Source organism: Budorcas taxicolor, chromosome 1, assembly GCF_023091745.1.
Source record: "Budorcas taxicolor isolate Tak-1 chromosome 1, Takin1.1, whole genome shotgun sequence".
NCBI classification, from domain to species: domain Eukaryota; kingdom Metazoa; phylum Chordata; class Mammalia; order Artiodactyla; family Bovidae; genus Budorcas; species Budorcas taxicolor.
Genome location: NC_068910.1, coordinates 123,621,494 through 123,693,582, shown reverse-complemented (window position 1 = coordinate 123,693,582; position 72,089 = coordinate 123,621,494). Strand labels below are relative to the sequence as shown.

At 42.1% G+C, this 72,089-nt stretch overlaps 1 protein-coding gene across 1 annotated transcript; it reads left to right on the top strand.

Annotated features, from left to right (window-relative positions):
* Window positions 1-14,461: 14,461 nt before the first annotated feature.
* On the top strand, window positions 14,462-56,795 carry ZBTB20 (zinc finger and BTB domain containing 20). The gene is made up of 3 exons (XM_052641406.1): window positions 14,462-14,690; window positions 43,105-44,709; window positions 56,374-56,795. The coding sequence occupies exons 1-3, from the start codon at window positions 14,462-14,464 to the stop codon at window positions 56,793-56,795; spliced, it is 2,256 nt and encodes a 751-aa protein (XP_052497366.1).
* Window positions 56,796-72,089: the final 15,294 nt, after the last annotated feature.

Genomic DNA, 72,089 nt, shown 5'->3' with positions numbered 1-72,089 from the left:
CCACTACATTTGGGGCAAAGAAAGGAGGGAAGTGGGACAATTTTAAATTTACTGTGATCTTTGAGACAGCTCTATCTACACCTGGGAATTGCTGTTAGACAATTAAGGTTAGTAAAGCTCATTGAATTTCTCAGAGGAAAGGTGTTATTTGAATTATTACCAGATAATTATTTTTAAAAATAACAATAATGTAAAAAATAGGAACTTTACATGTTAGAGACATTATCATTTTAATTTTCAGTTGGGGGGGAAGAAAGCCCTGAGGGATCCAGAAACTTTTTTTTTTCCCCATAACGTGCTCTCTGCCAGAAACTCCATGAATTCTGCCTAATGTCCGATGATTTGAGAAACTGGCCCTGCATCAGAAGCTAGTCTTGTTGTGTGAACTGGTAGCCAAGTTTTTCAGCTTGAGTTGCTCCTTTGAAAACGACCCTCAGTAGGAAGGTGTCAGACATAGGACCTGTGGTACCCAGATTGATGTCATCAGCATCACCTGGGAGCCTGTAGAAATGTAGAATCACAGACTCCATCCCCAGACACGCTGAATCAGAAATCCTGGGTGATTCATTTGTTCATCAGCATTTGAGAAAACCAGCATAAAGCATCCTCATCTTCAAACAGGAAAGAGCTAGGAAGGAGTCATTGTTTCTGAAAGAGTTCCTTCGCCTGAGATCTCTGCCCCCAGTGCTTTCAGTGACTCTGAACCATCATGGAACCAACATAAACGTCTTTCTTGTGCTGAACTCACAGTGGGAACTAGAAACATGCTCGTGCTGTGTTGGAGCAGTTGTTGTATAGTGAGAAGAGCACAGATTTAGAGTCAGTAAGATGTGAGTCTCACACTACCCACAGCTTCCTAATCTTCAGTAGTTGATTGAGGAGTCCTGGTCTCACTTTTCCACGTTTATAAAATGGGCATATTAATACCTGCATCACGGCATTGCTGTGAGGATTGAATAAGAAGAGATTTACACATAAAAATTCCTCATACAGTCCCTAACAACATTTAAACATCTAACAAATTATTGTTACTTTTTTTTTTTCGTAAGCTTTTGTCATAGAAGTCCCATCCGTCATTTTAGAATGATTTGATATGGAAATGGTCATACTGAAATGAGACCTCCACAGAAAGTTCCACACAGCCGTCTGTGGCGGCATGTTATATAACAGCGCTGCTCTCTAAGGACTTCGAGACAGATCTGCAGAGCCATCAGGAATAGAGCAGTCTGGAATGGAAATGACCCACTGTCTCCTCTGCCTCTGACACCATCCAGAACCTTGCCAGCTGGGCTCCCAGAGAAGATGCATTTTTACAGCAATGATATAAGAGGCAGAGAGAATAGCTGGATTTCCAGATTCTGGGGGAAATCTAAGACCCCCAGCAGCCTCTTACCTTTTGACTTAAAAACTGAGTACATTGGATATGGATGCCATTGAAAAAGGATAAATATGAAACCTCATGTAGTCAATTTCCCTGAGTCTTTTTTAGAACGTCACTACTCCTTAAGCAGTAGAACATGACACACCATGCAGTAGTTCTAATTAAAAACCTTCGGGTGTGTGCTGTGGCAAGAGGGGAAATAAGGAGGAGAGAGGTGACAGTTTGCCCAAAAAGGAAAGGAAAATCATAGCAAGAGGCTGTGGAGCTGATAAGAGGAGTTTGATTAAAGGACAGAAAGATTATGTCTCCATTTAAGTATAATATGCACAATTTAAATCAAATGTTAGACATATTTAAAATGTACACTTACGTAATTACACAATGGATGTGTACGCTTCCAGGTAATTTTTCATTGCAATGCACTACACGTATCGACAAGTGATTTCCTCTATCATTTTAATATAGTTGCCAAGGAAGAAAAGAGAAGGAAGCTCTGTCTAGTGACCTGTTGATCATCTATCCAGCCATCTGACGATTTAGTAAGAACTGTGAGGAGCTCTTGAACCCAATTTGCTGTTTATGTGGCTCCTGGGGTGTTACTATATAATGGCTCTCTCAGTACATCACATGGCTCCACCATATTGGCCAAGAGAATATGATAACCAGTACCAAGTTTTCCTCTGGGATTATCAGTGAGTAACATGAGTAACATGCTCACTTGGGGGAGGCAGATGAAGTTTTATAGGACTGGTGGCTAGCACTTAAGAGCTGAGTTCTTCTGGACACATAAAACCAACTGAGATCCCCTGGAAAACTCTGTTTTCCTCACTTAGGGAAACACTGCTATCCCCACAACATGTTTTCTTGGGCTTTACAGCATCAGGTGAAAGAAAATGATTCTGTTTGAGGATGAGGATAGAGAGGAGATTAAACAGTTAATGTTTCTTCTACCACAAGAGAAGAATAAGGGACGAAAATTAGAACAGTCTTGGGAGCAGTCACTATGCTTTTCTGCAAGGAGATTGGAGATATAATGAAAGGAAAATAAGTAAATGTTTGAACAAACCTATAGGATAAAAACTGGGCAAAGCTAGGTGGGAAAAGATTTATTGGTGTGGCATAATAGCAGGATTGCCAATAGCTGTGTCTATAAGAAGATGAATTTAACCATAGAATTACCACAGCCTGTTCTCACCTAGAACTTCAGCTGAATGCACTGCTTTTCCAAAGCATGAGAAATTTCTTCATTCTGCTTTTTTACCCTGAGTTGATCACTCCAGTGGTATTTGCAATATTGTCACAAATATTTCTGCTTGTATTATTAGAAAGATTTGCTCCCTTGTTCTTTAAATCCACCCTCATTTTTAAAACACTTAACTATAGAAAGGCATTCATTAGTTTGGTTTATTAAAGTAAGGGAAACAAAGTTCTTCATTTTGTGGAACCCAGTGTATCCTTGCAGATTATGCACCCCAACCCCTCACTCTCTCTGTCAGGTCACTGCTGATGGTCTGCTGGGCCTACTTGTTCTGAGCAAGCACTGGTAGGTATTTAGAGATTTGTGACTTTCTCTATCAGTTGTCTTTACTCAGCCACTAGCAAGGATGTGGCGCTGAGCAACTCAGTTCCCTTGATCTCCTCATCTGAAAAATGAGGGTTTGGAGTAGATGAGCTTCAAGGTCTTTCCAGTTCAGTCTCAGCTTCCATGACTCCAAGAAAGCATCTTTATTCCTTTTAAATTCGGATCCACAGATAGCCGCCGAGTGCTAAGCTGTGTGCAAGGCACTGCGCACAATGGGGTAAAAGAGTAACAATGGTCTCTGCCTTCAAGAAGCTTAAGCAGGAAGAAATACTACACAAATAAATATTAGAGTCCATAGGGTATGTAAGGGCCTTCCTGATGGCTCAGACTGAAGAATCCAACTGCAATGCCAGAGACCTATGTTTGACCCCTGGGTCAGGAAGATCCCCTGGAGGAGGATAGGGCAACCCACTTCAGTATTTTTGCCTGGAGAATTCCATGGACAGAGAAGCCTGGCGGGCTACAGTCCATGGGGACACGAAGAGTCAGACACAACTAAGCAACTAACGCTTTCTTTTCCTTTTTTATAGAATGTGCAAAGGGAACGGTGCAAAAAGTTCTTTAGGAATCAAGAAAGGGCACTTTCCTTTGGGAAATGTCTTATAAGTGAGATGGTATTTGGATTGCCCTTAAGGAAGCTCTATGCAGATGTTAGGAAAAGGGAGGAAAGACCATGACCCTGATGGGAAGGAATGGAACTTCTGCAATGTAGAACAGACTATAGAAAAAAAAAAAAGAGAGAGAAGGAAATTAGAATGGGGCTATATTGTAGAAACCTTAAATGCCAAGCCAGGAAGTCTGCATTTAATCCAACAAAGAGCAAAAGAATGATGTATTTAGAATGGTACTTCAGAACAGTAAATGCATTGCTGGTTTGAAGGATGAACAAGAGGTAAAGAGGATCTGGAGGAAGGGAAGCCAAGTAGGAGGCACTCACAGAAGTCCAGGCAACAGGTGATAAAGGGATAAAAAATGAGCATTGATTCACAGCCTGAGTAAAAACCGCAGAACTTGGCAGCTTATTGGTTATGGGAAATGAAAGAAAAGGGGGAATTAAACAAGACTCCTCAATTGTAGGTACAAGTAACTGGAGGGAAATGGTACCAATGGCAGGAAATTGAAAGACTAGAGAAGGCACTTATTTTGAGGGAAAAGCAATGAATTCTGCTTAAAACTTTCTGAGTTAGAAGTGCCTGTGAAGTGTATGATGGAGATGTGAGCTTCTCAAAGTTAGAGGCCCCATCTTATTCATCTTTTCCAGGTGCCTAGTAGAGTCTGTGTAAACAGTGAATGAATGAACAAACAAGCAAATGAATCAATGAACCAATAACCAGGAGTTATTTAGAATGTGTGTCTGGAGCTCTGTAGACAAGTGAGAACTAAAGACAGCCATGTGGGTGTTCTCTATGGAGAAGTGATTGTTGAGGCCATGGAGGGTGGGTGTGTAGGCAAAGCTTGTGAAGAGTATGTCTGCATTTGGGGAAAGAGAAGAGGCCAAGGAAGGAAGCAGAAGAGAGAACTGAGAGCAGGAGCGAAGTCAGGATGGTGCCGTATCCTGATAAGAAGGGAGGAGAGCTTCCAGATAAAGTGGTCATCAGGCCCAGGTGAGCAAAGGGCCAAGGCCTGGGAAAAGTACCTCTGGGTATGAGTCTCTGAGACAGATGGGAGTCCAGTCTGTAACCCCTGAGGCTGCACTCCTCAGAGTTAGAGGATGGAGCAGGAAACAGCCTGCAGTGAAAGGTGGCAAGAAGGCCAGAGGTCAGAAACACGTTCGGGTCCGTGGGCACCTGTAAACAAGCAGGAATCTTGGAGCAACAAAGAGGGAGAGACTGAGGGGAAATGAGCATTGGAGGAGTCAGCTGTAGCCAGGTGGAGGGGCACCGCCCCCACCCCCTGCTTCCCCTCCCCAGGGGTCCCTAACCTCCAGAATCTGATGCCTGATGATCTGAGGTGGAGCTGATGTAATAATAATAGAAATAAAGGAGTATTAGAAAGTGTTAGTCGCTCAGTCGTGTCCAACTCTTTGCTACCCCATGGACTGTAGCCCGCCAGGCTCCTCCATTCATGGGATTCTCCAGGCAAGAATACTGGTATGGGTTGCCATTTCCCTCTCCAGGGGATCTTCTGGACCCAGGGAATGAACACAGGTCTCCTGCATTGCTGTCAGGCTCTTTACCGTCTGAGCCACCAGGGAAGCTCAGAAATAAAAATAAATAGAAATAAAGTGAGCAATGAATGTAATGCATTTGAATCATCCTGAAACCATCCCCCATGGGAAAATTGTCTTTCACGAAACTGGTCCCTGGTGCCAAAAGGTTGGGGACCACTGCTCTACCCTCATGCTCAGCTCCAACTTAGGACCAACGTCAGCTCCATTGTCAGCTCCGTCAGCTCCATCTGTACTAGCGGGTACTATTGACGTTCTCAGACCAGACAGGCAGTCGGGTAGAAATGCTGAAAATGGGGTCTGGACAACACGGTCTCAATCTCCCTCCCCTGACTTGCCAGGTCTCTGGTGCAAATGCGGAACCAGACTCTCAACCAAGTCCGAGGGTTCTGGCTCTCTCAGAACTAGTGACCTCCATCGCCTCCTCCTTTGACAGCCTTATTTTTGTTTGTCTCTTGTCTGATCCAGATGCAGCCGCTCTGTGTCCCCTGCCCCAATGAACAGCTGCACTAGGCCCAAGCCTTGGAGTGATTTACCTGAAGAGTGACACCATTTATTTGAAAACTACTGTGAGTACATTATGCCTCCAATGAAAGGCTTCTCAGTTCACTTTGTTTAATTAAAAAAAAAAAAAAAGCACTCACAATTGTAAGAGCAGATGAAATTTTAGATGGCTTCATCTCTTGGATGCAGTGAGGTAACCAGACTCAGTCCTGAGGTGCCCACACTGGTTCTCGGCTTCCAGCCTGCAGTGTGAGCCCTGGGCAGCATCGTGCCCGCTTCCCAGGTGGCTGGGCTGAGCTTCACGCACTTTGCAGGGACCGGTGCTGTTCTGCTGGGTCATCTGTGCCTCGGCCTGAAGCCGTGGCAGCTCCAGCCCTCTCTGCCTCTCACTGCCCTTCTGTGCAGCCCTGTTGCCTCTTGCTGCAGCTTGTCATTTCACGCTGCCCTGGTTACATTTGTGAGCCAGCTTTCTGTGCTCGTGTCCACCTGCAGTGTGGCTGCCTGTCTGTGCCCCCATGTTGTGGTCTCCTTGCTACCCAAGGGGCCAACACCCACCCTTGTGTCTGTGGGCTCCTTCAGCCACATCTCTAAACCACTGTGCCCAGGTCAGCTCTGCCCTCTGGATGCAAGGCTCAGGGTACTCAGTTGAGTTCCCTTCAAGTCAGACATTTACATAGGAGAAGTACAACCCTTGCAAGTCAAGTTGAAGAAGTAAGTTGGGGTAGGAGCTGGACACCAACAGGAAATACTGATGAAAGAGTGACATCAAGTTTTGATTAATCATTGCTAGAAGTAACAGATAAATATTTGCCTTCTTTCACTAGAAAAGCCAGAACTTTAAATTATTTAGAGGCTATGCATGCAAAATAATTGTACATTTTAAAACAAAAACTCATGCTGGTTGTTGTACTTGCTCGTTTTCCTGTATGGTGTGAGGCAGGTAATGGGATGGTGTTTTACAGACATCTCTGTTACTGGAAAATGCTAAACCTAGGAAACTAACGTTTCTCCCAGGCTTCAGGTAGGATTTTCACAATCATATTCTTTATGTCTTTAGCTACTCTGGGCACAAATCAAACCCAAAGAGGAGGAAGTCAGGGTTTGGATTGTTTTGTTTTGCATTGCTTTCTACCTTTAACACTGTCAGTCACGTGGATTGTAATTGGTGGTGGTGGATGTGTAGAGAATCAGGCCTGCCTGGCCAGAATGGAGACCGGAACTATCAGACTGATCCACAGGACTAATGGGCTGGAGAGACTGAGGACTAAAGACATGACAAAAGGTCAAAAATAGAGTGTCCTCATTCTGTACCCATGTGAGCAACTTACTTGTGTAAACACCATCACCTTTAAGTTCAAGCGGAAGAGTGCCTTTAGAAATCCCCACATCCGGACAGCTTTCCGAGTTTGTTTCCATCACAGAGCACGGTACCACAAACACAAGGGCACAGCTGGTTTCAAAGTCTCAGCCTGGTTTGTCCTTTGGGAGGGAAAAGATTCTGGAGAATCCAAAATCAGGACAGGAATTGGGACCTAAGATTTCCTAAAAATTTCTAGGAAGCCCACAAGGGAGCCTCTGTGCCGAAAACCGGTGCCTGTATTCATGATTTGCGGGACCTTGAGGATGGAGACATTGGGTTCTAATTCTTGCAGCCTTTGCTTTTCAGAAGCTCAGCTGCCTCATATGTAAAAGAGAAATAATAATAAAACTTACAGAGGCTTGCATGGTGCAAAACCTTCATTCAGTAAGATGAATAGGGTATAAACATCGCTCAGACGCTCAGTTGTGTCCGACTCTTTGTGACCCCGTGGACTGCAGTCCTCCAGGCTCCTCTGGCCATGGAATTCACCCGGCAAGAACACGGGCAGCCCACAGCTGCCATTTCCTCCTCCAGGGTATCTTCCCGACCCAGGGACCGAACCCAGATCTCTTAAGTCTCCTCCATTGGCAGGCGGATTCTTTACAAAGTAGCACCACCTAGGAAACCTGGTATGGTATAAAAATGTGTTCTAATTACAAATGAATCCCTTTCTGTGTGTTTACAAAACTCGGCTGAAGTCTCAAGGCTTGAAGGGTGAGTAGGGAGGAGGTAAGTGTTAGATTTTAAAACCTACCTACTCCTATAACACCTTTACAACCAGGCTCAGCAGCCTGCTTACTTACCTGGATTGTTGTGATGACTAAATGAGATAATGTATGTATAGTGTCTGGCGTGACAGGCGTGAGTATATTTGCTCAGTCAACTAAAATTTACTGGGCATTTGCCAAGTGCCAGGCACTGTTCTAGGGACCAGAAGTATGGCAGCAAATAAAACAAACCTAAATCCCTGCTCTCACAGAGCTTATGTTCAGTTTTTTTCCCCCCATAAATTGCAAATAGACAGAATAGGCACTTGGACACTAAGAGAAAATTGCTTTTATTTTATTTGCTGTGTCTTTCCTTCTGGAAAGTATAATGGGAGAAAAGGTAAAGGATATGGAGAGAGGAGAAATAGTATGCTAATTCATCCCTCCCTCCCCCCTGACACACACGCAAAACCATAGGGCATTCCCTGCCCTGATACATGGCCCAGGATTATGACACCCAGGCGTCCTTTTTCTCTGGCTACCTTTGAATTTGGCCAAAAGGAATTAAAAGATGCTTGCTCCTTGGAAGAAAAGCTATGACAAACCTAGACAGTGTATTAAAAAGCAGAGACACCACTTTGCCAACAAAGGTCTATATAGTCAAAGCTATGGCTTTTCCAGTAGTCATGCACAGATGTGAGAGTTGGACCATGAAGAAGGCTGAGCACCAAAGAATTGATACTTTCGCACTGTGGTGCTGGAGAAGACTGTTGAGAGTTCCTTGTACAGCAAGGAGTTCAAACCAGTCAATCCTAAAGATAATCAACCCTGAATATTCGTTGGAAGGACTAATGCTGAAGCTGAAGCTCCAATAATTTGGCACCTGATGCAAAGAGCTGACTCGTAGAAAAGACCCTGATACTGGGAAAGACTGAAGTCAGGAGGAGAAGGGGGCGACAGAGGATGAGATAGTTGGATGGCATCACTGACTCAATGGACATGAGCTTGAGCAAACTCCAGGAGATGGTGAAGGACAGGGAAGCCTGGCGTGCTGCAGTCCATGGGGTCACAAAGAGTCAGACACGACTGAGCAACAGCAACAAAAGGAAGCATTAGCAAGAGACAGGAGAGTAGGGTCAGGGCGCTTCTCAGTCAGGCCCCTTCCCAACTCCAGTTCTGACTAGACGTGGGGAGCTCCATACCTTTCCTCACCCCCTGGGTTTAGCAGTTTAAAGCTGAGATTAACAGCCTCGCACTGTTGCTAGTCCTTGGTGCATCACTTCCCTTGAGGGTCCTTTAACCTCCTCTGTACCTCAGTAGAGTGTCCTTTCATTAAACTCTCTTCAGTTAAAACCTTTCAGTGTGCCATCTGTTTCTTGCCAAGATCCTGACTGATACAGTGAGGGAGAAATATACTGAAAAACATTGTAAATCAACCTTGCCAAGAAGGTTAAAAAAATTGAAAGAATAAAATATTTTAATCATGAAAACATCTTAAATGGATCTGAGAACATTAGACCAAGCGGTGAAAGGATAAACTGTAAGAAAACGTGATAAGCTCGAGTGCCAAAGGTTGGTTTCTATGAATAGACCATAGTGCTCAGGTTTGATGGGCTTCTCTAGGCCAAGTGTAGCTTGCTTGACCCCCAACTTCAAGAGGAGCTAATGGTGTAGTAGCAGCAATGACGAACACATGAACAGAAAGGTGTCAGGAGGGTGATACTGTTAAAAAAAAAAAAAAAAAAAGTGTTGAAGAGGAGACTGCTTATCCTAGCATTCCTTCTGCCTTTGCAATTATAGTCCATTTGCCCCTGCCCAAATCTAGATATTTTAAAATATGACTAAAATAAAAGAATTGCCTCCTTCCAGCTGAAATGAAAACTGCAGAACCGACACGCTGTGAAAGAGCTACCCTCCCAGGGCACTGACTGTGTGCCAGCGCTGTGCCCATCACTCAACAGGAATTATTTAATCTTCGCATCAACTTCCCAGATGGTGCTAGTGGTGAAGAACCCGCCTGCCAATGCAGGAAACACAAGAGACCCAGGTTCAATCCCTGGGTTGGGAAGATCCCCTGGGGAAGGAAATGGTAACCCACTCCAGTATTCTTGCCTGGAGAATTGCATGGACAGAGGAGCCTGGCGGGCTGCAGTCTGTGGGGTCACAAAGAGTCAGACACGACTGAAGTGACTTAGCATTGCATAGCATAGCAGCCCTAGAATGTTTGTTATTTCCATTTTACAGATGAGGAAACTGAGGCCCAGAGAGGCAGAGGAATCTGCCTCAGGTACACGGCTACTGGATGGCAGAGCTCAGTTCTACCACCAGCCCCCACTGAGGCACCACATCCCCTGTGCCCTCCTCCCCAAATACCATACTAAGCCTCTTCCATATATTATTGGGAAGCAGAATAAGGAGACGATCACCACACCAAAAAGATGGGGGACAAGCGGGACAGGGATCAAAATTGTCATGACCCAGTGACTCAGTATTTATGAAAAAGGGGTTCTAATTCTTTTCCACCCAACCAGGCTGATGAGTGGAAGGCATGTTAATGTGCAGGAGAAGGTGGGAGCCCAGTGAAGAGAGAAAATTGGTGAAGAGAACACTCTCCCTCAGCAGCCCCCGGAGACTGATAAGCGCTCACAGAGATAAAATATTTATTTTCCATATGTCGCAGAGAGCATTGCCATCGCTGTATGTGTGCAATATGTGCAAAGAAGTGTGAAATCTATACATCAAATGCCACCAATCTAGTTAATTTCCATGCATTTAACAGGCTTATTACCTACCATCTCCTCAATATGTTTTCGTGTATATTTCTTGCCACATACAATATGGTCTAGTAAGGAAAGAGCCAACATCACCCACAACCTTACTCACTGCTATGTTTCAGCCCCAAACTTGTTGTCCTGGCCGGCACAAGGAGAGTTAAATACCAGTAGGTCCAGCTCAACCGCCCGTCACCTTAAATCGCCTTCCCGAAGCAGCCTTTTTCTCATAACAGAAGTGTTTGCTGTGCGCAGATGAAAATGTTTTTGTTCTCTTTGGATAATTGGGAGATAGTCAGCATGTCAGAACTGACCGTTGAAAGGCAGGTGCCTGTGGCCACACTTTTTTTTTTTTCTTTTTTTTTGAAAGCAGAGCTCCACCAGTGTGGCGGGAGGAAGTGCACAATGATTGGTCTGTTTCTCTGTGGAAATGTTCAGGGTACACCCAGTTTTGCTTTGCATATATTTACGAAACATCTGCCCTTTTCTTGTTCTTAAATCCTTCCCCCTCACCAGCCCCCTTTCCCCTTTCTCCCAATTTCTCTCTTTGTTGTCATTGGCTCGTCTAACTTTTTCATTGGAGCTTTCATTTTCCGGTTGAGGGGCGACTTCATCAGAGTGTATAATTTTAACATTGAGGAGGGAGGGAGAGAGGGAGAGGGAGTGTGGGAAGTGGGAGGCGAGAGAGAGAGGGAGAGAGAGAGAGAGACAGAAAAGAAAGGAGGAAGCTAAGCGGCCAGAGAGCTTGGCAAACCAACCTTTGGCATGGTGACCAGGAGGAAGGTTCTGGTCTGGTGGGGAGTTTGCCTGACACGCTGCCTGGAGTCAGCTGGTGCGCTGCTGCCCTCTAAAGGCTCCAGGGACTAGTACACAGCTTCTGAGGCTTGGTGAGACTTGCCCTCGACTATGCCATGTTCATGTAATTCTTTTACACGACCAAAGAAGGTATTTTCAATTAATTACTACAAGACTTCCTTTATCCTCCTCAATAAAATATGAGCTGCAGAACTAGGGTCAAAATAACAGCACCTGTGCATGTCTAAATGTAGATGGTTGCTATGTTTTAGAGTTTCTCAGCTCTGGAAAAAGGAGTCCACTATTAGGAGAGTGAGATGGAAAACGCATTGTTTCTAAGGGTCAGTGAATGTCTCTCTGGTATGTGCAGTTGGGAAATAGCCCAATGGTCTAAGAACAAGTAAAGGGATTTTAGGCAAATGAAGGAGTGAGCCAAAAGGTTGAGTTTTCAATATCCTCTGTTCGTAGAGATGGTGTCAGTGTCTCTGTGCTATGAATGGTCCCCAGAGGTGATCCTTGAGATGACAGACAGGAGGGCATGATGCAAGATGTAAGGTGGGAGGCAGGATCAAATCTAGAGACGGAAGCGATGCCATCAATAGAAAGAACAATACAACTTCTGCAAAGCTAAAATTAAAGAGTAATGTTGGTGGGCTGGCCATACACTCACATTTGAAAGACAGCTTCTTCAATTTCCTGAAAGAAACCAAGGAAATTAGTACATCTGAAACTAGCCTAGACCTTATTTATGAACATCAGGAATAAATTTTTTATGTTAAGTGATGTCTGTCATTAGTGTTTCATCTCGATATTTAAATGACCCATGAGAACCAGCCTAGCTTTAGTGGGTATAACGGTCCTACTCTTATCAAATGTACTTCATGGATTCCAAGGAAAACAGCCTGTCAAGGTAGATTTCCCTGCTGCATAAAGAGTAGGAAACTTAATTTGGATTCAGACTATAACTATTCTCAAAATATACTTTAATTTTAACTCAATTTCATTCCATCAACAAACCTATATTGAATGACAGCTTTGTCTAAGCTACTCTGCTTCACGGTATACACTAGACAGCAGATCTGGGAGGGGGGCAGAAACCAGGCTTGTTTTATTTCCAAGCCCATGCTGGCACATTGCAGGCACATAGTAAGTCTTTGTGGAATGGATACATGAATAAATGAATAGGTGGAGGGAAGGAAGAAGGAACGAATGGGTGAACGCAGGGAATTCAAAAACAACTATGATGTTTTTTACCCTCAGAGAGTTTGCAGTCTCATATACATGGAATCCACCTGGAGTTGTCAGCCTGACCTGGCCATTCAGATCAGTGAAGGCAAAGCTGTGGCAGTAGAGACGTCAAGGAGGATGGGAGTCAGAAAGTAAACAGCAGTCTAAATAAAAAGTGTTAAGGTGATGGCAATGCAAACGGAAAGGAAACACAGGTGTGCAAAGTGTGAAGGATGTACAACCGTCAGGACTTGACAAAATGGCTTTAAGGCAGAGGAAGATGTGTGACCCTGTGGTGTCCAACACGGTAACAAGCCTGGCGACAGACAGCGGTGAGAGAAATAGGGACTGTAGAGGGAGCGCTGGTTTTCATGAAGAAAAAGCAGTTGGGTACTTCCTTACACTGAAAACCAGAAACCAGTTCCTAGAAGCCCACATAGACACTCAAGATTTGGAGGTTCCTTCCTTAGTCACCACTCAATAGTAAAGGATTGCAGTTTGTTGCTTTTGTATTGGCTTCCTCCATCCTAAAAATATGTCTAAACGCTCTCCCTCTATTTTCATCTTCACCGTGCCATCTCTGCCTCCTGCCCTCTGGAAAAGCAGATTTGATTTCACAACCTGTTGGACCAGAAACACAGCATGCTAATTCATAACACCATATTCTGCGAGGGCAGATTTAACTACCCAGTACAACAAATTTCAATACAAAATATTCTGTATAACAAGTCCATTGCCATGCTTAGAGAAACAAGGGAAACATGGGAACAGACCCACTTACAACAAATTCTGTACCACACATAATCTTCTACCAGAAAATATTTTAAAAAATACTTTTTCTGTTCACTATACTATGATGATAGAAAAAGCTTACAGCCAAGGAAACTGGTGGGGGGGCGGGGTGGGATGTTGTTCAGAGTATGACAAATAATTTGGTTTGACTAGGGCCAAGGGTGCATGCAGCGTAAGCTAAGCATGTATTCATTTCTGTCAGTTGCACGGTCCTAGGGAGAGGAGCTGACTGATGGCTGAGCTCTGCTACTTCCTATTCCTGGTCCCAGATCACAATTACTTTCTACTTCCCTCCACCCTTCTCTTCCCAAACACACAGTCACACTCCTGCACTCCAGGACCATGCACTAAATTATTTTTTTAAAAGGGACTCTTCAGCTTCAGATGAGTAGAGCTGGAATAGAGGATCTCTATGTGACATCTTCCTTCCTTACCTGCTGGAGTCTAAGCTCTTCTTTTCACTTTTCATTTGCTGCTCTAACAGTTTTTCATCCCTCTCATTGGTACAGCCTGCAAGTTTAGATTGTGATTTGAAATTATGTGTTGATCTAAAACAAAATCTAATAACAGCAAGAAAGTTGACGTTCCGTAATGTGTTCCATGAATAGAAACTGAAAGCCAGAAGGAACCTTTAAGGCCTTCTAATCCAAGCCCTTTATTTTACAGATGAGGAAACTGAAGCCCAGAGAGGTGAAGTGAGGTGCCCAAGTGCCACACAGCAAGTTAGAGGCACAGCTAGTACCATAGCTCAAGTCTCCTGACTCCCAGCCCAGTGCTCCTCCCATTACTCCACGGGTCCTGTCTAAGCTTCCTGACAAATGCTAGAACGGTAAAGCCTCCACTAGTATTTTTCCAGACCATGTTAAAACTCTTATGGGGGGAAGAAAGGATGCTTTCTTGGATAATGTCAGCCATACGTAGCTCAAGCTGTCTAAAGTTCTGGGACAGGGTCTTTTTATGCAGCCAACAGAGTCCAAATGTGGTGCTGTTTGCTTGGCCCATATGCTTTCATGTGTTCCCAGTTAGGCCATTACTGGAGGGAAAAAAAAAAAAAAAAACAAGAATCAGCTTGTTTTAAAACAAGGGACATACTGGACTCCTTCCCATCCCCCCTCAGGAAAAAAAAAAAAAATCAAGTTATCTTTAACAGATTCTAAAAATGCCTTTTCCCAAATATGCAGTCAGTTCCTTCAAAGGGCCCTTTGTTTATTTTCAGGAAGAAACCCAAGACAGCTGAAAACCAGAAGGCATCTGAGGAGAATGAGATTACTCAGCCGGGTGGATCCAGCGCCAAGCCGGGCCTTCCCTGCCTGAACTTTGAAGCTGTTTTGTCTCCAGGCCCAGCCCTCATCCACTCAACACATTCACTGACAAACTCGCACGCTCATCCCGGGTCATCTGACTGTGAGTACACCACTTGCACCACTGAGGTGATGGTGTCTTCACGGTTCTCGGAGCAGGCTTCTCCCCCCCGGGTTCGGGCTTTTCTGCATTCAGAGCAAGCTGTTTCCATTCGGTCTTCCAAAGTAGCCAAAAGTAACTTGCCACCATTTTGAGTCAGCCAACATCTATATTTTCAAAGCTAGAGTGTGTTTTAAAACCAGGTGACCAGCCATTTGGCCTCAAAAGGCGGATTAATTACATGAACCGAATTCTCTTTCATAACATTAACTCAAAAGCAGAAGCCCTGTTGCTATTTTCTAATTATTCTTTTGTCCCTGTGATCTGAATACTGGTACTTCCACCATGACGAAATTCAGCGACCAAATATGGACCTCAAAAGGAAACTTCCATTTTGAAATTACATAACACAAATCAGCTTTGCATTAGTTATTGTAGCTTGGCTGAATTTCTCTTTCCAGTTTTTAATTTATTTTGAAGTGGTTAAAGGACAGCATAAATTTACAGAAGAAAAGAGAATGGCTTCCAAAAATTCAGAAGCCACCCAGACTTCACGTAGCCAATAAGAACTCAGGTTAAAAATATTTTTTAATTAAAAAAACTGCCTACGGGCTAAATTTGGAAATGGGCAGCTTAATGAGATTGTCGCTATTGAAATCACTCCATTGCTGTTTATTTTCGCTGTCTTCCCACTAATCTGAGAGTCACTTCTTCAAATTCTATTTTAAGAAAGTTGATAAATCACGTTTAGAAGATATTTTCTCTTTCTGAAACATAGCTCAGTTCTTCAGAGAGAGAGCAACACGTGTGTTGACGATGGAAGGGGGTAGGATAACTTGGAGTCCATTGGGAAAGAATATTCCTTTTATTCCAACAGCTATTCAGAACTGACCTCCACAGTGATGTCAGGCAGAAAGCTGGAGTCTTCTTTGGATTAAGCTAAGACCAAGAAAGTTTTCTTTTCAAAAAAGAACTCCATTTATCCTGTCCACAAAGCAAAAATTATTAATTAGGAAATGAGATTCTAAATCTCCTATTGTTATTTTTCTGACAAAGCAAACATAAAACTTCGCAGAAAGGGCGAGAGGTGAATGAAGCTGGGACATTCCATTCTGTACTTTCTTCATCATAATAGCCTCTAGATAAAGGGACCCCACCTTGTTCTGCTCATGACCGAGCTGAGACCACACTTAAGCTGTCGCAAGAAAACGAAACGAGAAATAACAAGAGCCAAGTCTCTGCAACCTGTGTGCATTGTACCAAGCTGCTAATTCCATAGAGAAACTTGGGGGTCAGAAGTGGGGACTGTGTTCAGTGGACCGTCAAAATAGTAACATTCTTGGCCTTCTTGCCTGGCAGTCTCCAGCCTAATAGTAATTACAGGAAGAATTGGAAAATAGCATGGCACAGTGCCCATAGACATGTGCGCACTGTCCCTACCTACCAGGAAGGTAGCCTGTTCCTGTGGAGAAGGGCCTGGAGCTCCTGCATGCAAGCCTCCAACGTCTGGCTATCTGCCACAGCTTATGGGGAAGATTACATAGAATGGCCTTAGCCCAGAAATCCCGTTACAGCCAAATGAATGTTTTGCCGAATGGAAAAGAAACAGCACTGGGCTGTTGATTATACTTTACCATAAGCATTCTTTGGCCAGCCCGTGGCATTAACATGAAATATGTACAAGGAGCAGCCCCTTGGTGACCCTGAGGAAGCTAGTGGATCTGAGCTCAGTTAGGTCTGAATGCCATTGGAAGGGGAACAAATAGGGAGGAGAAACCTAATCTCCAGCTGTTCAGAAAGTCATTCTGATTTTGCCATTAAGATGTGTAGGTCTTTTCTGCTCCAACCTGTTGTTTAAATTGATTATACTTTTCGCCAAATATATTTGGATTGTAGTTTGTCCTGATTTGAGCCTACACTTAGAAGAAAATTGTTTTGAGGAAAGATTCACAGAAATCTGTCCATTTGGAGATTGCTTGAGAGAAGACAGGAAAGAGATTTATTTTAAGCTGTTAAAATTTTTGGATGCTCTTCTTGCATTCAAGAGAATTTTTTTTTTTTTAACTTTCAAATGTCATTCTTACCATAGATTAATTTAAAAGCCTAATTTCTTTAAGGTAAAATATTCAGTTTCTATTTAGAACTAACAGATTTGGGGCATTTAAATATAGTGCCCTTGACTTGTTAGTATCTTTAACTTCAGAAACATTCCACCAGTATGTGGTGTTCTAAGTGTTTGCAAGTGCCTGAATTTTTATAGCACCTTTTTATTTGTCATGTGTTTAGCAAAATTATTCTTAGGCATGGCTTAATGACCATTTTCTGTCAGTCATTATAATTCTTCCCAATTTACAGATGAGAAAACTGAGAAAATGAACACCCATATAGATGAATGCTTGATAATTAGGGGGAGGAGAGAGGGGGATGTTTGTGGATTTGCCGTCACTGTGAGCAGCCTGAATTCTCTGTTCCGAGCCTGGAGATCGTATTCCTGGCTCGAAACAGGTTTCTTGAAAATGTGCAGCTACTCATACTGGTGACAGGAACACGATGGATAAGCATCCCCATGAATGCAAAGTCACTTCTGCGTATGAACTGGTCAGAGTGGGCAACCCATGGTGCTGTTACCTCTGAAAAACACAGCCCATATTTTGGAGCAAAAAAGGACAAGTGTGACCTCTGAAATTCTCAGATGGCTATTTAACCTGCTGAGCCACTTCAGATCCAGCAAAAGATTCCAGTAAAAGTCAAAGCAAGAGGGAATATGGCTGAGAAATGCTTTCCTTGGTGAAGTGATGAGGTTAATATCACTACTGACACACGTGCTGCTTGCCAGTGTGCCCACTATGATCACCTAGAAATATTCCCCCACCACCCCTTAGAGTGTCACCTCCTCCCCACTTCTAACAATCTCCTGGTAAACAAGTGCAGATGATGGCGATGGGAGCCATTAAGATGAGCTTCGGAATGCAAAGGGCATCCAGCCCCTAGGCGTCTGGCGGAACAGTTCCCCCTGCGTAGGCTGAGGATGGGCGGAGCCAGGCTCTCCATGTAAACACTCCATGTAAACCTAGAAGTAGGGCTGAACCAAGGCAGGAGAGCCGTCGGAGCTCTTCCCAGGAAAACCTTTCTTGACAACTGTCAAGCCTAGCACATCTCAGTCATGTACACGTGACAGACACTTCCATTTTGTCTTCCTCCAGATGGAGGAGCGATTTCCCCCACCCCCTTTAGCCGCCTCCCTACTTTGGAAGGACGTAGTTTGATGTCTTTGTTTTTGTTGGAAGCTGACATCTGTGGTTACTTACCTTCTCGTGTCTTGCACTGGCCTCATCAGATTGTCTCATTTTTGTGTGTCCTTACCAAGATGCACTTATGCATTAACAGTTTTTATTTATTTTTAATTTAACCTTTACACATTACCAAACTGTTGTGTGGGCGGGTTTAACTTTAGCTCTGTAGGTAGCCTGAATCTTGAGGGGCTGAGCACTGTGGAGGGAGGAGCCGGGTGGTCTCTTCCTTTGCTCCCTCAGGCCGTCCGCCTCCCTTGGCCTTCCCCCTCCCAAACCTTTGCGTCAGTCCCCCAGACTGAAGATTTTAGTACACTTGGTTCATTATGAACTTTTAAGCAATTTTTTATGAGAACAAAACAAAGAGGATTTCTTTATGACAAACTCCATTAATGCCACATTAAGGCTGACATTTTAATTACCCCAAAGTCAGGAAATGCAAAGTTCAGGTTCCCACAGCAACAGAAACTGTCCCCTTGAGTGCCAACATCACAGCGGATTCTTTCGTTCCCGGATTACACAACACCCGGCGCGGGGACATTGTTTTTTATCCACGTACGTGGACAGGAGCACAGCTTTTATCCTTTGTTTTTTTCCAGTAACTACAGTTGAGGATATGGGTCTTGAGCTTCCCTTCCCAAACCATCTATACGTATTATCCTGGAACGGAAGACGATTAGAGCTCTACATGTACACACGGACAGAATTAAAGTTGCTGTGGGAGCATTAACTCTGATTTCCGGACTTCCGTGCCAGTCACATTTAAACCATAATGTTGTAATTTTTGGCATGTAATAAATGTGTATTTCATGTACACAGACAGAGAGAAGCATAAAATGTATTTTAAAGAGCAATTAATTACTAACTTTGTGATTAAAAAACATTTGGTGCATGTTCCTTCCCATTTAGCATCAGCTGCTGGTCTTAGCCAGGCCTAATAGATGACATACTGTGTCTCATCCTGTATCTCAGATGTACTGACTGTATGTTCCTGTTCTTCTGGATAATTAATTCCCTTAGTAAAGCTGTAGGGGGAAAACAAAATGGAAGGAATATGCAAGCATGTAAATAGGGTAAAGGATATTTTGAAGGAAATGATTCATTTCTGCAAATAAACCTCTTAGTTCCTGATAAAGAGCCAGAAATCTGCTAAGTGGGTGTAGACAAAGGTTTCTGGCCACCTTGGAGCATCTGGTCCAGGGCCATCAGACAAACTTGAAAGCAGATTTCCCCTGAATTCCGGGCATGCCCAATGGGGAAGTGATTTTCCTCTGTAATTGTTCAGGCGTAAGGCTTCAAAAGTTGTCTTACTCTGTAATGGCTTTTCAGTTTTTATTCAAACTGGAAAAGAAAAGTTGTAGGGACTCAGGTAAAATAGAAGTTTTTCCAAAGAACTCTTGATTTAGAGAGTAGTTTTTCATTCCTTCACATTTGAATCTGGCTGACCTATTTGTGTTAGAGAAGGAAGTGTTTCAAAAAGAACTGTTTGAACACGTTTGTTAGTAAAAAGAATTAGTAGCCATCCCCCCCAGCACAGTCTTAAAGAACACAAATGTTTGGAACATTATTTGAAACTAGGGTGGATTTTTACTGAAGGGATGTGTCATCTAAACTCTCAGGTAAAGTAAATTTAAGGGGAACATGCTTATGGAGAAGTTGAACAGAGGTTCTTGCTGTTTATTCATTATCTCTCCTGTCATGTATTTATTCCTTTTGTTTAGTTTGGTTGTGTGTCGTATTTAACCTTTAAGAGAAAGACTTCAGTTTTACAGAGCTCTGACTTGCTTTCACTAGGGCTGTCTGTACGTGTGAATGTATGTCTGGATGAGTGAAAACTACTCATGCAAGTTTGAAGGTCTCTTTGGCAAATTTGACTGCGTGTTCAGAAAGTTTCCAATCAGAAAGCTGATTCAGTGTAAAGCATTCCAAAAACTTCCTGAGGCACCTGTTCGCAAGAAAAGATTGGATTTCTGCTGGAGGTGCTCAGAAGGCAGTGTTTATAACTGAAGATCTCTGTTTGGAGTGCCAAAAAATGAAAAACATTTTGGCCCCCAAAAAACCTTCGTAAATGTTCAAAATGTATCATCAAACAAAAGCTTCATTTGGATTCAGATGCGTGTATCTCAGCAGATGTGTCTAAACTAACTGGAATCCCACAGGAGCAGCTGAACTGGGTTTTGGTATGTCTTGATAACTGAAAGAGTTATTCTTAGACTTTGGAAGGACAAAAATGGTCCATCTGTGAAGAGCTGTAATACAGACATGGCAAAAAACAGCATCCTCTGAAAGAGTTTATTTATGGAATTTAGGACAAGTTGGACAATCCTGAAAACATTTTGGGGTCACACTAATTTGCAGAAGAAATAGAGCCAAAGTGGGATGAAGTAAGTCACTACAGATCTTTATTATCTTATGGCTTTCTATTAATTTTCTAATAAGATTCCATATCAGTTAAACAGTAAATAGAACATCTTTGATGTAACTAAATGCTCTCATTATCCCGAGTGTCTCACATTTCTCTTTATTCTACTTCCTATAAAGAATTATATATTTACCTTTTCATCACCAACAGTTTAAACTTATTTTTCCTGCTATTTCATTAACAAAGTAAACCTTTTACTTATTATGTGTGGGTTCATTTCTTTAAAGATAGCCTTTCCCTTCTTTCCTTCTCTGAATTAATGGACACATAATTTCTTTGGAATTATTTTTATTACCTTTGATACCCTCTTATTTAGAGGTTTCAGTTCTTAATCCCACACTTATACATTAGAAGGCCAGTTAATTTTCATTTGCTCTTATTTTCTAGAGTTTCCACATAGTATATCTGGGGATACATTTATTTTTTTAAATTATATATCTTGGAGTTTCATGTCATAATCTACTCTTTATAAAATTATCCCTCTTTTTAATAAAAATTATCCTTTCCCTACAATGCTAATGTAACTGGATATCTTCCATGGCCACTTGATGCAGTAACTTCTGGAAGTCACTCTTACCTCATTCACTCCTGCCTTCTTCCGTTCAGTCACACATTAAATGCTGTCAAACCCCTGCGTCTGTGCCAAGACCTCAGCTAGGGACCAGGGCTGAAGATACAAACAAAATACTGTCCCCAAACTTTAGGAACTCGTGGTGTTCCCACACACTTTCACCAACTTTTAAACCTGTGCAAGGGACAGACGATTACAATATGAAAGTGTCTGACAATGCACAAAAAGCTCCCAGGCTCCTGAAGCAGTGGGAAGGGCTTCTCAAGAAAGGTGACATTAGCCCTGGATCAGGAAGTAGGTGTATGTAAAGCAGTGGAGGGAGTGAATGGCCTTACAGCCAGAAGGGACAGAAGCAAAACCACAGAGGCGTAGAAAGAGCATGGTGTTCTCAGCAAACAGAGCAGTTCAGTTACCAGACTCAGACTTTCTTACAGTTTGCCTCATTTTAATGTAAACTCACAGGACAGTCTGTATTTGAGTCACACTGCCTGTCATTAAAAGTCAGCTGGGCTGAACTTCATGTTCCTTTGGAGACATTTGCTTTCCAGATAAATAAGAAAGCAAGACACCACTTATTTTCTAATGGGTAAAAGTGCCTTTCTTTGCATGAGATCAGTCGATGTGGGCAAATATTAGGCAGCATCTAGAGATAATTTATTGATGAAATGGTTCAAAATAACTTTTCATATTAAGAGGTTCCTTCCAGGAGGCACAGAGTCCTCTAGAAGTGCCTTGCTGGAACTCAGTCACTGACTTGTGGTCCCTCCAGACTGTAGCAATCAGTCCCTTGGCAAATCTGGTCCTCTGGCCCATTGCTCTGAGTCACACCATGCCTTTCACTCTGCCAGATACTACGTGAATGTTCTTGTGATTGTCCATGTGTAATTGTCAAAGCTGACTGCTGATCTTCAGGGTTCCATTCTTCATTTTGCCATCTCTTATCTTGCTGGAGCACATCTTTAATTTTTATCTGCAGCCGCTGGTGACAGTTTCATATGTGCTTCCTCTACTCATGGCAAATTTCATTATATAAAATTAGTGTTCCTTCATATCTGTCAGGGCTTCTCACATGCTGACTTAAAAGAATGTGGTGCTGTCTTCAGAGACAGATATGTGATCAGCTGAGAGCATGCATGAGGAGTCTAGGAATTCCTTGCTCAAAGGTAATTTCAAGTCAGATCCTTCGACCAATCACTTCATACCAGGTACCATAGTAAAACCTCTCATTACCACATGGGCTGAATAAGCACAGCTGCTTTTTTTTTTTAGCTTTTCTTCGGCTCCTACATCTTTTGTTCTCTCTAAGGAACGTATTGCAGTTAGAACTTTTTATCAGCGTGGAAAGAGAGTAAAGTTAAGCTGGTCTAAACCTGTTATTATACACATGGGGAAACTAAGGTCCAAAGAGAACAAAGGCCATACCGAAAGGTTCTCAATATAGTGAGTAGAAGAGCCAAACATATAATCTCACTCCTTCCATCCTCACCATACTGTGTTGCCTGTTACTGAGTCTGCAAATAAGAGAACTTACATTTTCTGAATCAGAAGGAGTCAGCACTATTCATCCATCAATTTCCTGAATGCTTTCAATGTAGAGGATCAAGCCTAGGCATCAGACAGGATACAGCTTTTCAATATAAACTGGAGCCCTTTGCTCAGAGCCTTAGAGTCTCATGGAAAAGTTTAGACATATTCACACCAACCGCCCTGCAGGGTGGTTAAAGCTATGTCCCTATGTACCTGGATGCACCAGAGCATCTATTCACTCTATTCACCAGCTTGGCAACCATGTGTAGAATACATCTTAGGTGTCTGGCACTACAGTGAGTTCTGCAGAGGCAGATAAGTGGAGACAAACAGACCCTGCCACCAAGAATTCTTAGTCCATACCCTCAAATCACCATTATCTTAGAAGTTAGAAAGTTCACAAAATATATTATAATCCAGTTAACATTAACTTCCAGTTTAATTTATCAGGAAAGGTTCCATTTGAGCTCCCTTGAAGGATGAACAGAATTTTATTGGTGGTGAGGCATTAGGAAAAGGTATAAGGTGTTTGCATTCTGGGGCAAAGCTGTGGCGGGGTTTTAGGTAAGGGGTTGCCATGACCTGGCCTTTGCTTTGGGAAGATCTAATCTAGCAGCAGGGATGTGGAACATGCTTGTACGTGGAAGAAGGTGACTCGAGAGAACGCAGGGCCCAGGAAGCTTTGTCAGCAGTTCAGATTATTGGTTACCTGAGGGGGCTGGTGAAAGGGGCATGGGGAGGACCTAGACTCAACAGACTTTATGGATGAGGGTGGGCAGCTCTCTCCAATGCATGCAAGTGAAAAGTGAAAGTGAAGTCGCTCAGTCGTGTCCGACTCTTCACGACTCCATGGACTGCAGCCTGCCAGGCTCCTCCATCCATGGGATTTTCCAGGCAAGAGTACTGGAGTGGGGTGCCATCGCCTTCTCCAAGATAAGAGAGAAGAAATCATCAAAGATAGTTCTAAGAAATCAAAGAGAGAAGATGAAAAAGAAGTAACTAGACGACTGAGCGTCTTCACTTTCACTTTTCACTTTCATGCATTGGACAAGGAAATGGCAACCCACTCCAGTGTTCTTGCCTGGAGAATCCCAGGGACGGGGGAGCCTGGTGGGCTGCCGTCTATGGGGTCGCACAGAGTCGGACACGACTGAAGCAACTCTGCAGCAGCAGCAGCAGCCGAGGACAGAATACAAGTCAATTTTATACAATGCTGAGTGTGAGATGTCCCTGGTGGCTCAGATGGTGAAGAATCTGCCTGCAACGCAGGAGACCCGGATTCGATCCCTCAGTCAGGAAGATTCCCTGTAGAGGGGAATAGCTACCCACTCCTATATTATTGCTTGGAGAATCCCATGCACAGAGGAATCTGGCGAGCTACAGTCTATGGGGTCCCACAGAGTCAGACAAGAATAAGCAACTAAGATTTTCACTTTCACTGAGTATGCGATAACAGGGGTAGACCCCGTGGAGACAACTAATATTGAGCTCTAAATAGGGTTCTGGAGTAGAGCAGGAGGGATTTGAAATTAGGAATAGCAAATGCTTTGACCAAAAGGGCCATACTTTAAGTCATGAATGTGAAGTAAATTCGAAAAAGATTTAGTTGAGAGAAAAAAAAAAAAAGAAAATAGAACCTTGAGAAATATTTATACATTGCATGATAAGAAAGAGAAAGAAAATGGTGAACCCTCGAAGGAGGGAAAGAAAAGATGGTCTAAGACATAGCATATATACAAAAATATATGTAAGGGGAATTTGGAAAGCAGGACAATTGAGAGAGACCACCAGGTAGAAGAAGGGTCAGTGGTGTTGGGTGCTCAGACAAGGAGGATGGGTAGCTTCCTGGAGGCTGCCGAGAGAGAAGAGTCAGATGTGTCATGAAAACACCATACAGAAGGGTTCAGGAGCAAACAGAATTGAATAGGAAAGCAACAATTATGAGCCAGTTTTTTGTTTTTTTTTAGTACTTTAAAAAGAAGTAATGAACAGCTAATGCAAAAGCAGGGTATGAATATTTTTATGATACAGCAGCCCCAAGCCCATTTATAGACCAAAAAATAAAAACCAGTGTTAAGGGAGACTCTGCAATTAAATAGGCAAGGTGAGAGAATTAGATCTCTCATTTTACAGGGCAATTGGGATGATAAATGTATGTAAAGGAAATTTGAAATCACTACCCAAGCCCAAAGAATCAGTAATTTTATTACATTAATTCTTTCTCTAATTCTTTCTCTTCCCTGTAGCTAATAAGAACTAATGTTTTGCAAGAATTGTTACATCCTCTTTGGATGATTTCACAAATATTCACTAACCCTCAGTAATCTCTGAGCATTAGGTAGAGGACAGGTATTATATACTTTGAGCCTTTCAATTTTCTAAAAACTTTTAGAACAAGTTACTTCAAATCACAATCCGGTTTTAAAATGCCACATTCTGTGACTGTCTTTCACGATAGATCCCATTCAAGTAGTCACAAACAACAAGCCTGTGTGTTGTTCTCGTGCACTCTGTCACTGTCACAGACATCGTCAAGTTCATTATTTTGTGGGTCGTGCGTAACTTGTTTACTTAGTCTTATTGTTCTCTTTGATGGTTAAAGACTTCCCTAAGGCCACAGTCCCCTGGAAACAAAGTATCTGCAATTCCTCCTACTTCAGGGTGGTGCTCTGGAAACAACTAAATGAAATGTTATTTTGCTCTGCTATTAAATTACTGTAAAACTAAGTAAGAAAATTATTTTATCGCTACTAGAAATTATACAAGCAGCCACATGGAGGAATTTTGAGTACGGGCTTTTATAGTTTCACAGGGAACAATGAATTCATAGTTGACGTCAACATGGACCTTGAGGAGGTTTTCCTTTCCTCTCCACCTCCAGAAAAGAATTCTCCCTGACTCATTTATTCTCAGTGGTTTTAGCTAGGTTCATGTTATCAATTTTACACCAAAATCTCATGCAGTCTTAGATGAGGGCAGACATAATTTTAAAGAAAGCTTGGTGTGGCACGTAGAATACCATATAAAGAGTTTCAAGAAGTGGTGACTAAATTAACTTTGCCATTCGTTTTCTGCCGTAATCATTTCCTTTCCTGTATAATCACTTATTGTCTCTTTGCCTCATATCTCAACTGCTACTTGGATATAAAGGTGATAATGAAAGGAAAGTGTATATAAATTTGAGCTACAGGGTGTAATCCCACATCTTATGGAAAATGCACTTGCAAATTCTGAACTTCAACTCTGAGAACTTAACCCCATGGAAGAGGAAGTCTATCTTTTTTTTTTTTTTTTTTTTCAGGGAAATATCATAGGTTTTTCCACTGGGCCTGGGTTTTTGTTTTTTGGGTTTTTTTTTTTCTAATTTGAAGGAAAAAAAAAATCCCTAAATCTAGCCTATTCCATTTTATTCCTGACTTCAGGTTCCAGAGTGGTAATTGAAGCAGCCTCATACACCTGGGCTGACAGGCTGAGCAGCATTCCTCCGCAGCCTTGATGTCCTCCAGTAGTGACAATGCGCTGAGGCTTTAAGCAGAGAGTAGAGCTTCCCTGATAGCTCTGTTGGTATGCAGGAGACCCCAGGTTCAATTCCTGTGTCGGGAAGATCCGCTGGAGAAGAGATAGGCTACCCACTCCATTGTTTTGGGGCTTCCCTTGTGGTTCAGCTGGTAAAGAATCCACCTGCAATGTGGGAGACATGGGTTTGATCCCTGGGCTGGGAAGATACCCTGGAGAAGGGAAAGGCTATCCACCCCAGTATTCTGGCCTGGAGAATTCCAGGGACTATCCATGGGGTAGCAAAGAGTTGGACATGACTGAGCGACTTTCACTTTCACTCTAAGCAGAGGGTAACCTCTCTCTCCAGGCTTCCCTGGTGGCTCAGATGGTAAAGAATCTGCCTGCAATGCAGGAGACGCAGGTTGGATCCCTGGATCGGGAAGATCTCCTGGAGGAGGGCATGGGCAACCTACTCCAGTATTCTTGCCTGGAGAATCCCATGGGCAGAGGAGCCTGGCAGGTTAAGGTCCAGGAGGTCACAGAGTCGGATGCGACTAAAGTGACTTGGCACGCATGCAGCATTTCTCTCCAGAGGAGGAGTTCCTGACCTGGAGGCCTCGGGTGCTCCACCGGCACCATGACTGCGCCTGCCTCTCAGAGTCTATGACCTCCCTAAGAAGATAGGCACACAGACGCAGGCCAGTGTGGACACCAGCGTGTAACTCTCCGTAGACTGGTGTCAGGGACTAAAAGAAGGCAAGAGGCACTTCCCCAGGACGAACCCCAGTCAGAACCTGTGTCCTCAAACCCGCCCCCTAAAAGGAAGCCAAGATTCAAAGGAGAACGTCCGACGTGGGTTCTCAGCGTGCCCACAGGGGTCGGGCAGGTATGCTGACAGACTTCGAAAGCTGTTTCCTGAACATGTTGATGATGAGCTAAGGGTGTGACCCTCTGTTGCTCTCACCCCATGGCCTGGCTGGTTTACCCTTTTACCTGTGGGCTTCAGCCTATACATGAAGTTTACGTGCCTCTGGTTAACCTCCCTATGTTTCCGTGTCCTCGAGTGCATGATGAGAATGGCAATAATGTCTACCTTGCAGCATTAGTATAAGGGTTAGGGAGTGCTATGTGGAAGCCCCTAGAACAGACCGGACAGTGCTCAGTGAATCTGAGCATTTGCTTATAGTGTAAAGGTTTTAAATTATTAAATAAATATGGACTCAAAGTGATGCAACAGAAGTGAAGCTTGTAGCAAGTTTTCCATCCCTCCCTCCTGCTGAGAGTGACTGAGACAGAAGCCCTGGGTCTGTAGGAGGGTCTACTCTCCACTTGAGGAAAGGGCCATGCCCCTCTCCTTGTCCCTTCTGAGATTCAGGCCTGGGCAGACAAGGAAGCCTCTCCATCATCTTTTTTCCTGCTTTTATTCCCCTGTTTTTCTTGTGTTTTTCTAAATATTGGAAGAGAATAATACAGCTAAGCATCTACTTTGTGTCAAATACATATCATTCTTACAAAACACTCCATTTTACATATAAGGAAACTGGCTCAGAGAAGTTTAAAAAAAAAGTTCCTGAATCTTTTTTTATGGACTTGGAAAGGTTTAGCCTATTTACATTATAGTGTAGTATTAAGCTACTGTGTTCTTTCTTGTCCTCATGTATATTCTAATCTGTGAGATATTTTCAAAGTATGGAGAGTGGATGCATGTATAATCTGTCCTCAGAGTGCATTGTGGAACCCATGGCTGTCCCTCCTGTGCTTTTCACTGTTCATCTTTTCACTGTCCATCTCCCAGCCCTATTACCTGAAGAGGCCAAAGCATCAGGTCCTGAGAATGGGCACACTGCCGTGCTGCCATGTCAGAGAGAGGAGAGGGCCCCTTCTGAAACGACACATTTACAACTAAAGAAATGCATCTATTATCTTTTTGAAAGGCGGTCTTCCTGATGGCTTCAGAGTATTTTGAAATAAATCAAAATAGAGGTAAAGTTAGAAGTGTAAATGTGTTTTAGTGCCAAGGAGGATTGCTCTTAATCACTCAGCTCACTTACCTTCCTCCATTCTGAAGCAGTTTTCAGCAGTTGGGGGAAAAAACATAGTCTTAAGAAATTCAGTAAGACCTGTTGGTTCATTGTACCCAGTGAGCCTTTCCTGTCCTGTGGTGCCCAAGTGGTTTGAGGTAATGGGTGGAGATAACTTCAGGCATTTGCTTCTCTCACCTGTGGAGCCCTTTTGCTGCTGAGTATAGAATTCCAGAGACACATGGGTATGGAACTTGAGCTATAAGGCTTTTAGTAATAGTCGCAGATCAAATGCTTAACTAGATTGTATGCAAGTCAGTATAAATCCCAAGTCAGAGTTTTAAAATAATAACTTACTAAGTCATGATTTGTACATCTCATATGCTGTATTCCTTAAATCACATGTTGATGGCTAATCAGCAGAACCCAAAGATGCAAATTAGATGATACAATATTTACAGAGAAAATACATATGTAGCTTGCAAAGTAATGATCCTGGATCCTCAGGGTTGCAATTCTACCAAAAAAAAAAAGAAAGAAAGAAAAGATACCAGTTGCAATCTGAACTCTCAACATTGTATCCAAGAAAGGAATGAATATAACAATAGAGTTTCAGGACAGAACTTCGTGGTTAAAGGAGTGTGGACCTTCAAGAGACATGTTTGAGAAAGAATCAGAAGAAATACTAGGTAAGACAAATTAATTATTCCTAGTCCTCAAATAGTATTCTAGAAATTAAATTATTAAATCTTTATTTTGTCTGGATGGAAGAATTTGGTAGGGCAGAAATTCTATCTTGTTCACTGCTGATTTCTTAGCACCTAGCAGAGAAGTGCTTAGTCGTAATAGGAGCTCAGCAAATCTTTATTGAACAAATAAATGAATGAATGAATGTGGTAGGGAGAACTGAGCAAAAGTGAGAGTGTGTTTGTGAGAATTTCTCATGTTTGTAAAAGTAGAGTTACTGATTTTTCACCTAATTGTTTTCTTTCAGCAGACCAACAAAACAAAGTGTATCACAGATACCCACTGGTTTTTATGCTGGGAAAACAGAACCACTTTCTGTTGGATGTAGGCTGCTACATGTTTTGATTCAAGTAGCAATATGGGAGGGTTAAGGTCGACTTTGTAGGATAATCTGGTGCCTGTTTTTGATAGATATCATGAAAATAGACACTTATTTTCAAGATGCTCAAACAGATGATTAGGCAAAAGCTCCAGCAAACCTTGAAACAACAAAAAGGAAAGGTTTTCCCACTCCCACTTCCCGTTACTGTACCATCCTGCACAGCTTTCAGCAACCCCACACCCTCCTGGTCTCACCCTTTTCCCAGGTCTCAGCTGGGCCTAGGGAGTACAGCGTGTGTCACTCTAGCAAAGATACGGTTCTTGAGAAATCCACTCGGCACCCATGCTCCCGAGCCTCTCTCAGGGGAAGGACATAATGTGATCTGCAGCAGACGGAGCTGGCCCAGGGAAACAAGCAGTTGGCATGGAATAGAATCCTGGTGCCCTCCTGCTGAAAGGGCCCTCCAACTCTATGCCCACCCTCCCTCCACTGGCTGGACAGTAGAAAGATGTGTCAAAAAACAAATTCCTGGCTGAATGCAGAGAGGATTATATGAATGAGAGATGAGTTCATGCCTCCAGAAGCCTCCGCCATCCCACTTGAATAGAAAGCTAACTTTGAAGCCACTCTGTTCTCCATGGCACGATTTCGTACAGACTCAGCTTCAGAATATGGTTGCCATCTGCTGCCAGCACACAAGACTAAGGAAGTATTGGGGAGGGTAGGAGGGGGCCAGGCAGGAGGGAAAGAGGAGAGACACTCAAAGTGGGCTAATGATCTCCTTTGTGTTGGAGTCCAGGTTTCAGAACATCAGTCCCGTCCTTCAAGAACAAAACGTCAGTGTGTCTTAGACCACACCAGGCGCCGGCACATCAGATAAGACCTAGGCTGTGTGGTGCTCGGTCGCCGAGCCTTGAGAAGTGCTCAAAGTGAAATTAAAGGAGTAGGCTGAGAAGACCGAAAGGAGAAAGGCTTAGGGTAGAACACAGTCAGGAGGGCTCTGCAGATACGTGTTAGGGTTACAGTAGTCCAGAAACGAATCTACTAATTAAAAGGCCAGAAAATGCTACAGAGAACAGAAATCAAAGGATATGAGAAGAAATGAGACACTTCTCCCTATACTTTGAATACATGGTGATCCTTTAGTAGAAACTCAGGGTGAAAGTGACCTGGCTGTTGTGTCCTGTTGAGGATTTAAACAGTTGATTAAGAGTTGCAGATGGTGTACTAGAGGCATGGCTGTGTGGTCCTTTAAAAACAGAAAAGGCTGTTAAGCAAAGCCAAGCAAGACCAGAGAACATCTCTGCAAGGCAGTGACTAGCTCGTGGATCTTCATAGTTTCCCTGATATTATCTGTATAAATAATTGGTTATGGCACAGAATCATATTGCTAATTTATATCCTGAAATGACATGCCAGAGAATAATTATTAATCTGGGGTATACACTAGTGAAAAAAATATTACCGTTAATTTTGCTTTTGAGAAAGTTCAGCTAGTTGAAAGCAAGTACTGTTATAGTCAGTAGTAGTTTTGAATCTCCAGTTTGAGAATTTGCAAGGTGGGGAGATAGAAATCCTTTTGGCCATACAAGGAAATAATCTCATCAACGATGTGTGTAATATAAGCATTGACAATCCTAAGCATGCAAAAATCACTTTAGGGAGCACGAAGTGATAGCCCAGCAGTATGTCACACCCAGTGCCTTGGTGTGGCCAAAACAGTTTATTTGTTGCTGCGTGAGCTCTGGCCTTGACTCCTGTCTGCCATCAGGAACAAGTCACACAACTGTGACTCAACCGCAGTTAGAATATTAGTAATGCCCTTAATCTATCTTGTGTACTCTTTCTCTTCTTAGGAACCCTAGTCTATTTGTCCTACAACATCCTTGTGAAGCACAAGTATCTTTCTTTTACACGTGGGATAACTAGTTCCCCAAGGAATAACTTAATTCTCTGTCTCTAAATATGAAATGATTGATAACCATTGTATGGCACAGCTCATTTTACTATTTTTCACATTATTTCAGGTTTCCCAAGCAAAGGGCATATTTTATCTTTCTCATTATTATTTTTAATTGGTTTTCAGAAAACTTGAGATAAAAACAGAATTTAACAAATATCCCATGGAGATATTTGGTGTTCTCTTTCCTTTCAAGAATAAATTAAGACCTTCTCCACTCCTCTCTCCTGACTCTCTCGGCAGATAGTCAAAATCCCATGCCAATTTTCAAATGAATAAGGGTTCATTCTATTAGCTGGATCACAGTCCCCCTACTAAGGAAGCCCAGCCTTATAAATTCATGTCTGGAATCTGCAGAAGTTACTTTTGATTATAAACTTTAACAGTATGACCTGAAGGTTTTTTAACAGTACTAATATGTGACCTGGTTATGAGTTCAGCAATAAATTTCTACCTGGTATGCGAGAGGCCAAAGAGAAACCACTGTCTTTTTTTCTCTCTGGTGACCCACAGCAAATGTTGCATATTTACTTTGTAAATGAGGACACCCAGTGGCCACCAAGTGAAAATATTCTAAACAATCCCTGACACTGTTTATGCAAATATAAATACCCATTGTCAAAGCTGATTGGTAGATCATCTCTGTAACATCTGTTACCAAGCAGTTGAGCTTCCCTAAGTTAAGCAAGAGTGGTGGGAGTTTGGTCTGATCGCTTTGGTACCACTTCACAGATTGGCCATCTCTTCTCATTTTGAGTTGCAAAGTGTGGCTCAGCTTTGAGTTCCACTGCACCTTCACATGACTTGAGGCCCCAGTGAGCTGCCTCTTGGGGGGAATGGAGCCGAAGAGATGTGGATGGTGTGACGTGTGTCAAAAATTACAAATGAAGGAGCACAGATTGTGGGAAATGCAGTGAACACATAAAAAACCACTTGCCTTAGCGCTTGAATTCATACTGAACACTGAACTTCCCCCATGAGAAGACGTGCTAAGATAAAGGACAGGGGGAAGAGCATTGCCCACAACTGCAGGGGTGAAAATAGCCCTGGGCCTAGAGCCTGTAGACACAGCTCAGAGAAAAGGGGCATCCTCAGGACCCATACGTTGTCATCAGCACGTCTGGGATATGCAGGGGAGACATGAGCAAACAAATGCTTAGATGAGACCTACTCAGTGGAAAGAAGTGTGGTGGGCAACGTGAGGATTCGATGATCTGTGATGAAGCTGTAGTTATAACAAGGCAAGGTAGCAGCCTCCAGGAAGCTGAGAGCCTTCTTACAGATATAATATGTGTTTAGTTGCTCTGTGGTATCTGACTCTTTATGACCACATGGACCATAGCCCACCAGGCTCCTCTGTCCATGGGGATTCTCCAGGCAAGAATACTGAAGTGGGTTGCCATACCCTCCTCCAGGGGATCGAACCCAGGCCTCCCACATTGCAGGTGGATTTTTTACCATCTGAGTCCCCAGGGGAGCCCAAGAAAACTGGAGTGGGTAGCCGATCCCTTCTCCAGGGGAACTTCCTGACCCAGGATCAAACCCGGGTCTCCTGCATTGCTGGCAGATTCTTTACCAGCTGAGCTATCCGGGAAGCCCTCTCATAGATGTCAGGCACAAATGAAGAAAAATGAAGACAGAATAATCAACGGCATACTCTTAAGGACTATGAGAAAGTTCTGATCTATCCTACAACGTTGAGGTACAAGAAATGTTTCCTTACTTTTCTATAGAAAATTAAACCAAGGTCCCTATCAGTAAGGTTAGTCACGTTTCAGGGCTTCCTTCCCTTCTCTAGACTTGTACAAGACTCATGAAATCTAGGGAGGGGTCAGAGTCTTAGTCTATAATAGTCTTCATCATCAGTATTACTTGTCTACCTAACGAAGTTGCCAAATTTGACTGGTCCATCTGACTGCCCAGCACTGCTGTAGTAGTAGTCTTTACTACTTAGTATGGGCCCAGCCCAAAATCATCATTGTCCCTCCCAAGTGAGGGCCTTTTTATTTCCAGCCTCCAAAAGTACGCCAAGCAGTCAACCCAACTGGAGTCATGTACCTCACGCTTTGGCACCTTCCTCATTTGAGGGGAAGTTTGGGCTCAGAAGCAACAACTACCAAGGGAGCCCAGAAATGAGGGCAAGACTTGGTCTTTCTTAATTGCCTTATTATTGTGAAAGTTTTATAGTTCCATTAAAAATAGAAATTAGTGTTTCAGTTTCTTACCTCACCATCAGTGGGAACTAGGAAAAGAAAGAACTCAGGATGGAGTTCAGTAATCAAAGACAGCTCCACAGAAAAGAAAAAACTTTGAATTGGGTTCTCAAATGGTAGCTAAGATTTGTTAAGTAGAGAAAGCACAATAATCTTAGGACTCGGGACAAATTCAGCAGCAAAAGAGAATTAAGAATGAATGAATGCGCTACATCAAGATATTTGCAAATGCAGGAGACCCGGGTTCAGTCCCTGAGTTGGGAAGATGCCCTGGAGAAGAGAATGGCAACCCCCTCCAGTATTCTTGCCTGGAGAGTCCCATGGACAGAGGAGCCTGGCAGGCTACATACAGTCTAGTCTACAGGGTCATAAAGAGTTGGACTCTACTGAGCAACTAACACACAGCTTCTTGAATTCATGCAGAGATTTTATCTGGGGAAAAATGAGAAAATAAGATCAAATCAAATTGGTGAAATAAGTCAAGATAATTAAAATGTTACCTAGCAATAGAAGACTCTTAAACAGCTTAATATCTTTTATGCTATAATATGTAAACAATATAATAAAATATTATATAAAAGATACAATCAAGAATATAATAAAAATAAGATTAAAATATAGTACCTTACTCCTAATTAGAATAATTGCAAATTATACCTTCCACTTCACTTACTTACCAGTGCTTTCCAAGTTTTAAAGTTCTAACGATGTTTATTTAGACTCTTCTTCATCTCAGCATGAGCCAAAAAGGAACTTACATCTTATTTTTTCTTAAGGAAATCCTGTGCCTGCTTTTATAATGTATCACCCTAGGTGGGCTGTTGAGATGTAGTTTCTGCTACTTTCTTAAACTGGCCCACATCAAATCACTTCCGTTCTGTCTTAATCAGTTATCCAGCAAAACAAATTTACCTCTTTCCTTGGCTTTTCCTTGTTACTTTGAGAAGCTGAATGCTGTATGTCAGTCATGTCCAACTCTTTGCAACCCCATGGATTGTAGCCCATCAGGCTCCTCTGTCCCTGGGATTCTCCAGGCAAGAATCCCACTGGAGTGGGTTGCCGTTTCCTTCTCTAAGGGATCTTCCTGACCCAGGGATTGAATGTGGGTCTTCCACATGTAGAAGGCCTTCATTCCTCAGAACAGTCTGCCATGGCTCCAGTCCACACTTTCCATACCGAAAAAGTTTATCCATCTCCTGCCAACAGAGAGCAATGCTTAAAAACTGGTTGTCACAATGAAAGCAGCTTATTTTTTTCTAGGGAGACACAAGCAAAGAGAGCATGAATCTGAATGTCTGCTTCGAAAGCAGTCTCAGAACAGTGAGCGGCAGAGGAAGTTTTGTGAATTGAGGAGCTCTGTGATTATTTTAGTCAAAAAGCTTTTGTAAAATGACACTATAGGGTTCTGTTTTCTCACTTATTGAAGTTCAGATAAAAGTTTTCCCAAAGTGAAAAAATTAATTTCTTACCTAACTATACTTCATCACCAGTTGATGATATTTTTCAAAGGAGTACCTCAAGTCACTGCAGTTAAAATTTTGTTTTTCCTCTAAAAAATAAGTATATGATGATGAAGAGATCAAAAGGAGAATAGATTAGTAAGTAAAAAGATGCTGGTTTTTATATAAACACTTTTTAAGCGTACAGTTTCCTCCCAAGCAAAATAAAGGACTTATTAACTATGCATTTGAATATATAGACCCTTCTGTCAAAGCCAAGTTCAGACTGCATACTTTGTGAATTTAAGTAGATCCTTTTGTTCATTTTTTTATCCCACCCACAGATGCAGTATCTCTGTGTTTTTGTTCCTCAGATTTAGTGAACAAAGGAAAAGGTTACAATAGGGCAGCAGCTAAATTTGTAAGGAAAGAGCTTTGGGGGGGCGGGCTGGAATCAAACCCCTAAAGGTGTCTCAAAAGGTTTACAACATAAGAGGATTTAAAGGCATCAACCTCAGATTTCATTGACTTTTTCCCTTAGTCCCAGCAGGTCCTCCCTCTTCAAGAAGAAGCCATTTCATTTCAGCTTTAGAATGAGGGCATAGGTGTCTTTCAGAATGTTGTCTAGAATTATAGCTATCCAATGCCTTTGTTCACAGAGTCAAAACTTAGCTTTCGCCACTTGTACTGGAAGAGAGTAAAGGTATTTGAACTTTCAGTCTTTTGTTCCACTGGAATCAGATGCTCAAAGTATGTAAATTCATAAAGTATGTAGCTTGATAATACCCCAAAATGAATTGTTAGCTCATGTTTATAATCGGTCCCATAAAGTTGATGTTCAGTTATTTGTTGATCAATTGTTTGATAATAAACTCGCCTCATAACTAAAAGGATTTCAGTTGGCTTGAAAAAATATTCGATACATTAATAAATAGGAAAATATATTTGTATATGACTATAAAAAGAAATCTGAATAGAAGTGAAACAAGGAGTTGAATGAGGGTGAGGGTAAATTTTACATAGAAGAGTGCACCATAGGTCCTACATAGTTGCTAAAGTGTGGCCTAGTTTTATTTTTACTCTTTCAAGTAAAAATTTAATGTTAATTCATCACAAAACTTTCATTTATTCATTTATGTATATACATTTATTCATACAACTGTAATGCTGATACTGGTCCCTTCTTTGATTGTATAGTTATATAAGTATATGAAATATGCATTTTAGAATAACTTTTTATTTTTTATACAGTTTTTATGGAGAAGGACTTGGTGACCCACTCCAGTATTCTTGTCTAGAAAATCCCCTGGACAGAGGAGCCTGGCGAGCTACAGTCCATGGGGTCAAAAGAGTCAGACATGACTGAGCAACTCAACAACAAACATACAATTTGTAAAGCTTACTTTGCATTTACAGAATATTAGCTGTGTTCCCCACATTGTACAGTACGTCCTGGAGCCTGTCTTACACCCGGTAGTTTGTACCTCTCACTTCCGCACACCCTATACCACCCTCCCCCATGGGTAACCACTAGTTTGTTCTCTGTATCTGTGAGTCTGCTTCTTTTCTGTTATAGTCACTAGTGTGTTGTATTTTTTGTATTCCATATATAAGTATTATCATTCAGTATTTGGGAGAAGGAAATGGCAACCCACTCCAGTATTCTTGCCTGGAGAATTCCATGGAAGAGGAGCCTGGTGGGCTATGGTCCATGGGGTCGCAGAGCATCAGACAGGACTGAGCAACTATTATTCAGTCATTCATACAGTATTTATCCTTCTCTGTCTGGCTTATTTCACTTAGTATAGTGCCCTCCAAGTCCATCTATGTTTCTGAAAATGGCAAAATATTATTCTTTTTATGGCTGAATAGTATATATTATATATGTGAAAGTGTTAGTTGCTCAGTCGTGTCTGACTCTTTGTGACCCCATGGACTATAGCCCACCAGTCTCCTCTGTCCATGGAATTCTCCAAGCAAGAATAGTGGAGTGGGCTGCCATTTCCTTCTCCAGGGGATCTTCCTGACCCAGGGATCAAACCCAGATCTCCTGCATCCCAGGCAGATTCTTTACCATTTGAACTACCTGGGAAGCCTGGGTATATATACATATATGCTGCTGCTAAGTCACTTCAGTTGTGTCTGACTCTGTGCAACCCCATAGATGGCAGCCTACTAGGCTTCCCCGTCCCTGGGATTCTCCAGGCAAGAACACTGGGGTGGGTTGCCATTTCCTTCTCCAATGCATGAAAGTGAAAAGTGAAAGTGAAGTCGCTCAGTGGTGCCCGACTCTTAGCGACCCCATGGACTGCAGCCTACCAGGCTCCTCTGCCCATGGGATTTTCCAGGCAAGAGTACTGGAGTGGGGTGCCATTGCCTTCTCCGATATGTATATATATATACACATATATACACATATATGTGTATATATATATACATATATGCTTCTTAAGGACCTTTAAATACTTAAAATGTGCTCCAGAATGAATGAAAGTTCATTACATGCATGAATTAATATATGAATGAAAATTCAAGTAATACAAAACATACCTAACCAAAATATTGAGATCATAAATAAAAAATCATTAGTAATTTTAATATTTCCATCTATCTGAAATAATAACCAGTGACTATAAAGTTTCATACAGAGTGCTCCCAACTTTTATAGGTTGTATATGGCTCAGATGGCAAAGCGTCTGTCTACAATGCAGAAGACCTGAGTTCCATCCCTGGGTCGGGAAGATTCTCTGGAGAAGGAAATGGCAACCCACTCCAGTACTCTTGCCTAGAAAATCCCATGGACGGAAGAGCCTGGGGCAGGCTACTGTCCATGGGGTTGCAAAGAGTCAGACCCGACTGGGCAACTTAAAATATATATATATATATATATATTACTGAAAATATGTTTGAAAGTCACATTTCTAAAAATTGAAGAATTGATTTCAGTTTTAGGAGAAGAATTCTGTTACCAATCATAAAAAAAAAAAAAAAAAAAGATGGAATAGCTAATGGTTCCTGTAATCCAGGCTACGACAATCTGGAAGACAGGGAAAACCCTCATTGGGAGATAGCTCAAAGCACTCCCTGCTCACCAGGAATGGGTAAGCGTATGAGGCATCTCCTTCTCAAACGGTGATGACCTTCCCACAGTTCACTTACGGAGGCACTGAGAGCAGAGATATGCTAGGTGTATGGAGCCAGGGGGCTTCCCAGGTGGTTCAGGGGTAAAGAACCTGAAAGAAGCTGCCTGCCAAGCAGGAGACATGAGTTTGATCCCTGGTCAGGAAGATCCCCTGAAAGGAAATGGCAACCCACTCCAGTGTTCTTGCCTGGAAAATCCCATGGACAGAGGGCCCTGGTGGGCTACAGTCCATGGGATGGCAAAAGCGACAGATACAACTTAGTCACTGAACAACAGCAATAGATGGAGCTAGGGTAGAGGAAAGTCTTGCTCTGCCTACTGCTTCCCACTTGCATTAGTGATTTCCTCAGAGCCACCCTGTGAAGACGCCAGGGAGATAGAGAGGGGAGGGACATACAGGACCATCTGCTCTAGATGGTGGAATCTGTGAACAACCAACCCCTACCTCCCATGGTGCAGAGACTCAGCAAGTGTCTACCCCAGGCAAAGAGGTAAAACAGACATGACTGAGGTCAGGCATCTGGCAGGACAACAGATGTAGATTTGGGGAGAAAGGGGCCTTAGTTGCACATGTACCCCAGCTTTCTCCAGTAAAAACTGGATTCTTCCCAATGGGATCAGCTTGGGAAGTAGCACCAAAATGTGAAAGTTCAACATGATCACTCATCACCTGATAATATGAAAGAGCAACTTCGGTGTGCTATTGAGCACAATCTGGGAAAGGGAGTGATAAGAGGCTGGGTGGAGGCCTGCCACCTGGCCCTATTTCATGTGCTGACCCACTTAGCACACATGAGCCTGGTGGCCCAGATTGAAAACTCGAGGGCTCTTTGGCCCTGACATTTGACTTCGGTCTGTCAACCAAAATTCATCTTGGTTTTAATTTGAAAGCTAGTGTTTCTTTCCCAGCCACAGAGTCTTCCAATTCCCATCTCTCTCTACAGCATCTCGCCCTTGCACTAGTCTCATTTTATAAATCTGGACTGAGAAAGGACTGGATTTCACACCTAATTAAAAGAGATTGTATTGCCTGCTGTTTCCTTTTCTTATTCCTTTTCCCTTGTGCACAGGCAGCGTTTTTATTCTGGTGCTTAGTCCTATCCCTGAACACCCGCCGTTTCAGGGACAGGCAGGAGCTGGGTTCCTACGACATAGATAGCCAAGCCCTCCATCAGCTATTTCACCACAAGCAGAATCCCCCTCCGGTGTTCACTCCTGCCTCAGCCTCATCCATACTGTGCTCATCCGCAGATCACAATCACTTAGAGTACACGATCACATTCAGGAATAGAATTCCTTGCGTGTTCCAGTGAATGCCATCACAGGCTGACTCTATATTTTTTACTCTAGTGGAAAGAAGATGGGTTACTATTTTAAAACACACAGAGAACTATTTTTGTCAGTTTTGTTTTTTTTTTTTTTCATTTTACCCCATCAGTTCTATGTTCACACCACCATGGGGGATTTTTGGAGGGAAGGGGGGAGGAAATGTATCATGGCTTCCCCAGATGCACAAAATCTTTGTAAAGTTGTATGGTTTTGTAGAGTCGAAGGTTGGTTTTGTTTTTTTTTTTTTTTGAATAGCCCAAATGCCTATTCACTGCCAATCTAAGAAAGAATGGAGTTAGCATTTTCACACCATTCCTTCCTATACAGTCTCTGAATAACCATCTAATCAAGATTTGTTTTCAATGGGGAACAAATCTTCTACAGTAGAGTATTTCAGATTTATTCCATTGGAATCTATACATTAATGCCCACTGGATGAAAAGGACCTGTTTCACAAAAGCCTGGACATTGCCTTGCCGTGGCAGAAACTCTTTCCCACTGTATTAGTGTTGAAAATGAAAGAAAGCCTGGGAAAGGACTTGCTTCAGCATTGTGTGCTGGAGGGCCGAGGCATGCTTGAATGGACCGGCAGGGTCCCCCGTCGCATCTGTACACATATCAGCAAAAACCAATTCAGGCTTTCACGGCTGCTCACTGTGGTGCAGGACCAGTGCACTCAGAGATCTTTAAAAATTGTGTCTGCAAAAATCCAACTAGGTTTGTCAGGTCAGGTTGTATATGTGTGCAGGTTCAAGGTTGTCTCTGTGGTTTTTAATGAAGTTGGCAACAGCATTACTGAAAAAATCATAACTCGGATTATTTAGCAGACAGTGTTTTGTTATTATTGCTATAGATTTACCTGATTATTTAGACTTGAGTGGATCAGCCCAACAAGCAGTTTGAACTTTTTTTCATGAGTTTGTGTGTGTTTGTGTGTGTGTGCATGTATCTACGAATGTGTGTGATATAATGACAGCTCTTGTTGGTGACCATATCCATCTCTACAGCAAGCTCCATCATCACTTTCTGTGTCTTTATCTTTTCTTCTATGTTCTGAGAATTAGATGGCCCTCAGTCTTTGGGTAATTCAGGTTTCACTTGTCAGTGATCCAGTATCATGTGATAAGAAGAGCATCAAAGGAGCATGGGTTCTAATCCCACCTCAGCCACTTACTATCTCTGGAAAACCTTGGGCTAGCCATTTAGATACTTTGAAACCCTCAACTTCCTTTTACATCAAATAGTAATAATAGGACTTGTCCTGAAAATATATAGGATTGTTATAAAGAGTAAATGAGTTTACACCTGTGAAAGAGTTTGTACACTGTAAAATGCTACATGGTTATTAATTATTACGATAATTGTGATTGAGCTTCTTCCCAGAATTATCAGAAGGAAGACAATTCTTTGTCATATATGACAACTCAAGTGATATAGCTGTGACTGCTGCTATGAGCAATTGTGTGTTTAAAGAGTGTTTTTACCTGTGTGGAAAAAATTTTTAATAAATCCATCCTACTCAGAGACTTAGCCAACTTTAGTGGCTACCATTTTACTTAAATGAAAGAGACCTTGGTGATAGTCAAATTGTATACAGAAAACTCTACGTTTTAGTGCCAGAACTCTCTTTTATCTCTTGCATTGTTCTATTTATAAGTTTTTTAAAATGTGCTGTATTAGATGACTGAGGCTATGAGACAGCACACTAATGGACAGGTATATAAGTAGCTGGAGGGTACACTGGACAGGCCTTATTACACACCTTTATGGCAGACCCGTACCTAAGAACCAGGCATCATTCAGGGGCAAGGCATGCAATACAGTGAAGCAGAAAAGAGTGTGAACTCTAGACACAGACTGCTGGGTTCAAATGCCAGCTTGACCACCAACTACCTGTGTGGGCCTTGAGTGGTTTCCCAGTTCCTCTGGCCTCAGTTTCCTCATCTGAAATATGGGGATAATAATACTACTGACATCATAGGATTGTTGTGAGGACTCAATGAAATAATGTACATAAAGTAGTTAAAACTTGACACTCTTAAAAAAGTTGCTCTTATTATTATCACGGTGCACAAGCATGAGGGACTCAGTAAGACATTAGAATATGATCTGCTGACTGATTTCCTAAATTTTCCTTTCTAGGTTTTTGGGGCCTTCCTCTGGTGCTGTGTTTTGTATTAACAGTTATAGGGGATTCACCTTGATTCCTTAACCTGTCAAGGACAATTGTTTTATATAAAAGGAAAAATAGAAACAGTCATCTAATGAAATATTTTAGACACATTAACAGACCTAATAGAAATTGGAAGGAAAAGGAATTCTCTTATGTGAAAATTTGCACAAATCATATCACTCAAAGATAACATAGAACCTGTAGGCAGCATTTATTAATTTTAGTGGATTTCTGTGAGGCTGACGGAATGTAAAGTTGGGAGCAAAGGAAATGAATGAGTATATAAGGATGCAATCACAACAGCTGAACTCAGAATGAGGAGATGGATTGTACCAAAGTAGAAAAGCTAGTTGAGCTCAGACTTCTCTGCGCAGGTCCTCTTTCCTAAGGCAGAGGAGAAAGAACCTGAAAAGGTGGGCATTCCTCTGTGTGCAGGTCATTACCTCTGGGTTACTTCTAACAAGACACAGGGATCTGGGTCACACCAACAATCCATACCTAGGTCACCTAGTTTTGAAAGCCTACTTACTTGACCTCCCTCAAGCTGATCATTCAGTTGTGAAGGCAAGGATGGGGAATGACTGAAGAATGACTTGGAGAGAAGGATTCTTTAGAGAATAGGAAAACAATAGGAAAGCCCTCAGTCTAGTGTTATAGACACTTGTTTTCCTTCTCAATCTGGGCTCTAGGTGTTACCAACCTATCCCTTGTCTGTACAGCCTAGGATATAAGGGTGGCAATAGGTCAGGCTGTCCACGTGTGCCACGTTTCAGACTGCTGCCTTCCTCCTGGCAACTGTCTGGTATATCCTTGCAAGAGCAGAGAGCACCCAATTCCTGAGATAACTGAACATCCCACTCCAGGTTAACCCTACTGTCCCGACCTGCTTACTAACAGTCCTCCCAAGTGCCCGGTTTGAATGACGAATATGGTCACCTAGTGTATTCCAGTCTTTCAGGTCAACACTGCCATCTTTGACCTTTCTGACGTTTCTTCTTCCTTAAGCCTCAGAAAATTCAGACAACCACCATATAACATACAACACCCTAAAAAGTACTCAAACAGGTCTCACCAAAGAGGATAAGAAAAATGTAGATACAGACAGTGGGCAAGTGCTCCTTTAGCAAGAAGATTGCATTCTAGAGCCTATCCCTCCACTGGAAAACTCTGTGGTAGCAATTTGATGTCTATCTTAGTCTAAGATGAATTTTCCAAGAATTTTTGCATATGTGGTGTGGATGTGGAATGTGCCATGTTAATTAACAGGAAGGGAATTAAATATTGTGGTCTATGAATAAAGTAAGGAATTTTGATAAACTGAGAAAAATACAAGCTTTCCCAAAGGACCTGGGCTTTTGCCTGTCCAAAGTGGAGGCAGCGTTTCCTGAGAATAAGTCTTCATTTGCCTTTTGGTTCTTATTTGCTGAAGCCGTAGGAATAGCAGGCAATGACCCATCTATTTTTTAGACTGCTGTACTTCAACTGACAACCCTGGCTGAAGGTCTAGGGGGTCAATTATGGATTCAGTACCCCCAAATAGCTGGGGCCCTGTTGCAACAAAATCCAAGGCCTTGTTACCATAGGACATCATACCCACAGGTCGACCTGATGCAAAGCCTATCCATCTTGCCAGAGAGCCTGCTTGTGTCTGCAAAGGGGTGCTGCTAGGAGCTATGAGCATTGTCCACCTGAGACCCGAATGTTAGGAATGCAGCCAGCTCACTCTGACCCACGCCCTGTGTTGTGTCTGTCTCGCCGTGCAGGTGACATCAGTTGCAAGGGGATGACCGAGCGCATTCACAGCATCAACCTTCACAACTTCAGCAATTCCGTGCTCGAGACCCTCAACGAGCAGCGCAACCGTGGCCACTTCTGTGACGTGACGGTGCGCATCCACGGGAGCATGCTGCGTGCACACCGCTGCGTGCTGGCCGCCGGCAGCCCCTTCTTCCAGGACAAGCTGCTGCTGGGCTACAGCGACATCGAGATCCCGTCGGTGGTGTCGGTGCAGTCGGTGCAAAAGCTCATTGACTTCATGTACAGCGGCGTGCTGCGCGTCTCGCAGTCGGAAGCCCTGCAGATCCTCACGGCCGCCAGCATCCTGCAGATCAAAACGGTCATCGATGAGTGCACGCGCATCGTGTCGCAGAACGTGGGCGATGTGTTCCCGGGGATCCAGGACTCAGGCCAGGACACGCCACGGGGCACTCCCGAGTCGGGCACCTCGGGCCAGAGCAGCGACACCGAGTCAGGCTACCTGCAGAGCCACCCGCAGCACAGCGTGGACAGGATCTACTCAGCGCTGTACGCCTGCTCCATGCAGAACGGCAGCGGTGAGCGTTCCTTCTACAGCGGCGCCGTAGTCAGCCACCACGAGACTGCGCTCGGCCTGCCCCGCGACCACCACATAGAAGACCCCAGCTGGATCACGCGCATCCACGAGCGCTCGCAGCAGATGGAGCGCTACCTGTCCACCACCCCCGAGACCACGCACTGCCGCAAGCAGCCCCGGCCCGTGCGCATCCAGACGCTGGTGGGCAACATCCACATCAAGCAGGAGATGGAGGACGACTACGACTACTACGGGCAGCAGAGGGTGCAGATCCTGGAGCGCAATGAGTCTGAGGAGTGCACGGAAGACACCGACCAGGCCGAGGGCACCGAGAGCGAGCCCAAGGGCGAGAGCTTCGACTCGGGCGTCAGCTCCTCCATAGGCACCGAACCCGACTCCGTGGAGCAGCAGTTCGGGCCCGGGGCGGTGCGGGACAGCCAGGCCGAACCCGCCCAACCTGAGCAGGCCGCGGAAGCCCCGGCTGAGGGCGCCCCGCAGCCGCACCAGCTAGAGACCGGTGCCTCCTCCCCCGAAAGAAGCAACGAGGTGGAGATGGACAACACGGTGATCACTGTCAGCAACAGCTCCGACAAAAGTGTCCTGCAGCAGCCTTCGGTCAACACGTCCATCGGGCAGCCATTGCCAAGTACCCAGCTCTACTTACGCCAGACCGAAACCCTCACCAGCAACTTGAGGATGCCTCTGACCTTAACCAGCAACACGCAGGTCATTGGCACAGCCGGTAACACCTACCTGCCGGCCCTCTTCACTACCCAGCCGGCGGGCAGCGGCCCCAAGCCTTTCCTCTTCAGCCTGCCGCAGCCCCTGGCAGGCCAGCAGACCCAGTTTGTGACAGTGTCCCAGCCCGGCCTGTCGACCTTTACTGCACAGCTGCCAGCGCCACAGCCCCTGGCCCCATCCGCAGGCCACAGCACAGCCAGTGGGCAGGGCGAAAAGAAGCCTTATGAGTGCACTCTCTGCAACAAGACTTTCACCGCCAAACAGAACTACGTCAAGCACATGTTCGTACACACAGGTGAGTGCGCCGGGCTGGAAGCCTGGCAGCAGGGGGAGAGGCCGAGGGGGCTGGGGGAAGGGAGGGGCAGGACCTGTAGGTGGAAGGGAAAGTAGGAGTCATCTTTCAGATTTTACAGAAAGCCATATCGTAATCCATCTTCTAGAAGCCCCAACTATGCCCCCATCCCACGAACCAAGCATCCTGTCACCAAAAGACAAAATCACAGAAACCCTTTGTGCGAAAGGGCCAAATGAGAAAACCTGATACAGAATTTGCAGGCACAACATCCTTTAAATACATGGAACTTTGAAACATATTTTTGATCCTAGATGTTTAGAACTGGAAAAGTCCTTGGAGATCACATACTCCAGTCACCTCATTTTACAGACCCAAGTCATATAGGCCAGACAGGAATAAGGCTTTTGGTCTGCAGTAAGTTTCATATGAACCAACAGCTTGAAGAGGCCACAACAAGGCTAATGCCAGTGGAGGCTACACTTACGGTCCCTGAAATGAAGAGGGGTGATAAGCTCACTGTTTTCTAGTGCTGGTTCTCTACTTCCCACATCTAGAGACCACAGTCAGTTCTGGGTTCTCCTGTTTAAAAGGCCAGTAGACTCTTTGGGGCACACTCAGAGGAGTATGATGAAGATGGAAAGGGCTGTGAAGCCATGGCATATGAATCATGTTTGAAGGTGCTAGAGGTGTTTGGCAGTGTGTAGGTTTGAACTGAAAGTGCCTACCGAGCTTTATCAGCTTGGCAAAATTACTTAACATTTCTATACGTTAGTTTCCTTGTCTATATGATGGGGATAATAGTGATGGTAGTGCTGTTTTGAGGATTAAATGAATTAATCCATATGAAGTTCCTAAAGCACTCTCCAGCACATAATAAGCATTCTATAAATGGTAGCTCTTGTTCACACTTTTAGCATTATTTAAATGATTTGAGGGAAGATGCATTAAGTTTGTTCCGTTTGTGTTCACATATATAGAAATGGACCAATGATTAGAAACTATAAAGATAATTTAATTAAAAATAAAAGAGGAAGTTTAAGCAGAGATGCTCTAAAGATAGGTAGACAACCTCCAAAGGGAGCGTGAGTTCCTATAATTAGAGGTGTTCAAGGAGAGAATGGGTGATCATTTCATAGTGATTTGTTATAGAGGGGATTAAGTTATCCATCAGGTGAGTAGTTAGGCAAGATAGTGCTTCATCCCTGGAGCCCATGATTCTAGAGCAAAGATCTCCTGACCTCCCAGCCAGTGAGTGCCCTTTCCTAGTTCTACAATGGACCAGACCGAAACGAGAACTCCATGGATGCTTCTCCATATAAGGGACTATATATGTGATATGATTTCACATGGATTCTCTTATACTAAAAGTAACTAATTCAGTGATGATCGCCATATTTGAAATTCCTATTATGACAGTCATAATTCCTATGAAGAATTATATATAATTATATAATTCCTACTGTGAGGAATTATCAACACGATGGACATGAATTTGAGAAGGCTCTGGGAGTTGGTGAGGGACAAGGAAGCCAGGCGTGCTGCAGTCCATGGGGTCGCAAAGAGTCGGACACAACTGAGCGACTGAACTGAACTGAACTGATTAGGAGAGTCATTCATCTGCTCACCCTCTAGTTCTAGAATATCTCTGTTAAATGACAAATAAATTGTCAGGGGAAAGTTACATACCTGAATTACAATACATGAAAATAAGTGAGCTCCTCAAAACAACCTTGTTTCTCAGGTCAGCCAGCAGGACTAGCTAGGGGATAGGACATAAAGCAGATCAGTTTAAATTGGGGAATAGAAGGGAAGGACTGCAACAGACATGCCAACATGGAAGTGAACAACGGAAGCAAAACATTACCTAAGACGAAATTTTCCTTCTGTGCAGTTCAGCTTAAGTCAGAACAATATGTAAATCTGTGTATGTGCCCTTGTGTGAATCAGTTCTTAAAGATGACAGTTTTCATACCTCTAAAAAACATAGTGACTACTACTGAATTTAGGAAAAAAATCAGGTAGTGGTAAGTCATTGTATTTACTTAGGGTAAATGTGAATATCTAATAACCTGAGGTCAACTGAGGACATTTTCCAGGTGGTATGGTATCATCATTATTTAGTAAATTAATCAAATAGTAATATTTTTATTCACAGGGTATTCTCCCATAGTTTATGTCCTTTCCTCCTCTGAGTACCTACCTTGTAAATCCATCAAATTAAGCATTAAGGGGGGGAAAAGAGACCATTTGTGGAGATGTATTCTTAACCAAAGCTGACATCTCTGGTCTTGGATCCATGAATGTTTCTACTCTCCCCATCTTTGCATCTCTTCCAGTAGACCCAGCAGATATAAAGTTTACTCTATTAGATCACATGTCAAAATAAGGCTTTAAATCTGGAGCATAACATTTTTGGTGTACTACAGAAAATTGTCTCTTTGGTGTATGAACATATTTATTCAATTTTACCAAAGGATTCTGTGGTTAACCCAAATAACTTGATTTGCCCATAAGAAAACCAGCAATGGATTTGCAAATTTAGACATCATAGACACAAAGGCTACAAGTAAAGTCATTTTATAAATCTGAGTTATGCTCAAAGACTGGCCTTCAGATCTCTGGGAAACTATGAAGTTCCTCATAACTTATAAAGGTCTTTGTAATGGTGTGTATAACCTGACCACATCCAGGAACAATAAATAATGTACATCTATCACTTGAGTACCTTACCTAAAAGAATCAACACTTCCATTTCACCCCTGAATCATTTGGCAGTGGCAGTTTGGAATGGTCAGCTCTCTATCAGTACTTGTCTAAGTGAAGAAGTCTATAACCTAACAAAGTTTAGGAACAATTGGTCTCGGTTTTCGAAAGGCAAGACAGCCTGAACATATGGAAGTAATTCAGGACCTGGATTCACTTTGGCTGACATTTCAAAACAAAGTTCTCTGCAATGTCTTGAGAAAACATCAAAAAAGTGGAGCCTCACAACTTTACAGGAGCCCGGTGGAAATGATAAAAATCCACAGCAAAGAGTCCAAATGTTAGTCTAAAATAAGATTCTAGAAAGTCCTGGGTATACTGGAAGAGTAGAGATGGATTCTGTTTCCTACCTTGAATCTAACCAAAAAGAATCTTACTAGGAAAGAGTAGCTTTACAAAGTTAAAAGGAAAAAAACTTAGGTTCTCAGCTTCACAGCCACTATGCATGGTAACCAGCTTTGCAGTTTACCAACTGCAACTTTTAATGAATACTTGCTTTCAAGGATCGGGGGCTTCCCTGGTGCCTCAGTTGGTAAAGAATCCACCTGCAGTGCAGGAGACCTGGGTTCGTTCCTGGGTTGGGAAGATCCACTGGAGAAGGGAATAGCTATCCACTCCAGTATTATGGCCTGGAGAATTCCATAGACTGTATAGTCTATGGTGTCGCAAACAGTCAGACACAACTGAGCAACTTTCACACTTTTAACGATTATAGAGACTCAGTTCTGAGATCTGAATTCCAAATACAATTCTGTGTAAGTCTGTGTTAATGATCCACATAGTCATTAAAAGGACATGTTTGTGACAAATAAGTAGTCCATCATGTTGACCTTGGAGCTAACCTCTACCTTAGAGCACCAAGGGCGCGCTGGTTGTAGAGCATATTTCCTGATGATTATAACACTGATATTTAGAGTAGGGACATAAAGATGACTGTGCTGGAATTAGATTATTTGGGTTCAGTTTTGGTTCCTCTAATTGTGACCATACACAGGTCACTTAATTTCATTACCCTCAGTTTATTTGAGCTTAAAGTGGAAACAATAATCTTCCTGCCTTTTGAGCTACTGTAAAGGTATTATGCATGTGAGAGCTCTGCATAAACGGTAAAGTACTACTTAATGCTTTCTTTAAAAAATCATGCTCATTACTTTAGCCTCCTCCTCCCAGAGACATTGAGTTTCTTTGCTCTGTCTCCAGTCTCTGAGTAATAGCTGTCAACATGTTTCCTTCCTCATTGGAATTCAAATGCCAAAGCAATGTGATACCCCTTGGGTTTCCCTTGAACTTCCTCCATAGCGTGAGTTTTTTTTCATTCCTTAAAGATTTTTTTTTTTTAATCTCTCTCTAAACCACTCTATCTACTGCCAAGCAAACCACGAAAGGACTTCATCTCTTCTAGGAATTTCTCAAGTTTGCTTTCCTGAAGTTTCATAAATGTTGTGGGGCAGGAAAACAAAAGTTAAGGACACATTTAAAAACAAGAGAATTAGAGAAAAGGCAAAGATAACACAAACCATCCTCTCATGGAACAAAGCAGGACTTCTCTGTGCCCTCTCCCAAGAGAAAAAGCAAAAAAAAGGCATGGGATGGAAGGGAAAGACAGAGGACACAGGTGGATAAGCCTGAGGCGAATGTGGGCATGGAAGGCACGCAATAGGGAAAATTCAAAGATAACATGGGAGCAGTGCTTCTCAAGCTGTGGTCCCCACAACAGCAGCATATGCATCCTCGAGTCCAGCCCAGACCTGAATGGGAACCCAGTGACCTACGTCTTAACAAGCCCTGATTTACACTGAGTTGGGAATCACTTCCCTAGATGGCCTGGGTGATTAGGAGGAGGATGGCTTCAGGTTGTTCTTGTTATATAACATTGTTCCCCAAAATTCTACTCACAAGAACCTATGTGTTTAAAAAAGTAAATCAAAGTACTGAACAACAGCTTGATTTTATAGTGATAAATTACATTAATGGAAGCAAATATCTTGCATATTCAAGGTTCCATGGCAAATGTACTCCTTTGGGCACTTAATATTATGACAATAACTTAACTTATAGCAATAACTTAACTTATAACAATGACTTACTATAATTGTGCTGTACTTAGTCACTCAGTCATGCGTGACTCTTTGCAACCCCGTGGACTGTAACCCACCAGGCTCCTCTGTACGTGAGGATTCTCCAGGCAAGAATACTGGAGTGGGTTGCCATGCCCTCCTCCAGGGGATCTTCGCAACCCAGGGATCAAACCCAGGTCTCCCGCATTGCAGGCAGATTCTTTACCATCTAAGCCACCAGGGAAGTCCATGAATACTGGAGTGGGTAGCCTATCCCTTCTCCAGGGGATCTTCCTGACCAAGAAATTGAACTGGGGTCTCCTGCATTGTAGGTGGATTCTTTACCAACTGAGCCACCTGGGAAGCCCTATATTATCTTTATGTGAGTGTTTTTATGCTTTCCCATTAGAATGTAAACTTTATGAAAGCAGAAACAATTTTGTATATAATTATATGATATATCATATTTATCTTACGCTTCAATATACCCAACATAATACCTTCCACATGGTAAACATTCAGAAAATATTTGATCAATGAGTGAACTGAATTCTTCTCTAATGATATCTAATCACTTTCAAAAGGGAAAATTTTTTTTCTACAGAGTTGTTTATTTTAGGATGTAGCTCCATAGAAATAATGCAAAAATAAGTACTCTCCAATGATCGGAACAAATTTCAGATACCACATTCTGTTTGTTGTACCTTGCTCTATACAACAAAATTGCATACAAGGCTGACTAAGATGGCGTTCAGGGTATTTCTTTATCACCAGGTATAAGATTGCCAGACTTAGAAAACAAAAACACAAGATGCCCAGATGAATTTTTGGATAAACAACAAATATTGTTTTTAGTCTAAGTATACCCCTTCAATATTTGTGATGTACTTATACTAAAGAAGTGTTCATTGTTTATCTGAAATCTAGATTCAACTGGGTGCCATGTATTTTACCTGGCAGTGCTGTCCAGGTGGAACTTTCTTTTAAGAGCCAGTGTTAGGACTTCTGCTTTAAAATCCATAGATTAATACAGGGTAGCATATGTATTTGCTTAACAAATATTGGTTCAGTGAATGAGTGAATGTTCAAATATATAAGCATAATTTCCAGGAGAATTTAATTTGGGGAACTTATACATAAATTCATTATTTTCTTACCAAGACTTAAATTTCTTTTTCTTCTCGTCTTTTTCTTTATACAAAGACTGTATTGTACCTGTGTTCCCACCTGTGTTTTCTTTACCAACAAGTGGTAGACCTTTTCTGAGTCATAGTATCAACAGTCCACCAGTGGTCACTAATGCTCATTATTGTTCTCTGCAGAATTGATCGTTTTTTCTGTTACTTTGAGATGCTCAGCTTTTTTGGCCTTGAATTTTACAAAAATAGGTATAGCGATGATAGTAACATAACAATGGTATCCATAGAGTAATAACAGTGCAATCAAGATCGTGATGTTATAATCCTCATATAGAGCCTGGGCTACTAATTGTATCAAGCCAGTGGAGTAACAAACAAGTATAAGGTTTGAAGTGAGAAAGCCTTGATTTTACCAGTTTCTGAGTGACTTGAGGTAAATTTTGTAATCAATCTGAGTCTCATTTTCTTGTCATGTAAAATACAGATCTTAACCGTACTTAGTACTGAAGGATAGAGGAAAATGTTAACATCTACCCGCTCATAAAGTTGTAAGAAAAGTCAAGTAATGTGGATGAAAGTCCCTGACATCTTTAAAAGTCTTCTTGACATCAAAAATTTTACTTGTCACTAAAGCCACAGAGGTCTCGTAAATGCAGTGCGTCCCCAGTAGGCAATTCCACCCCTTCCCAGACAGCCTCACAGTCCAAGCTGGCACCAGGACTGCACCCTCTAACCCCAGACTGGAAGAAAGGCTGGTAGGTGGTCTTGAATGTCCCCCTCCAACTAGAGCTCTCTGGTGGAAAGCAGATTCTTCAGCCAGTGAAGGCTCTGCATGACTCCATCTAAGCACCTTCCATTCTTGTCACTGGACCTTTCCCCCTTTCTGTTCCAATCTTGATTGTCCCCATTCAGAGGACTTGCAATTTCCAAGACCCCTTCTGTTTTCCTCGGCAGTAGCCGCCTCCCCCTGCGCCTACTCTTCCCTCCCTGCTCTCTGCCCCCTCAGCAGACACCACGTTTTCTGTACACTGCCCCACACTGTACTCACCTGAAAGAAGGTGTATGCTAGAGCAAATGATGGAGAGGCCAAGAGAATGTGAGAACTAGACGGGGACAGATTTCAAAAAAAGTGTCCTGTAACAGCAGTCACTGTCCTCTTTGCAGCCTAGGAAAAGCCTGATTAGAATGAAGAAGAATCCACAGAATAAATGGATTCTTGCTGAGCCCCCAACTCAGAGGTCACTCTTCAGAACTGGAGTGCATCAGCCTCAAATTTTAGGCAGACCTTCTGCAGCCTCTAACCTGAAAATATCTTTCTTTCTCTCTTTTTTTCTCACTGTCAATCATGGTAGAGTGTCAGTCCCAGTCCAGAAGAAGGAGTTGAAAAGTGATGCTTTAGAGAGCAGGCATCCGAAACTGGAGAAAAATATATGCATTCACCTCTCCTCCCTTCTCACACATACACACACGCACAGTCAGAAAGGACACTGCCTCCTCTTCTGTTCCACCACTTGCTGTCTGGTTTTTCAGCCTCCAGAATACAGTTCCTGCCTGCTAAGAATCCTCTGTCTCTTTGCTGGTATTTGTTTCATGGTGCCACTTCTTTCCATTAGCATATGTAGCTGAGACTAGACTAGACCCTTAACTGAATTGCATCGGTGAAGTCGGTGAAGTCGCTCAGTCGTGTCCGACTCTTTGCGACCCCATGGACTGTAACCTACTAGGCTTCTCCGTCCATGGGATTCTCCAGGCAAGAATACTGGAGTGGATTGCCATTTCCTTCTCCAAGGGATCTTCCCGACCCAGGGATCGAACCCGGGTCTCCCGCATTGGAGGCAGATGCTTTAACCTCTGAGCCACCAGTGCATAGCTATCGTATAATTACTTGCTTTATTGATTATCTGAAACAGTTTTTTGCAAAATCCTAAGTTGGCTTCCTCGTGCCATGCAAGTCATTTTTCAGTTGATTTCATTTATCACCAGTTCCTTTGTGCTGAAAGGAACAGTTGAATTTTTCTTGAAATGATCACATACTCTGTGCAAAAGGGCTTTATTGCTTTAATTTTCAAAATACCTTCACAAGACAGGTGCTTACTGTATTATTCTCAAGTTATAGATAAGGAAACTGAGGCTTACAGGGGTGAAGGAACATGCCCAGGTCATTCACCCAAGGAAATGGAATTCATATCTGACTCTGGCATCTGTATGCTCCCAAAATGGATCATTTTAAAGTACAGGGGCTTATATGAGCTTCCTCATCCTGTGTCTAATCCCAGTGTCTGCCTGGTACTGTGTCCCTTCTAACCTATCAGACTTGCTGTTCCTGGCCATAGGCTTGGACCCAGAAAGCCATCTGCTACCATGCATCCTAATTTCATTTCTCCACATCGAGAGTACCAAGCAACACCATCCACATCCATTTCATATATAATGTTGAAAGCCGTTTGGGGTTCGCTCTAAGTAATGTGCAAGAAAATAATGGGAAAGAATCACTCATTTCTAGTGAGTGATACTGTTTCAAATCTAAACATAAAGAAATGAGTTGTTTACACCTGACTAATCTGAAAACGCACCCTGTTTAGTCAGGCAGTTTCTGGAATGCCTATGCTCTGCCAGTGAGGCACCTGAATAATTTCAGCGCACTTTCCTGTATGGAGCTCCCAAGTGCTTTGCAAACATTTTTCCTCATTAATGATCACACCATTTTTTCTGTGGCAGAATACATTGTCCTATTTAAAATGTGGGACTGCTGATGCCTTGAGTGATTTAAGCAAGTTGCCCTCAGGTCACGCATTGACAAGACCTGGACCAGAGTCCTCTGGGGCGTGGGCCATGGTGGACAGAAGGCCACTAAATCTGCAAAGGAATGTGGCAAGTGCTTGGTCCAACTCCTCACTTACAGAAGGGAACAAACCCACAGAGATGAAAACACTTAGAAAGCCCAGGGTGACATGGATAATTAATGGCCAAACCTTGGTGCTAGGCGCACAAGGGGCATATAAACAACATACATATATAAGCTATGGAGGGAGAGATGACACCTGTGAAGAATCACCTGATAGATTAGAAAGGTGTGAAAGTAAAAAGCCATCATCCCTGACCTTGTCTAGAGGAAAAAATACACTATAAGAAGGTGAAAGTTTCAAACAGCAGGAGAATTTTTAACACAGACCAAGTTTCAACTTCCTAGCAGCCAAAATACCATCTGGAACTTTAAGAAGGCACACTTCCCATTAAAGGTGACAGGTGGACATATTTTAAAAGATAGTTGGCCGGCCTGTCATAGCCTCTAGAAAGTGTACTGAAAGCACAAGGATGGCAAAGACCAGTTTGAGTTCCAAACATGTTTACGGCTGACAGAAATGTTCCAACTAAAAATAACATGCATGACTGTTTCTCTTAGGGACTCTCTCATTTCAAGAAAATGTACCTATATAAACACCATGCAGGGATTGAACTCTTCATGTAGGAACAAGGCTTCTAAATTCTCCCATTGTAGCCTAAAAGTGAAACTCTTCTATCCCTGTGACCCTATGGCTCATGTTATTTCATCCATGAAGATGAAGGGAAAGGAAGACTGGAAGACAGCAGAGGGGAGAGAAAGCCAGGCCAAAAAGGTTGTGATTAACTAAACGAAAAAATTCAAAGTTCCATGAAATTGGTTTAGAAATTTGTGGAGTTATAAATGAACCAAACAGCCATTTCTTAGGATCGTGTGCTTCAAAATATATCTTTTTCTGTTTACAAACACATAAAAAAAGCTTTCCAGTGAGATAAAGTTTCATAAAACATATCATGAACAGAAAGCACTAACCCTGAGCTTGGCACACAGTCAGCATGTATGTGATTGTGTTCCTCACCGGCACCACTAGGACACACCAAACCTCGTCTGTTTCACGATGGAGGAAAATGGCAAGACCATCAAGGCACATATTTTAAATGGAAGTTAACTCAAATTCAAGATTTCGTACCCTGATGCCTTGTTCAGATGTTGAAATATTACTGAAGAGTTTCAGAGGCTTCTGGCTTTAGGCTGGGTTGTGGAAATGGCTTCCCAGGTGGCGCTAGTGGTAAAGAACCTGCCTGCTAATGCAGGAGACATAAGAGATGTGGGTTCGATCTCTGGATTGGGAAGATCCCCTGGAGGAGGGCATGGCAACCCACTCCAGTATTCTTGCCTGGAGAATCCCATAGACAGAGAAGCCTGGTGGGCTACAGTCCATAGGGCTGCAAAGAATTGGACATGACTGAAGCGACTTAGCACACATGCATGGAAGTGTCAACCCACACCAGTGTTTGGACTCAGTGACTAAACAGCAAACAACAATGGGAGGGTACATGGACAGGCTTTCCGTGCTGGCTGCCGGCCTTGGGCAGTCAGTGGTGAGGTGCGAAAGATGGAAACACCATAATGTGGTTCATCTCACCCTCCAAGAACAGAGATGAGGGCAAACAGCACCAACAAAACCAAGGCTCTATTGATCCAAAGAGATGTTACAGGCCCATGGACGTTACTTATAGAAGACTATTTCATGTGGTCATTCAGTGACAATATTCTTATATACATTACAGCTTTTAGCAAGCTTGATCATTTGGTTTCTAAGCCAAGAGCAAACCAAAGCAGTAAACTGAGGAGAAAGAAGGGTTTCAGCCAACACACTGAGAGCAAAGAAAGAGAAAACTATTTTTAAAATTGACCCAAGAGCTCAAAAAAAGGCATATGGAACCATTTAATGGTGGAGGAGGGATGTAATGGTGGAGGAGGGATGGATAGTCTTATAATAAGAACACCATGCAAGTATTCCCACACCACTCTTGGTGGTCTGCAAAGTGATTTCACATGTATTTTATGTCAACACCAGCACAGTGAGGTAAGCAGAACTGTGTACCTCAGAGGCATTTGGAGATTCGTCAGAGTGGCAGGCTGTGCCTTGGTGCCCAGATTTAAACAGGACCATTTGACTCTGAGTTCATCATGCTATCTACCACCTACTCAACCTCCACACAAGACAAGGCCAATCAGCAGCTCAGGGCAGTCTAGACAGAATAACCAATTCACTCTCTAAAGTTACATTTTGGGAAGATTTCTATCTAAAATACGTTTTTTAAAAAATCAAAGGCGTAGCTCTTTAGAATGACTTATTCCTACAAAAACCAACATCTTTCAGACCTATGATCAAGGCACGAGTGCATTTACTAGACAAAATACTGGAAATGATTATTGTCCCCAGAGAGGCAAGCTATGTCACCACCATCCTTAGTTCCCAAAGATTCTAGAGATCCCTATGTTTCCAAAGAACTGTTCTCTCTCTTATTTCTTATGTGCTTGATGATGCAAAAAGCAGACATACAGCTAATGAAGGCACTGAAAGTGACCCCCTTGAAGCAGCACTCTCTCCACAGAATGATCTTAGAAGACTTTTACTGGCGAATGTCATGTAGCTTTCCAAGAGAACCATTTTCTGGCATGGGGACCTGAAGCACTCTAGCCTTTCCTGGCAGCACCTTAAAGCAAGGTTTCTCAGCACATGAGAGGCCAGGAAGGACTGGATCTTTCCAATCAGGGGTGCTCCCTTAACCAATCAGATTTTTTTTTAATGTTTTTGTTTTTGTTTTCTGTTGTCTTGTTTTTCTCTCTCTTGTTCTCCCTCCCTGGCTGTGTCTCGCCCTGTTCGTTCTGCCTGCTGTCTTTCCCCTGTGGCCAGGTGAGAAGCCCCACCAATGCAGCATCTGCTGGCGCTCCTTCTCCTTAAAGGATTACCTTATCAAGCACATGGTAACACACACGGGAGTGAGGGCGTACCAGTGTAGCATCTGCAACAAGCGCTTCACCCAGAAGAGCTCCCTCAACGTGCACATGCGCCTCCACCGGGGCGAGAAGTCCTATGAGTGCTACATCTGCAAAAAGAAGTTCTCCCACAAGACCCTCCTGGAGCGACACGTGGCCCTGCACAGTGCCAGCAACGGGACCCCTCCTGCGGGCACACCCCCGGGGTCCCGCACTGGCCCCCCCGGGGTGGTGGCCTGCACGGAGGGGACCACCTATGTCTGCTCCGTCTGTCCAGCGAAGTTTGACCAAATCGAGCAGTTCAACGACCACATGAGGATGCACGTGTCTGATGGATAAGTAGTATCTTTCTCTCTTTCTTATGAACAAAACAAAACAACAAAAAGAAACAAACAAACAAAAAAGCTATGGCACTAGAATTTAAGAAATGTTTTGGTTTCGTTTTTACTTTCTGTTTTCGTTTTCGTTTCGTTTCATTTTGTACTACATGAAGAACTGTTTTTTGCCTGCTGGTACATTACATTTCTGGAGGCTCGGGGGGAGTAATAGTTCTCCCAGTCTCCCTTGGATGGTGGCCTTAAGGCCTGGTAGTGCTTCGGAGGTCCACTGGTTGGATCTCTAGCTACTGGCCTCTAAATACAACCCTTCTTTACAAAAAAATCTTTAGAAAAAAAAAAAGTAAAAAAAAAAAAATTTTTTTTTTCACTTGTGAAGAGCACTACAAAAATATATAACAAAATCTAAAAGGCCTACTGTCTTTAAGTACACCGCTTGCAGTGTTTCAGTGGACATTTTCACAATTCTGGCCGCTTGGACTTCACAGTAACCATTTAAAACTGTGGAATATATCACTTTCTGGTTGAAAACCCAGAGGGAAGGCCCTGCTCTTTTCCACCTGCCACGTTGTCTGATTTCTGTAAAAAGGGCTGTGGGGGTGGGAGGGGGTATAGGTTTGATGGTGTGGGGAAGGCAAATGGCAGGCTTCTCCCCCAGATTCTGCTGGGTCCACACACCTTGGCCCACCTCCTCCACACCCCCCTTTCAGCAGAAGCCAGGAAGACTTGGACAAGCATCAAGCAACAGTGGCTATCGTATTTATTCAGTGTCTTCGCTGAGCTCCAGCCTCAGCACAATCAAGAGGGACTTTCATGAAAGGCAGGAATGCAGATAAAACAAAGATATCAGAGGTTTGCACCTACGTTTCTAGGTACAAGAGAAGGATTACTTCCAACAATCTTTGCAAAAAAAAAGTGTCAGGATATATTCTTGTGGAAGAGAAAAAGAAAGAGAAATGGAGGGTGGGGGGAATAATAAAAAGTTCTTGAGGCTTTTTTAATTCAAAATTTTATAGAGGGGCAAAAGTGACGTTTACCAGATAGAATGCTGATTTTTTTAATATATTTACAACAGTATTTGTGTAAAAAAAAAATACAAAAAAAGTGAGATTGTTAAAAGTAATTTTTTTTTCATTTTGGTTTTGCATACACTGCCACCAATCCCTTCTCTTTTATTTTATTTCACACACATATATATATTTTTTGGTAAGTCAAGACTGTTAAGGTTAGCGATACTGCTTCCAGATAGAAAGAATAAAAGGCAATTAAAGTTATATTTGAAAGAGAGGAAGGATATTTTCTTCATATTTTTTTAAATTTTTCTTAATTTTTATTATTTTAAGTATTGCCTGGGTTGAGGGCCTCTGGCCAGCCCATCCCTGCTGTAATTTGAACTGCTGCTTTGTATTTTGATATGTAGTTTTTCAACTTTTAGCAAGCTTATGTTGCTCCACTGAATATTTTTTTCACCAATTCATCTAGAATTCTGTTCTTTTTCACGGGAGGGACTTTATCGTTCAGTAACAGATGTCTTGCTTCTCTGAAAGTTTCATTGAGATCTTGTGATTCTAGAATTTCTATTGACTTTACCTTTTTTCTTTGATGAAACACTAGTACTCTAGAAGTCTTGACAAATGGGTCCTTTCCGTTTGTGGTCAGCCGGGAGGAGGAGTTCACGAAACTCTGCTGTTCCTCCTCACCCTTCACAACTGCAGAGAACGGCATTATCAGAAGCCTGTTGCAGATCAGGATGCCTCAATGCCACAATCACTTTCTTCCTTTCAAAGATCAGTTTCTGTTCCCACCCTGGTTGAGAGGGCTAAATAAGATGATTATTTTTTAGATGCCTTATCAATCCTTGCTCGTTGGTAAGGTTTTAAAGAAACTAACAAAAATCTCCCAGATGCCCAACATCCATCATCCGGAAGACCACCAATTCATTGCATCATCTTAGATGCCACTCTCTCTTCCTAGTTGAGATTTCTCTCCTCGGTCTTGAATAAGGTATCAGAATAGAGATTTTTCCATTATAGACAGTGTCCTAAAGGGATTCCAACTCAAACATAGGAATTCTTAAACCTTATAAAAACTGCAAAGGTGATTTCACTGCTGGGCATATTTTAATACATGTAAGGGGGAAAGTAAATCTTTAAACAAAGCAGAAACACTAAACTACAGTTTAAAAAAAAAAGAAGAAGGAAAGATGTATCTCAGTTTCAAAATTACTTTGCATTTGCATTTAATTTTCCTATCAGCAACTTATTTATAAAAAAAAAATTAAAACTGTGCAACAAATGGGGAGAAATCTTCCAAGGGAAGCAACTGTATAATAACTAAATTGGTTTTACTCATCATTTTAGAATTGGTTCACTTGTATCTTTTCCATAAGGTTTTTTGCTGATAATTAGTAAGGTTAGTACAACTGGCGTATATGTGAGTTTGATTTGGTCCTTGGTCCTTAATTCAGTAAATATTTTGCTAGAAATTTTAATGTAGCCATGGATGATTAGCTGACCTTCAAGTATTGCCCGTCATGATTTCTAAGAGGAGTCCTACCACAAACTATGTATCCAAAATTGACCTGTTTTAAAAGCTGGTGGGAAACAGCTTCAGAAATAAGAAAAAGTCTATTTTCTTTTGCTGATTGTGCTTTTTGAAGTAGCTATCTTAGACTCCAGTATTTCCACCTACTACCAACAGAGGGAGCATTAGTTAATTAACCGTGTCATAGAATTTTGATATTTTGAAAAACAAGTCATTCAACCCATGATGTAACACAGAAAAAAAAAATTGACATTAAAAAAGATCTTTTTAATCTAAAGGAAAATAACATGAAATCACTCAGCATATGCTACAAATGGAAGAAAGTCAAGAGCCACTTTAAAATATTTTGAATTATTGGACAGTAGCTGGTTTAAAATGGTGTCCTTACTCAAATCTTAGCAAAGTAGACAACATTGTAGGATCCCCAGAAACTTGATCCTGGGTGCCAGTATGGACCACATTCAGCTATTTGCTTCTCAAATCTGAGGGAGACCCATTTGCCTAAATGCTGATTTGTCACATAAAAAAACTAAGCAATTGGGTTAAAATTTACCTTTTGTTCTAGAACATATAGGGGGAAAAAATTCAAGTTGAGTTTAAACCCTACTTTTCATCCTTCTCCTTCAAATGAAGTATTTCTCTCTCTGTTTTTTAAATGTGGGAGGACCGCTAAAGAATTCTTAATGAGGTAATCATTTTAATGACATGTGCTATCCAGGTTTACGTAGCAGTAGACTTTTTCTTACTGTTTCTTTTTCTTCTTTGTATATTCCTCCCAGACATCTCATAGTCCAAAATAGTTGACAGATTGTCCTCTGGAGAAAGGAATAAGCTAGATTGAAGTTGGAGATGTAAGCTTGGGGAGCAGGGAACTTGTTGTGGGGTCGTTACTCCATACTCTGGTCTCTGGAAGAGCTGCTTTCCAAACTGACCTACATTAGGGGAAATAAACCAGTCTGTACCTGTTTCAAAAGGAGCTTTTAGTTTATCAATCCTTCCTTTTAAATTAAATAATCATCAACATCTTAGGAAAGGGGAAACATTTTGCTTTAAGAACAGAAGATGAGCATGGATTCTTTTTTTATTTTCTAGTTTCAAATTCAAAAATCTTACATTTCAAACGTCATGCTAGGATGTTAATGAGTGCTTTTAAAAAAGAAAATTTTCGGTAGCCAGGAAAAAGAAAAACAGATGTAATGGAATCAAATGTTCCAGATATAAGACCTCTTAGGATAAGCACAGAGAATAAGAACTGGTATGGAAAAGTCCTTTTTTTTTTTTTTAAGCAATTTATGATTTAAAACTGGATTAGCTGGACAAGGGAAAGGAGAAAAGTCAAAGGGGAATGTTTATCTCAAGACATTTAGATGTAGTTTATAAAATAAAATGTCCTAGCTCTAAAACATCAATAGCATCTTAACAGACGAGGCAGTTTCACCCCTATTAATATAATAAATGCTAATAATTGTACCCACTCCGCTAACTCCCAGTAAGTAAAATAGAACCCAAAAAAGGGAAGAAATTGGGACACATGCATCTGATACAAATCTACACAGGGAAAAAGGTTGAGAAACAAGCCAGGCCAAAAAAGAATCTGAAATGAAATATCAAAATATTTCTTACTGTATAGTTTGCATTGTAAACTTTAGCTTTTAATACAATTTTATAGACTTTTTCTTCCCCAGATTCCTAATGCTCTATGAGTAAGTGTCGTGGATAATTTCCCGCTGTTGTTCAGGCTGAAGCCCATTTCTTCCTAGGCATCTTGGAGGTCACAGTACCTCCTGGCCTTAGAAAGAAAGACTTGAATTTACTTTGTTTAAAAGTCACAGGGTTTTGTTTTGTATCAGCCCAACATTCTATAAGGACCAAGAAGACTTCTAACTCATGAACAGTTAGAATGCATGCATTGTGATATGAGAAGAGAAAAGGTTTCCTCTGGGTGTGTTACTTTCACACTGATCCTGAAGACTTCCTGTACCCCCATCATGCAAGTACACCAACAGTGCGTGCAAAGGAGGAGCAGGCACCACCTGAGATGCTCTTGGAATTTAGGAGAAGGGAGGGGGTGCCCTGTCTGTTGTGATCTGACTTAAAAGACATCGTATAAAAGAATTCTTTAATGTAGTCATGAGTTGAAGTCCAGGGACCTGGGAGCCGTAGGGAAGAGAACAGAAGGTTTGCAAAATGTATTCAGCATCCAATAATGCGAAGCCAGAAAGCATCCAATCACAAAACTAGGAGGTTTGGCAAGATGTATTTAGAGAAAGCTCTGGGGTTTTCCACGGGTAGGGTCAACAGACTTTCTTTTGAGTGATTTCTGGCTCTGAGAAACCTCTTTACTCACTATAAAAGAACTTTATTTAAATGGCCAATTTTGTCCCCCAGAGAAAGATTTTATAAAGAGAAAAACAGGACACTAAAGACACAACCATGTGACTTGGTGTCAAACAAAAGGAAGGGCGCACTAGAATTTCAATAGACTCCCTGATTCCACAGAAGAGCCAGGCAACTCAGTGCCCCTCGGTGCCTAGTGTGTGAAGAGGGTGCTTGAGCCGCACCCGGCTCCCCAAGGCCAAATGCAGCCTTACACTGGAGCGGCCACAGCTGCTTCCCCAAGAAGGAAAGCTGTGGTGACTCAGTGTTCCTGTAAACACAGAGCCTGGAAACTACTAACCCAAAGCATCATTTCTAGTACTAGATACTCAAATGATTAACCTGACCAAAACACCCCAAAGATCTTGCTCAGTCTCTGAATATCTACAGAATACTGACTCTGCAGCAGTGGTGCACGTTAATAGATCCCAGGAAATGGTGTGAAACACTAGGGTCTGTTTGGATTCTTTCTAGGGTGAAGAGGTAGAAGATGAGGGCTGCACAGCATGGGTCCCTCTTCAGAACTATGTATTTCACTGAATGAGGGGTAGAACTGCCTTTTGTTGAAACAAAAAACATCATTTTTCCACACTGCTGACCAAAAATGCCTGGATTCCAGTGTTTCTTCAGGCCCAGCCTATTGCTCCAAAAACTGAATAATTTCAGACTAAATCTAATCTGAAGTGACCTCAGTTAAGGTATTTTCACAGGAAGCCACTTATAGTAAAGAATTACTGCCTTAAATCAGAAAGCCCAGGGAAGAGAACAGAAATAGAAAGATTGGAAGGGTGTGAAGACGTGGCCCTTTCTTGCCTTTTAATGGTTGCATTATCGCAAAACTGAGCCCTATTCATGACTGAAGACTATGGAAACAGTGACTTTACAGGGAGGCACCAAACTTGTATGGAACTGGCTGCTTTTAGGAATGGCTGCTATTTCTTATCCTATTTCAGTAACATAGGTCTGGGCTGGATGTAAAATAGACATCCTATTAGCTAAATAGTGAGTCCCATGAGACATGATCACAGGTGCCTAAGATGCTAGTTTGAATCATTTCCTTAGCAGGGAGAACAATCTCAACTAAAAGCTTTCTCTTCCTGTACAGTGTATATCACTAAACTTTTTTTTTTTTTTTTTCTCAGTTTCAGTGAGCATCTGGTTTATCTGGTGGCTTTTTGTTTAAATGCAAACTCACAACTTTCAAATCCTCAATGAAGGAGCACAATCTGCAGATCGTAGGGAAAATCTAGCCACAGTTATTGGAGTCCTGGCTTTTGCGATACCTAATTAGAGTGTAAAAAGTCCCTAACTAGCCCTCTTTCAAATTCAGTGGTTTCTTTGATTCAAAATGCTTCAATGAGATTCTAATACACCCAAGACAGAAAAAAAAAAAAATTAACCCCCTAGGAGACATCTGTTTCTACTACTGTTGCAACAGAAGTTTGTTATTGCCCAGCAAAATCATTGCAATTTATATGTAGATTCTAGTAATGAAAGGGACTTAACCCATCTAGTATGTCACAGCTGCTGTCCAAAATGTCTGTAAATGAGTATACATTATGCATGTACACACGCAGTGTGAGGTGCTCTCAGTACAGAACTGTTCCACGTTCATATTCCCTGGTGACAACAAGATAGAGTCTGGAATTTCTAGTTAGTCAGAGGTCTCACACATCTCATGCTTCTGCTCTGTTGCCTTAGTTGGATGCGTTAGTGCCGTCCGCTGTCTGTGATGAGGCTTCAGGACATTCTGAAGGAGCCCAACCATCAGTGATTTCTGTATACCCCTTTCGTGAGAAACTTGAATATGCTTGTGTGAAGTAGAGTGCATTTAACCAACTGCGCTTCTATGGGGTTTATTGACGTGTGTGTGGACATGTGTTTTTGCATGTGTGCTTGCTATAGTCTGGTCATGTGTGCATCTCAAACAAAGCACACATAGGCATAGGTCCTGGTGCATAGATACCGTTGCCTCTTCCCACCATTGCGCTCAAGGCTGGTGGCTCCCTTCCCAGGAACCAGTCACCTGCCCACTCTGTTGCTTTTTGCCTCGTGTCAGAGTTGGGAGAAACAAAGGCAGCTTGTTGGATCCACAGCGAACCCACAGTGACAGGCTGCTCTCCTCCAGAAGAAGGTAGAACAGATGTCCTCCACTGGCAAGTAGACAAGAGGGAGAACAGTCTGGGGCACCCCCTCTCGCCCAGGTTTCCTGTGGAGGAGGGGCACTGGGGCCAGGCAGGCAAGGCCCGTACAGACTTTGGCCCGAGCCCTTCTGTGGCTCAGAGGCCTCCATTCCTTTCCTCTATGCAGCCCAGTGTATGCGCACAAACACCCACCCACTTGTGAGTTTGGCTCCCAGACTAAAGCTTCCTTAATCCTGCCTGCATCTGCAGGAAACCATCATCATTCATAAACTATGTCTCCTGAAACCAGTGTGGCCTTCGCCGAAGTCTTTCCAGGAGTGGGTTGTTTACCATGTCTAGCAGACCAATAGACTCTCAGAAGAATCTTTTTTGGTAATCTCTAAGAATTAACGGCTCTTGCCCTTCTCAAACATTAAAGTAGAATGCGCTCTACTGGACTACTCTGAACCAACGGACCTGGCTCTCACAGCTGACTTTGAAGGGTGGCCTGGAAACAGTCGAACTCAGTTGTCTCCACTCCCACACCCTTCTTTTATTAGGTGGCTTCTTATTTTTTATGACATGTGGATTATTTCTGCTCACAGAATTCAGAGGACATTTTCTTTCTTCTTCTATTTTGGTGACTTTTCCCCTCTCCCATTAAGTAAGGCTACTTACAGTTGCAATATTTTTTGTTGTTATTATTTTTTTAAATGTATATTGTCTTTCTATATCCAAAAGAAGTCTGTGACTGTAACCATAGGTATTTCTTTTTACTGGAAAAAAAATGGGGTGTTTTTTTTTTTTTTTTTGATTAACAGTACTAGTGACTTCGTGGAAGAATATCAGTTACTATTTAGGTATGCTTACTCAAGTACAGTACACTACATTGCAGTATTTCTGAAAGCTAGAACATACACATATATAACAGCTCTATATTGAAATATATATTACATTATATTCATTTTTCCTTTCGAATCTGCCTACAATCATAAGTTGATTGAAATATTATTTCTTCACATTTATCACCCATCACCAACCTGCTGCAGTTAATCTGGTGCATTTAATAATAATCATTACTGCTCTAGTTTGCTTTTTATATTATCAGCTTCAGTATTGTCTTTACAGGATTTTAGAATTTTTTTTTTTAAGCTCGGACTTAGCAAATGTAGGAAAGTGAAAACTTTGTTAAGTATGGTTGACACAAAGAGAGTAATAGTCAACGTGATCTTGTTTAGCTGACCCTCTCAATATCTGAAGAACAAAAGAAGTGCATATGAATGTATCTGTGATCCCCTCTAGGACTGTCACTGTCTATATTTGCTTTTAAAAATATGACCAAGGGGCCATGTAACCTCCATAAGATCTGGCCAACAGTTACAGGCTGCATTTCAAAGGGCTGCTCATCTGAAAAGCAGAGGCAGTTAAATGCCTAGTTGTCCCACCTGTATTTTCAGATACTGATTGTTAATACTAGTTCTTTCCTGACTCCTTTCTGTTTGCAGTATGCCTGCAGTTATTTTAACTTGTCTTCTGTGCTTCCCTGGAGGCAGTTTAGCAATATAATATTCATTTTCCTAGGAGTTTTTTTTTAATAAAATCAGAATTTGAGGAACTTTTTCATGACAGAGGCTGATAGAACTAGAACTCAGAAATGTGTAGACACTATGCTGCCCTCAGCATCTCCAGTTGTCTGGTAAGGTGGGGACTTGGCACCTTCCTTCTTTAAGGCCCCCATGGAAACATCAGAAATAGGCATCCTGTTTCCCTAGCAAGAAGTATTTTCAAACAGTAATTTTAGATAAAGAGCTTCTTCAGTTTCCTTCAGCTACTCAACATAGTGCCTAGACAACCCACGGATGGATAAACTTCACATCTATCCTGGGTGCCCGAGACCAGCTCCACATTCAGGACAAGATGAAAGCAGCTGTTCACCATACTCAGCGTGAGAGCCCTTCCCACACTGAACGGCTATTAAGGCTTCTCAGTGTAACACCAGTTCCTCCCTTTCATCTTTTCTAGTAGATGTTTATTTTCGAATCCCATCCCATTCTCCTGTGCCCCTCCAACAAGTACTCCGCGCCACCCCCCCCCGCCCCCGTTCCTTATCCAACTCCCTCCCTGCCCTCCACTCCCAGTACTCATTAAGGAACTACCTGCTCTGATCTGCTTGGAAGGACTATTGATTCCAAAAGCAAATTATCCATCTGTTTCTCCATTCAACGACATATATTTCTACTGAAAAGAAAGTGAAAGTTAGTAGTTGCACAGTCGTATCTGACTCTTTCCGATCCTGTGGACTGTAGCCCACCAGGCTCCTCTCTCCATGGAATTCTCCAGGCAAGAGTACTGAAGTGGGTTACCATTTCCTTCTCCAGGGGATCTTCCCAACCCAGGGATCAAACCCAGATCTCCCGCATTGCAGGCAGATTCTTTACCAACTGAGCCACCAGGAAAGCCCATAATTGTGAGGTGAGGGTGAGGGGAGCTGTTCCTTTGCCTTGGACCCCTTGATACCCAAACTGTATGAACTGCATTATTTTTCTCTTTCCTTTTCCTCACTCTTTTTTCCTTTTAATTATTATTATTTCTTGTTTCTCTTTAATGCTTTACCTGTTCCTCTCCTCACTGCCTTAAGAAAGTCATCATGACCCCTGAGGGCTTGTTTCCCTCCCTTCCCCCTGCCCACTTCTGAATGTCCTTCTTTAAGCTTTATGTGGTGAAAACGAACATTGTCGCGAGTGAGCTCAGCAGACTCGTAGGCAGAGTGAAGCATGTCTTCACTGTACTTTCAGGTCTTAAAAGTTATCAATATTCTTTTGAGAGTGGGAGGACCTGAGTCACAGTTTTAAATGTCAGCCGTATCAGCTGAGGTCATGAATTCTTTTCACCTTCACATCTGGCCAAAGATAAAGAGAAAAATATTTTCTGGCTTTTTTTTTTTCCTCTTTTCTTAAATACCAGTGTTCGAATTCATGATATGAGTAGACCATTTCTGAGGGGGAGAAAAAAAAATCGTTAATGATGATTCTTTCAACTCCTACTAATATTTAGCCAAATGACATAGTTGCCAGATGCTAGACTTAGAGAAATCTAATGAAAGGGGTCACATTTCGGAATAATTTTGGTAACTATTCAAGCCGTAATGAACTTTTCTAAAACAAGTAAAGCCACTTTCACTCAAAGGCATAGGAGACAATTAGGAATAATTTTTTTCTTTCATTTATCTTTTTGAAAAACAATTGTTGATTGGTTTAGAACTTTAAGCAGTAATTTACTAAGGGATGAAAGGATTCCTAAAGTTTCTAAAATGTCTATTTTGCAACCAGATGTTTTTTAAAAGATAAAGTTAATCTGTGCTTAAATAGAATAATATTAGGGCAGATCAGATACTTGAAGAGCCATGTAATACACTCCCCAGTACCTAAGCATTCACCATGTGACTTGGTTATCATGCTAGGTCTCATTTCAATGAGTTGCTCCCATCTAGTTGCCAGAGCATTGTCCCAAAGACTCATAGAGTTCTGGGTCTACCCCTTTACAAGATGTTTAGGACACAGTCCAAGCAACTCTGTAACACAGTCTTTCTTGACCTGAAAGTCCAACACTTAGTGTGATACTGCTTTGGCTCTCTGCTCTTGGGAGGACCTTTCTGTGGCCTTTAGAGTGCTACCTAAAGGTTCTGAGCACACAGGGGTATGCTTTCATTTCTTGCTTTACCTGTTGACAAACAGAAGCAACATTCATGTCAGAAATGGAGCCTGAATTTGATTTGAGGCTTGACCCAGCTTTTACTGTAATCAAACCAGTTTTTAATATCATCTCACACCATAGAGAATGATGAAATAAAGAAGAGATTCAAAAGACTCTCTGAGTCATGAATGTAATAGGAAACCAACACTTCTTAATGTCGGTATCAGGTTGCTTGTGACTGTCATTTTAATTGAACATATTCTCCCCATCATTCCTATCTCCTTCTCTTCCTTTGTCCCTTCTGACTCCCTGTATCTATTTTTTAAAGTACTCTGCATCTAAAGTATTCCTCTCCTCAGGCATTAACTTCTGAAAGAATAAAAGACTCTCTTTTAAATCCTGAATGCCATCATTTAAAGTATAATGTGGAGGAGGAGAGGATCTGGTTCTATAGGTCTTACCTGGTCCAGTTTATCACCAGGATTCCCCCAGGATCCCTTCTTCTTCTTTTTTTTTTTTCAGGATGCCTTCTTAACATTGTTCCCTTAGCTCTCCAAGAAGAGCTCTAGCCCCAAGACCCTGGATTTTTCACCGCAGCCCCTACATGAGTCTAGATTAGTGTCTAAATCCTGTTTAATATTCTAGCTAGTCCAGGACGTGAATTTCTTATTGCTTTCAAGCCTCCTACTTTTCTAAGCTGACATCTGTCAGGAGCCCTAATGTAACTAATGCAGCAAAATAATGGCCAGAAACATGATAGTATATATTTGGGAGGACAAGAAGGGATGTCCTTTTTTTTCCTCCATAAAATGCTTGCTTTCTCCCCCTGTCCCCACCACCACCACAATGCATTTCAGGAACTCTGCATCTAATTTTACAGATACGTAGTTTTAGGATTTGCAAATATAGCTTAGGAAATGTTCTGAGATTGAGGCTGGTAGCAAACCAGTTTATTTTCTGCACTGGACTTTAGGACAAGTGTGCACAGATACAATTCCTTCAAAGAAAGTGAAACTAACATAGTAAAGCAAAGGGATAATACTTTTACACATTAAAACAGTTGTTTGCTATCTGTAAACCTTGATTTAAGCATAATTATTATTTTTTAGAAACCTGAAACTGGAGGAATGTGTATTTTAGTAAAGTTTGTTTGTTGATTTGTTTGTTAGCCTTTATCTGTTTCTTCTCAAGACAGTCAAGTTTTGATTCTTTAATTTGATACTGTTCCTGGCCCTAGGCATCAGTCAAATCACTGCCCGCTTTTATCTTACTCCTTTCCCTCTTAGAATGAAAAGCCTTCCATTCTATCATTAAGGAGTCTTTTCTCCATGAAAAGCATATCTTCCTTTTCCAGTAGCACCTGAGAACTTTGAGGAGAAAGATTCTCTCTTCACTTTCAGGGTAGAATAGTTAAAATAAATTCTATTCCTTGCAAAAGAAACCCCATTTACCTAAACTTATGGGAATTGATTGCAGAAGAAGGTCATAGAGTTACACACTACAAATCTTATTGCCTCCTTAAATTTTGGAAATAAGGCTGTGGATAATGTAACGAAAACCCTCTTTGGATATTTTTAATTGCTATAGTACAGACTCACCAGAAAAGAAAAAGAGAATACTACGAAAATGACAAAACCAGTGGATCTATGGATTGCTATAATTGTTCAGATTTCTGTTCTCTTCATTTCAAAACTGCCTGTGTTCACAAAGTCATAAATGGTGAGACATCAGTCCTCCACTGCCTCATATCTCCTTAACCTGGCGCTGGAAGTGACAATCACAGAGAGAGATTGGCATTTGTCAGTACTTCACCCATGCATATTCGCACCACTATACAAGAAGGAAAAACCAAATTAGAAACTTTAAAAAAAAAAAAAGAGGAAATTGTATTGCTTCATTTGAAAGCATACAAGCATACTGTTCTCAACTCAACTCAATTTACAGATAGCCTGACAACCTTTTTATAACCTGTCTTTTGTGCTATAATTTGCATTCTTGGCTGAATCTTTAAAATAATTGCAATTTCAATTAAGTGAACAGAGGAAAAGCAAAGAGGGAAAACAGGACAATGTGATGGGACCAAATTTGATACAGTTCTGGATTCCTGAAGCCAGTTCTTAGAGTTAGCAGGGAAAGGCAGCACCATTCACCCTTTGCCATTCTCGCCCATTCTCACTATTATCAGCCTAGGAATTAACCCATTTCTTTGTGATTTAAGACTTCTCTTAATACTATCAAACCCATGTAAGAGAAATTATAGAATTTGTCTGCCCCTATTCCTAACCTGCTCTCTGGGGCTTATGCAGAAAGAACTGACAATAAAATAATGATCTAATTTGATACAAGATTTAGACATAGACCAAAGTGCTTAGTATATGTTCACTACCAGAGGGTTCTTTGAAAAGTAAGGCGAGTTACTCTGCCCCTGGCAAAACTTTGATTTGAAGCGATCTATATGTCGATTTGAGGGAGAGAATTCTCAAAAGCGTTGTCATCGTTTAAACCCTTTCCTTTGTCCCATTGATTACATTTTCCCAGGGGCTTATTGAGATATACATTAAGGGTAACTCTCATATATCTAATTAAATTTAGTTTTTTGCTCTATTGTTAAAAGAATTGTGGTTTTCAGAGCAAATGAAAGTAGAGTCTCTTCATAATCCTCATGGCAAACCAAGGCAAGAAATTGACAGAATCAAGAAACTCTGTGGGAACATACTGTTTCAAAGTACTTTGAGTGTGCTGACCCTTCCACCCCACCCTGCCAAATGTTTCTAGAATCTATTCTAAACTGCATGTTGATTCTCCTGAGTCTTCCAGCGTGTGTGTGGGTATGTGCAGACAAGCAGACTTACACCTGGAGGGTGGAGACACAAACAAACTGGAGAGAATGATGCTGGAGGATGGTCAAAGGCAAAGCATCTCTCCAAAACCACTCAATACTCCCATATCCCAAACTAAGTCCAGATGAATCTCAAGCAAAAAGTAAACTCCATCAGACATCCTGCTATGAATTTTTCTTTTCTTAATAATATTAGAAGAGGTACAATGCAGACTCAATTTTGGTGTAATAATTCACTTTTATGTTTAATAATTGTACTTTTTGTGTTAGTGTGTCATTGAGCTATTTGTACCAGTTTTCAACCTATCATCCTGAGAGGGGCCTTGAGAATTTCTGTGTATGTGTATGTTGATCTGTATTTATGTGAAGTCAGAAAAAGTGGACAGGACAAGATTGAGGTGAGAGATGAGGTCAATGTGAAAAAGTGAGTGCTCTTAGTATCCCTATTGATGTTAGGTAAGGTGGCTGCTGCCTGAAGCCCTTGAGGAAAAGCTGATTGCACTATTCAAAAATAAGAACCCAGCACTGTTAAATTTAGGACCGTGTTGTGGGAAACAGGAAAGCTTTATCTTTTTCTGTACCTATTCCCTTTAGCATCGGAGCCATTTGACATGATGAAAACCATTCAATAAAAACCACTACTGACCTTTGCATTAAAATAGCTATTTTCCTCTTCTAAATACTACCCTTGGTTTCAACTCAACTCCTTCCCTTTATATTCTGCCTATTGGCTTAACATTTTACAGAATAATGCCTAGGTGTTTGCTAGTTGTTTCTTTCCTTTGAGCTGAAACAAACAGGGACAACAAAAGAGATGACTCACAGAAGTGTGAGGTGAAGACTGAATTTCCCACTTTTGTGGCACTGGTAACTTTTAGTAAGTGTTGTTTAGGGTTGAGCTTGGGTCTGTAATAGGGCTTTCTGGTTTTTGTTTTTGTTTTTGTTTTTGTTTTGCACTAAATAAATATGACTGCACTGCATTGCACTACTGAAATGTATTTACTTGTGCCGGGAGAGGGTTTGCGAGGTATGGGAAAGAAAGATGAAGTTATGAAACTAGAAGCACCGCAGAAATGGAGGGTTCTTTTCATCACGCTTGGTCTCAGCAAGGTTGGTGAGAATCTGTGGAATCTGCCAAGTCTTGATCAGGCCTAGCAACTGCCATGCTGATAGGATCTGTTTTCTTATTATAAAGAAGCTGAGTTAGTACTGTACATTGAAGATGTTTAAAAGGAGAAGTTTGCCCAACGTTGTCGCCAACTAAGCTTTCAGTAAGAGTTTCAGTGGTGAGAAAGCCAACAGAGGTGACAGCAAAGTCTTCACCTTGGCCAGGGGTAGGGCCTCCTTTCAGAAAAACCTCACCTTGTCCGTACTGGAGGCACCCTTTCAGCCTGAGCATGCTTTCTCATCACTGGGTGAAATCTAGATCAGGCTAACCAAAGAGGAAGGCCATGCATGTGGTTAAATCCTTTAAGATGACAGTAAGGGGACAGTGCAATAAACATTGAAAACCAGTGAGGTGAGAGGTTTATTTTGAAACAAGCTAGGCCACCTTTGAAACTGGAGGAAGAGTTGGAAGATTAATTGGAACCTACTTACTAGCTGCTCCATCAGAGACTATCCTTTATAAAACAGACCTTAACAGTGCCTAAAAGCCTAGTTTTGAAGTTGGATTGGTTTTTGTTTTGTTTTGTTTTCAGTATTCCTTTATTTGATTTATTTT

What these genes read in the sequence shown, in the direction of transcription:
- ZBTB20 (XM_052641406.1), top strand. Translation starts at nt 14,462, where the DNA reads ATGCAGTCAGTTCCTTCAAAGGGCCCTTTGTTTATTTTCAGGAAGAAA. An exon ending in TCATCCCGGGTCATCTGACT is followed by an intron (nt 14,691 to 43,104) that starts GTGAGTACACCA and finishes CTCGCCGTGCAG; the next exon opens with GTGACATCAGTTGCAAGGGG. An exon ending in GCACATGTTCGTACACACAG is followed by an intron (nt 44,710 to 56,373) that starts GTGAGTGCGCCG and finishes CCCTGTGGCCAG; the next exon opens with GTGAGAAGCCCCACCAATGC.